This window comes from Bactrocera oleae, chromosome 6 (assembly GCF_042242935.1).
Source record: "Bactrocera oleae isolate idBacOlea1 chromosome 6, idBacOlea1, whole genome shotgun sequence".
Lineage (NCBI taxonomy): Eukaryota > Metazoa > Arthropoda > Insecta > Diptera > Tephritidae > Bactrocera > Bactrocera oleae.
In genome coordinates, this window is record NC_091540.1 from 65829528 (window position 1) to 65890475 (window position 60948).

At 34.3% G+C, this 60948-nt stretch overlaps 9 protein-coding genes and 1 non-coding gene across 20 annotated transcripts; 9 read left to right on the plus strand and 1 right to left on the minus strand.

Annotated features, from left to right (window-relative positions):
• The first annotated feature begins 26254 nt into the window (after positions 1 to 26254).
• Positions 26255 to 28673, plus strand: LOC106627346 (dynein axonemal intermediate chain 4). The gene is made up of 4 exons (XM_070111975.1): positions 26255 to 26326; positions 26412 to 27817; positions 28076 to 28288; positions 28365 to 28673. Exons 1-4 carry the CDS (start codon positions 26255 to 26257, stop codon positions 28627 to 28629), a joined length of 1956 nt encoding a protein of 651 aa, XP_069968076.1. The 3' UTR covers positions 28630 to 28673.
• A 1624-nt stretch (positions 28674 to 30297) lies between these two features.
• Positions 30298 to 31997, plus strand: RabX5 (RAS oncogene family member RabX5). Its single transcript, XM_014247437.3, has 6 exons — positions 30298 to 30635; positions 30697 to 30798; positions 30871 to 30935; positions 31003 to 31136; positions 31481 to 31706; positions 31862 to 31997. The coding sequence occupies exons 1-6, from the start codon at positions 30412 to 30414 to the stop codon at positions 31930 to 31932; spliced, it is 822 nt and encodes a 273-aa protein (XP_014102912.1). The 5' UTR covers positions 30298 to 30411; the 3' UTR covers positions 31933 to 31997.
• A 935-nt stretch (positions 31998 to 32932) lies between these two features.
• Positions 32933 to 35390, plus strand: RpL23A (ribosomal protein L23A). The gene is made up of 7 exons (XM_014247468.3): positions 32933 to 33034; positions 33452 to 33831; positions 33897 to 34024; positions 34095 to 34648; positions 34832 to 34881; positions 35069 to 35109; positions 35279 to 35390. The coding sequence occupies exons 1-4, from the start codon at positions 33004 to 33006 to the stop codon at positions 34354 to 34356; spliced, it is 801 nt and encodes a 266-aa protein (XP_014102943.2). The 5' UTR covers positions 32933 to 33003; the 3' UTR covers positions 34357 to 34648; positions 34832 to 34881; positions 35069 to 35109; positions 35279 to 35390.
• On the plus strand, positions 34912 to 35003 carry LOC118681184 (small nucleolar RNA Me28S-Am2634). The gene has a single exon (XR_004976871.2). It is a non-coding gene; the product is annotated as a small nucleolar RNA Me28S-Am2634 (small nucleolar RNA).
• Positions 35391 to 35984: 594 nt separating the features above from the next.
• On the plus strand, positions 35985 to 55053 carry LOC106627440 (Serine-arginine repetitive matrix 2/3/4). Of its 10 annotated transcripts, none has more exons than XM_070112025.1 (11): positions 35989 to 36606; positions 37315 to 37416; positions 40352 to 40717; positions 41418 to 41480; positions 44496 to 44640; positions 46934 to 46995; positions 47077 to 49342; positions 50672 to 50925; positions 50993 to 51127; positions 52825 to 52923; positions 54450 to 55053. In XM_070112025.1, the coding sequence occupies exons 1-11, from the start codon at positions 36365 to 36367 to the stop codon at positions 54595 to 54597; spliced, it is 3882 nt and encodes a 1293-aa protein (XP_069968126.1). In that variant the 5' UTR covers positions 35989 to 36364; the 3' UTR covers positions 54598 to 55053. The 10 variants fall into 10 exon arrangements, 6 of the variants coding, with proteins under 6 accessions (XP_069968127.1, XP_069968126.1, XP_036220083.2 ...); XM_036364190.2 differs by having other exon boundaries at positions 50696 to 50925; XM_070112027.1 differs by lacking the exon at positions 54450 to 55053 and adding an exon at positions 53097 to 53199.
• On the plus strand, positions 37430 to 40329 carry LOC138857712 (uncharacterized). Its single transcript, XM_070111323.1, has one exon. The coding sequence runs from the start codon at positions 39319 to 39321 to the stop codon at positions 40327 to 40329; it is 1011 nt and encodes a 336-aa protein (XP_069967424.1). The 5' UTR covers positions 37430 to 39318.
• On the plus strand, positions 49349 to 50665 carry LOC138857916 (M-phase inducer phosphatase-like; the record flags this gene model as incomplete). The annotated part of the gene is made up of 1 exon (XM_070112029.1): positions 49349 to 50665. A coding segment is annotated over exon 1 (1275 nt), but the record flags the coding sequence as incomplete, so codon positions are not given.
• A 1172-nt stretch (positions 55054 to 56225) lies between the features above and the next one.
• Positions 56226 to 57108, plus strand: pim (pimples). Its single transcript, XM_014247477.3, has one exon. It carries the CDS (start codon positions 56355 to 56357, stop codon positions 56958 to 56960), a length of 606 nt encoding a protein of 201 aa, XP_014102952.2. The 5' UTR covers positions 56226 to 56354; the 3' UTR covers positions 56961 to 57108.
• Positions 57109 to 57725: 617 nt separating this feature from the next.
• bc10 (BLCAP apoptosis inducing factor bc10) lies at positions 57726 to 58767 on the minus strand. The gene is made up of 2 exons (XM_014247478.3): positions 58448 to 58767; positions 57726 to 58380 (listed from the first exon to the last, which is right to left on the minus strand). Exon 2 carries the CDS (start codon positions 58345 to 58347, stop codon positions 58108 to 58110), a length of 240 nt encoding a protein of 79 aa, XP_014102953.1. The 5' UTR covers positions 58348 to 58380; positions 58448 to 58767; the 3' UTR covers positions 57726 to 58107.
• Positions 58768 to 59025: 258 nt separating this feature from the next.
• LOC106627399 (peroxisomal membrane protein 2) lies at positions 59026 to 60630 on the plus strand. 2 transcript variants are annotated; one of them, XM_014247492.3, is made up of 6 exons: positions 59026 to 59183; positions 59343 to 59487; positions 59584 to 59679; positions 59889 to 60051; positions 60126 to 60245; positions 60311 to 60630. In XM_014247492.3, exons 2-6 carry the CDS (start codon positions 59399 to 59401, stop codon positions 60416 to 60418), a joined length of 576 nt encoding a protein of 191 aa, XP_014102967.2. In that variant the 5' UTR covers positions 59026 to 59183; positions 59343 to 59398; the 3' UTR covers positions 60419 to 60630. The 2 variants fall into 2 exon arrangements, with proteins under 2 accessions (XP_014102967.2, XP_014102968.2); XM_014247493.3 differs by having other exon boundaries at positions 59031 to 59183; positions 59367 to 59487.
• Positions 60631 to 60948: the final 318 nt, after the last annotated feature.

Genomic DNA, 60948 nt, shown 5'->3' on the forward strand with positions numbered 1-60948 from the left:
AAAGGTCCTAAATCGCGCCCGATAATCTAATGAATTTATATGAGCAAATATGTTATGACAGAAACATTCGGAGATTTCACATTACCTCACTAAGCCCTCGTGATTTTTTATAATATTCGTATTGGGTCTGTAACTATATTCGTGCCAATTTACCGTTACAATAATCCGAACATGTGTTGGAAAGCCACTGTTCTTGTGCGGCTTTCGGAATATGTCATTCATTTGAGGAGTAAGCAACAATAATTTTTTTACTGAAATATGTCGAACTTTTTGCCGGCAAATGTGTTTTTATCGGAAGTTCTTCTTCATTACTTTACCACGAAGAAAGCCTGAGCCGAACGCCATAGTATTTAGGTTAGTTTGTGATGAACGAACGAAGAATTGAAGACAAGAGAGGTTGAAAGACGATTTTGCATATCAGAAGTGCTGCCTGAACGCTTCAAAAGAAAGTCGTTTGTGCATCAAATTGTAACTGGTGATGAAACTTTGATCCATTAACACAACCCTAAAAGCAAAAAATCATATGTGAAATCTGGTGAACCTACCAAAACAACGGCAAAGCCGGGCTTTATGAGCTTTTAAAACCAGATGAAACCATTAATGAGGAACGCTGCCGACAATAACTCATCAAATTGAAATAAGCAATTGCCGAAAAAAGCCCGGAATTATTATATAATTTTCCATTATGACAGTGCTCATGTATTTAAAACTTAAAACCTATTTGGAAAACAGCGGCTGAAGTTTTCAGTATTCTCATTAAAAATCGAAATCGTTAATGGATTGATCTCTAACATGGATATCCAACAAGCGGATGGCCAATTAGGATCGCCACAAAAGATAATGATCAAATATTTAAGACAAAATTGATTTACGATATGAGATTTACAGCATTTTTAAGCAGATTCCGAATTAAAGTCTGAGGATGAGAATTTCTTTCCACGGAGATATTATATACAAATATGAAGAGTTCTAGCGCGAAAAAGTTGCCATTGTGCGAATAACATATATTTCAAGCGCTATATGGACCACCCTATATGTCAGCTGTTTGCACTCGCAACTCACCAAGTGAAAACAAAGTGTTCAGTGCAACCTCCACGATTTCCATCATTAAATACAAAACAATTTTAATATTAATTTTTACAGTAAAAGCAACAATTTGGCTAAATATTTATTTAAACATATCCAATTAGCCGATTACGCCATGTTCTTATTGCACCCACGAGAGTGTGTAAACAGTATCCACACATATAAATGTACGAAACAGCAGATATGTAGTGTTATTCAATTAGAAATGGTGTGCATTTGGCACTGAGGTCAGGCTTAATCCTGAAACACCAGTCCAAATCAGTATTCAAACAGATACACACATATGTGTAAATATGATGAAAGCTCTATTAGCAAATAATGCCATGAATTCACTTGAATTAAATTTCCAGTGTCTCCTGCAGGATGTTGCATAAGCATTTACATATGTAAATATGTCCCTCATAAAGTTGCGAGAGACAGCCTACAGTGTCAATTCATTGGCAAGACAACTCCTGGAGCACTTTAATGCACCTGCTTTCGGTGTGAAAATAAATAATTTTGCCAGTTCGCTCCGTTGGCACTAAGGAGCAACCCACACACCCACATACATACACTTCACCTTATTTAGTATTTAGTGTCGTAAATTCTTGCTATAACAGCAATAACAACCACATTAGGTGTAGGGCACATCGGTAACGACAGCACCAGATTATATTACCAGAATTAATTGCGTTAAGAAAACAGACAATACGATTACAACAACAGCAAATATATATCTAGTATATATAAGCACAGCAACTGCTTGCGTAACAACGCTTTGGCCTGCTCTGTTATGGACAGCACACTTTTGTACTAACCTGTGCCAGCAATTGCTCAGCAACGGGGTTGATGATAATTCAATCAGAGGAGCGGGCAACACGTGCCAAAGTTGCTATTCCGTCTCAAGTTTATGCAAAGGATTTTACCTGATTCCCTTAATTGAAAGTCGATACATTGTATGCAAATGCCGAGCGGCTTTAAGTGGAAGTCCTGAATATTGATTTTGTTATACTACCTAAGATTTTACTGCGAAATATGTAAGCGGCTGTGAGTACGAAATGTCGAGGAATATCATAAAATCCAGAATTTAACAAGTATAAATACTTAAGTGTGGTGTATGAAGATACTTAGGCATAGTTGTTGCATTGTAATATCGTTGAAAATAAAAGAACGGAGAATAAAAATGTAAATGATATTATTGATTGCTGATGAAATACTTTCCAGCAAACTTAGTTTCCTTAAGGGACAATTTAAAAAAAATGTATTAAATGTTTTTCAAGTTATATGCAAACTCCGACAGCGCTAAAAAAAACAGAAGTTCCTCCACTGCTGCAATAATTTTGGCTTTCTCCTTGGATGAAACCTAAAAAAACAAAGAATTATCTACTACGAAATAATGTTCGTACGAAGACTTAAGACTGACAAACCACAAATTGATAAAATGGCTGCGTTTTTGAAAAAAAATTAATTTTATCTAAACTTTAGATATTTTTGATTCGATTTTTAATTAGATCAAAAAATTGGCATATTATTGCATGGAGAACTATTATATACAGAATTTACAGAAATTTGATAATGATTGGTTAGTAGTAAAGTAGGCATGAGAGAGACGTTAGAACACCACCTTTGCTTTTGCTCGGCCTTATCTAGAAATCGGCTTAGATATCTAGGACCTTCGTAGTTCAAGACACCAGATGAAGTATCAGAATTAGCAAGTCTCCATTACACTGTGCAGAGAATTAAATGTTGAAAAATCAATAAAAAAAGACCTATGTCGAGGTCGACTCATCACTAAGAGAACCGTTGCAAACCGTATTTATTGTCTGCAGTTTTGCTGCACTTATAAAAAACAATCCTCACTTCGCTGGTAATGCTCGATTCTATTTTAGAATGATTTGGCATGTAATACACCATCGTTTCAGATACCGCCTCTATACGGCTCTTGTTAATAAGCTCTTACGTGAACTCGTTCTAAAACCATAATTTATTTCAAGTACAAGTTTTGATGTGTATAAAAATTACTATAGTAGAACTAATTGATTAGTTAATGATGGTGCTAAGAACGGAATGGTACACAGTTGGTAGAACGATTAAATTAGGTTTAAGAGAACCATAAAATCTAAAGTCCTCAACCTTTAGATAAATACAGAGATTCCTACTAGGATAAACTAGTTCAATGAAAAAGGTAAGTTCTGCGAAAGATTAGGGTCAAATGTTTCCGAGAGCTTTACATTGAGCGTTGTGCCTCAGGGAAAAGGTTCAACAATCACGATGCGATCTATTGTACGTAAAGTTTAAAAGGTGTGACAATTAAATCGGCTGCTCTGACAACTAAGGCCGTATAGTTGAAATTGATCTATCGTCTTTAATTTAACTTACTTGCTTTTACATCCACCAAGATCATGCTTATATTTTCTAATGGAATGGTGCAACGGTCGCCAATATTTTTATAAAACGGGACAACGTTCTCACTGAAATATGTAAAATTCCAGATATTAGAGAGGCCCTAGCCAATTCTGTTGTCATTACCTAACCATTTAGCAGTCAGACTTACGATCTCTTTTTTTTCATGTCTTTGCAACCAACATTAAGCTATAACGAGCTGCAAACTGTGATAAAATGGATAGTCAACGGAATATTGTTTGACCGTGAGAAATTTTGGCAGTGCTTTGATACTTTTTCTAGACCAATTTAAAGATTGAGTGCTAAGAGTTTTTAAAATATTATAGCAGACAATTACCTGATGAGTTGTCTTGGACTTTAGTTTTTTAAAGAGTTTTTGTGAGAAGTGTTTTGGGTAGTCTACTTTCTCACCAAAAAAATATTTGTGTGGCACAAAGCATTCACTGATGGTGGTGAGGTCATCGAAAACTTGCCGCACGTGAGTTGTGTTGGCATCAGGGGGATAGCAGAGAATCTCAACATCTGTCAGGTATCGACTTAAAACATTTTGGTTAATGTTTTGGGTATGAAGTGCATCAATGCTAGACTTGTACCTGAATCTTATACAAAAACGATGTGGAGTCGAGTCGAGGTCGCAAACGAGTTGCTTGACAACGTAGCTGGGGATCCTACATTCATCAAAAGCTTGCATTGGCTCAAGAGCCTATTTTGAAGACAATAATAAAGATTTGAACTAAAATGTGTGAAAATATTGTTTTTTTTTTCATTCCGCATCAAATTTTTTCAGATGGAAATATTTCAATAGTTCATAATTTATACAAATTGAAAATGTTAATAAAATAAAACTGCGAAGTTGCAAACTTAAGGTTTTTGGTTGACGCATCGTTTAATTAATATTTACAATTTAACAAAAAATTATAATATACGTTTATAAATATACATACTCGTATATAAATATGGACGTATACTTGTACATATGTACAAAACAAAGCCGCAGCGGATAAGTCACGACTAACTCTTCGCCGCGGCTAAAGTGCAGCTTTCGGACCGCCCTTCCTTTACCTTAGTTTCCTTGAAATGCAACATGCTTGCGTACGTATCGGTGTATATCTACTTTATAGAGTAGTAACAACTTTTCGTAACTTAGCCATTCTGCTGCGCTTGGTTGAATTTGACATGCCCGCATATTTGCACGCCAACCGATAATTATCGCTCGCTTCGTAAATGCGGTCAGAGGTTGCGCGCAAACTTAGCCCAGCCAACACACTCTACGGCAACTAAATAAATAAAAAACAAAAAGATACGCTTTTAAAACCTTGCTTTTGTTTTTTGTTTTTATGTTTTTGTTATGTTTACGCATTCCGCACAGCATTTGTTGGCTAAAGTTATTCCTTTGATTTTTCGTGGAGTTAAGTTCTGTAGTAGGTCTTTTTTTTGGCACTGAGTAGTTGGGATCTCTGTAGTTAATTTGGCGTAACCACCTTATTTTTGCACCAGAAGTAGAAATTCTTACCGCCAACACACAGATTTATATGCATATGTAGGAACAATCGTATGCACAATAAGAGCATATATATGCCTACTTTTTATTTAATTGTTTCCTTTATGTTGTTGTTTGTAGTTTCTCCTTGTTCATTTCATTTGCGTTGCGCTTTTGTGTTATTGTCGGCTTGCGCATCTGAAACTGATATGTTGCGAAAGGAAGCGTTTTCAGGCGCTGCCGGCGGGCAGTACGGCTACATAAATGAAACACCTGATAGCGAGCAGGTGGACTTTTCGGTAATGCACACGCGCATGCGCTCAGCGTACTCACAGGAATGCAGTTGGGAGAGTGTGTACGAATTTGTGATTGAAAAAGAAGGTATCGTTTTACTTTTATCCTTTTAAGTAAAAGCTTTTATTTATAAATTTCGGCAATAATAATTCCCATTGATGGCCTCTTGTTGTCTACAGCAAGTTATGAAAGATGTCTTAATTTTTGGTTTTGAAGATTCTTCTGTCAAAATATGATGCTTTTCTAAAGTGCCGAACCGATTAGTTCACACCTTGGGTATCCCAGAAAACAGGCAGTGTAGGCTCAATAAACACCTATTTACCATGCGTATAGCCTCTTGTACAAACTGGCAGTTCTGCGACTGTAGACACAGGATAAAGACCCTTGGATCTATGTATCCGAATAGCGCTCATATCGCCTCAGTAGTAGCCAGCAGGATGCTGGAATTTATCAGTTTGCTGGGCCTGTGTGATTCGTTGTGACAGCGGGGGGCAGCACATTAGACCTTAGGATGCGGTGCAAGCCTCAATGTATTTATATCTATCTTTCTTTTCGTAGCCGGATGACGTCCCTAACTTCGACTGTTCCTTGGTCTATGGAATAGCAGTGGTGAGATCGGGAACAATTATTTCATTATACTCCGTGGTATTCGTTTTTAGAGCAGCGAGGCGCGACTTACAAAAACCAACACGCTACCACGTACGAACTCACTAATAAATGATGGTCGCCATCGCAAACCGAAGCTTATTGATTTCATGGCTTTCCTTTTAAAAAAAAGGAATCAAATACCTGACCGATAATACCCTTCCTAAAAAACAACCAATCGCGATCACGAATGCTTCCACACGAAATCAAAACAAAACTTCGACTCCGATTCGGCCCTTATGATAGTTGTGCCATCGGGGGGTAAGATTAAATACTTATGGGCCACGAAAAGGTTTGTCATCTTACCGTGGGAGTGCCCATGACTATGGGGTAGATTAAGTAAGAAGAAGACAAATAAGTTCGAATCCACTACTTTGTGACTATTTTCCATCGAAATTTTTCTGCTCTCAGTTTTCAATAGTATATTCTCGATAGGAAAAAATTTAGCGACTATGAAAAAGTAATCGTCGAGAATGGTGCCTATTTTGGAACCAAAAATCAATCGTGCTACAAAATTCGTGTCAAAAAGCCGGAAGATTGCTATAATCGTAAATTGATATCGAAATTTCACAGTAAAAAGTGATTATCTTTAAAACTATAAGAACTTTTCAGAGTATCTGCCAAAAGCACAAATTAAATAATCTTAAAACATCCCAACCTGCACAGATTTGATATCACAAATATTTCCAAGCTTAATAGAGTAGAGATAATAAAAACAAGAAAAAAACGTTAACTTCGGTTGCACCGAAGCTATAATACCCTTCACATATACAAAGGTTCCTTACAAGAACTGGATTCCGATCCGATCTAATTTCGTGCAGATACCTAGTCAAATAAAAAAGTGTTCCATGCAAGCGCTTTACTCCAATCGTTCAGTTAATATGGCAGCCATATGATATAGTGGTCCGATATCGGCCGTTCCGACAAATGAGCAACTTCTTAGTGAGGCAAGAACAGGTGCATTTTCATATCGATAGCTTAAAAACTGTGGACTAGTTCGGACGGACAGACAGACGAACATAGCTAAATCAACTCAGCTCATTATGCTGATCATTTTTGTATAAATTGTATAGGGTCTCCGACGTTTTCTTCTTAATATAACCTGTGCAGGGTATAAAAATATGCTAAAAGTTCTCTCTGACCACACGGCCTGGTCAAGCATTTCACATTGGCTCTGCTTACACCCACAAAAGCTTACATCTTAGTGTGGGTCAAACACAAGCATCGAAGGAAAAAGGAATTACATTGATATTTTTTAATATTTTTTATATATACAAGTATATATATATTTTTTTTATATTTTTATAAAAGTTGCATCATCGGTTCGCATACCACATTTCAACCGCCCGCTTAACATTTCGACATGCTCGCCTTTGATGGAGATTAAGTAGAGAATAATTACAGTGTAGAAGACCTGAAATTATCTGCTTTACCAGCAATTACAGTAATTGACTTTTAATATTATCATTGAGCGTATATCGACGTGCATGACGGGCCGCGTCGTGCGGGGCCAATTGTGGAGCGGTGAGATTATGTTGTTATGACAGGTCATACAAATGGATCAAGCGCGATGATCGATGGATGGAGAGTGACTGGTGTCGAGCGGAGTAATGCTATCGATATACAATCAAAAAAAGGAGCATATAAAATGTAAGTAAAACATACATACGTCGGTGTATATATTATGTACGTATTGAAAAGCCCAAATCGATAGCAAATGGACTTACGGCCCAACCAGCGATTTTGTGTGCCTCCCAAAAAGCAACCACCGCACAATTTAACTATAAGCAACCCATTTATTTTCTTTTTCACTATTTGGCTTTAGTTGCAAGCCGAACAAAAACACGCAAAAAAGACACCTATGCAAACATCAGTTCACGCCAACAGAAATGCACTCGTTTGAGTCAATTGCAAACGCGCAAATTTCACCCATAACGCACATAAATAAAACGTTTGGCACATTTCCAGCGACGCGATACAAACAATCTGCACAAATATTGTTCAAAAAATGAAATTTAACAAAAAACAAAGGTTTATTACAAATTGGTCATAAATTTCCGTGCAATTTGCCGTTTTCCAAAAGTAATTTATGTGGCCGAAAATCATTTGGGACTTTGACGTTTATTGCCGGTTTGATTTTGCAACGCTTCACGCTCGCAGTTCATTCTCTCACTTACCGCATCACCCTCTCCCCTCCAGCTAGCGATCATACATAGCCGCTTGCCTATCCTTTTGATCGGCTTAAGTTAAGCGCCACAGTTGTTGTCTGTCTGTCTGGCCGGCTCTCGATGCCGCAATCACCCAACAATCATCATTTGTGACGTTTATTTTGACGGCGTTTATTGCCTGACCGCCGCGGAATGTTGACGTTCAAATTTGACTCAATTCGCATGATTGGCGGTTTGAAAACAGATTTTTGAAAGTGCAAATACTTGAGGTAAAAAGTGTTTTCAAATATCTACGTCAATTAAAATTAAGTGGAATTTTTATAAGTTTTATGTTTTATGTTCAAAAGCCAATAAATATTGATAGGTCATGGATCAGGATCAGGAGCATATAGGATCCATTTTATTGTACCATAAACATCATTACACTGCTAAAAAATGGCTAATTTCTAAGAGTTAAGAAATTTTTAGTTTCACAAAGCTTTTTGTAATTATTAGATAAATCGCCTATTCATTTGCGAAGGCTTAGTAAATGCTTTACTATAAATTTATGAGTTTAAATTAAAATGAAAATTATCACGCCAATTTCATATATTTTCTACCCTGAATAGGGATATTAGGCTTAGCACGAACCACGAAGTTTGTTAGAACCGGAAATAAATGACCGAGACCCCATAAAGAATATATGTATATAAATCATTAGCATTATATGAGCTGAGTCGGTTTAGCTAGGTCCATCTATTCGACTCTCTCTCTCTGTCTATATATAAACGAGTATGAACTAGTGCTACAGTTATTGAGATATCGATACGAAATTATGCAAACATGCTTTTCTCTCTAAGAAGCTGCTCATTTGTTGAAATTGCCGATATCGGACCACTGTAAAATATAGCAGTCATACAAACTGAACGATCAAAATTATGTTGTTGCACTTTCCTATTTGACGAGATAGCCTCACAAAATTTGGTATGCATTATTATCCATAGCAACACGCCAATTTTTGAACGTATTGTTCAGATCGGAACACTATAGCATATAGCTATCATACAAACTGACCGATTAAAATCAAGTGTTTGTATGGAAAACTGTTTTATTAGTAAAGCGTATTATAGCGGCGGTGCAGCCGTAGCTAAAAATTTTTATTATTATTTTTATTTATTTTTTGTTAATAATCCTTCCACTCTTCACAGTTATTTACTCGTAATAAGATTGTTTATGCCACTTGCAATTGCTAAGGAATGTGAAACATATTTTTAAACCCGCCACCTCTCCAACTCTTCCACAACTCAACTCTCTGCTCTACTCTGCTGTGCCATGCACCTGGACATTTGTAGTTGGTGGCTGCGAAGCAAAATGCGATTTACGCACAATTGCCAAGCACTCTTTGCTCCACCTCCTCTCTCACGCTGCTGCTGCCTTGCCTGTTGTCTTTAGCATCGCAAAGTTGAATTATTATCTGGATAACTGCTGTGTGGGTCACGTTTATCTGCATGTTAAATAAACCATCCTTGACCATCAACATCAACATCACCATCAGCAGCGCGACAGCAACCGCAGCCGTTGCAGCAGCAACAACCACATCAACATACTCGTATTTTCTCGGCACAACAATTGGCCGACAACAATTTTTAACTCGCCGCGTTTATATAATAAACCAATTTTTATCATCGATTGACGGGTCGAACGAGTTCGAGTGCCTCCCGCCTATTTGGCGAATGCAGCGTCCGTTCGAGGAGTAAATAACTTTGTTGGCTGTGTGATGTTGGTGCTCATCGCACTTTATATTGTTGTTGCCAAGTCGAATGTTAATTTTTATGTTCGAATGTAAATAAGCACCTACCGGGAATGGCTGGTGTGATTGTTGTTATTGTTGTTGGTCCGTTGAGCATTATTGACTGCACTCGGGCGGACTTTTGTGCATATGGTAGATTTATTTATTCCTACACATAACATATATGGGTGTATGTATATATGTATGTGTAGATGGTGTGCATAGCTTGTCGAATTTTGTGAACAATTTGTCGATCTGTAAACTCATAAATAAACGAAATGACTATTATGGTTGTTGTCGCTGATATCAGTGTTTTTCTGTTATTGCGTGAAACTATTACACTCGAAAAAAATGCAAACGAGTTGTTGTAAGCCTCTGTAGTACCGTTATGGTCGAGCTTAGTATATTTATTAAAATTTATGATTTGATCGAGCCAACTTATCCCATAAGAAGTTTCGTCAAGAGCGCCCTCTGTCAGGCAATTTTTTTAATTCTTATATTTATAATATAATATATTTAGAACTTGAAAGAGTCACTTCATAAAATAATCATGTGATATTGGAAAAATGTCTCTCTACCTGGAGATTATGTGACGGAATAGTCTAATAATAGCATATAAGCTATAGCTGTAAAAAAAGAATATAGACATTTTGGTCAAGTTCGTCGGTGAATAAAAATCTTAGGACTACTCTGGCCGCCTCAAGTTGTCCGAATGGTCACAAATTCTCCATATCTAGAAGCTTTAGTTCTGTAAACTGCCAACGTGTGTTAAAATGTGTGAAGCTTGTGTTCGTACTCTTCAATTAGGAAATGCTTGACTCTACGTAATACTTCGACTTGGCGCCAACTTACAAGAATTAGGAAGGTAAGAGTGTAGGCCATCAGGCTCAATTTGCGCTAGATGCGCAATTTTGATAGACTATCGTAAGAATTTTAAATATTGATATCAAGTTACATCGTTGTGTTCAAACCTTTTGGTTCCCTCAATGAAACTACCTATCTCCTTTATCCTTTTTGTAGACAGACATTCAAGGTCGGGTCCTGATGAATTCCAAAAGTTCCAAAGTCGGGTTTTTGATAGAACTGAGCACTCACAAAGGAAGTGTAGAACCGTTTCTTTACTCTTTCTCTTTGAAGTTAGCAGCTGTGACAAGTTTTGTTATAAGGTTTTTTTTATTTTTGACGCATATTCTCCAACTGACCAATGCCCTATTATGTTAAGGAAGTCTGTATATACTTTTTCAGGACCTATTTAATAAGACCTTAGATCTTGTCTTGTCATATTTTGGCCATATCTTCTTCCCTATCTTGAATTTGGGTGCAAGAAGTACACTCACTAGATATATACTTGTAATATTAATGGACGCTGAGCGAAAATTAGCTTAAACGGTTGCATCGCCAATAAATAGGAAATATTATAAACCTAAATAGACAGCAGCATATATTACAGTAGATATGAGCCTGAGTAGTGGCATTCCACTTCGAAATTGACAACGGCACAGCCCTTATGCTAAGGAGAATAATCTTCATAATGGTATGTTGTGGCATATATGTATGTATGAGCATATAAGTTCTACACATTAATATCTGAAAGTCTACTAAAGTGATAATTTAATGTGACACCTCGCTTGCACTAAAATGCGCACCAATCGATGGACAAAGGTGTTTTTGTGATGAGTGTCCCGAACAGATGAAAAGATCGAGATTAGAATTTCATAGAGGAAATTGAGACAGAGATAGACATAGTGATAGAGATAGGGATAGATATATATATTGCTAGAAAGAGATAGATATAGATATAGATAGAAAGAAATAGATATAGATTCTCTATAGATAGATATAGATATAGATATAGATATAGATATAGATATAGATATAGATATAGATATAGATATAGATATAGATATAGATATAGATATAGATATAGATATAGATATAGATATAGATAAAGATATAGAGAAGTAGAAAGGTAGAGATAGAGATAGAGATAATGATAGAGATTGAGATAGAAAAAAAGATATAGATATAGATAGAGATATAACCATTCTAAAGAAAGGCGAGATTCAAATTATTTCGGATACAAATTTTTTTCTTCTAAATTATAAAATATCAAGAAATTTAAAAATCCCGAAAACTCCAAATATCATTTCCCGCAAGTATACATAAGTGCATACATATACATATAGATCTTCAATTAACAATATTGCCATCGCTAATATGCATAAATACAAGTTCATTGTGGCCAGCAAGCTATAAATGTCATCAACTATATTACAAGCGTGCGTACATCGTTCTACACATTCACACTTAGCGCTACATTCTTATGGTACAGCATATTATCGTCGAATGATGATCAGACCTACCAGTTTTCTGTAACAACAGCCAACACTTATGCTTTGGTCATAATGTTCAACAAAAATCAAAATCAATTTTTAAAAGCTCATAAATATGTCGTAAAAATGTGACAGAACCTATGTTCCGTGTTTTACGATTAATATGCGCCAGCAATAATAAGCCGATGAAGAAGATGCAACAACAGCGCCAAAAGCAACAAAAGAACGAGAAGCATGAAAATAATGCTACTCGTGTATGTGAGCATACTTTTATGTCTATGCAAAGTGGCAAGCGGACAAGCGATTAAATTGGTCGAAAGCGTGGTGCACAGTGGGCGATTTACGGCAAATAAAACTAATTTAACAATTAATGAATTATAGAAGATTATTCTTCTTTTTCTATCTCTAAAGATATTGGCCATTAATTGTCTATTTGCTACTTTTAGAAGCAGTAAAATTAATGAAGCATAAAAATATATGAAAATTATTTTTGTTGTCGGTAATAATTTCTTTGAGAACTAGTGTAAATATCAATACATGCATAGCAGTACTTTTGTATGGGTTTATAACACACTTATGTTAATGGTATAATAATTTTGTATGTTTAACAACTCTTTACTTATCTTAAATTAATGACAGGCTAACCTTAAAATAAGTGAAGAGAAACTAAAAGACTTAGATTCCACAATAATCAGAGTTCATTAACAATCAAATACCATTTGATTTAAAGACTGGTCCATTTAAACTGCGCGCAAACCGATTCGATTAAAAAGTTTTTCTAGATTGGGACAACCATTTTTTTATGTTCATGTGAAGCATTATCTTCCAATATAAATTATTGTGTATTTGACAGATGTTTATTGACGACTAGAAAAGTTAATCTGGTGATATTTAAAATGAAAAAAAAAATGTAACAACGAGTTTCCTTGAAATTTTGTGTTTCCAATGGAATCACAACTACGGCAGCTTGATAAATGTCGGAAAAGTGTCTTGGGGAGTCTACTTTATCACAAGTCTACTTTATCTGAGTGACACAAAGTATTCAGTGAAGCCCGCGAAATCCTCCTCCTCCGTGAATGTCGATAAAGACGAAAAAGTTGAAGAAACCGTACTTGAAAATCATCGTGTTGGCATTAGAGGGATAGCAGAGGATCATAACATCTCTTATAGATCGACTGAACACATTTTGGGTAATGTTTTGGGTATAAAGCGGGTCAATGCTAGACTCGTACCAAAAGACCTGAATCTTTAACAAAAACATCAACATCAACGTTTATATAAAAACCATGTTGTTGTTATCTGAAATTTAATTGTTGTTATTGTATCGAAATAATAATCTAAATAATTTTAAAGAATACTGCCAAGTTGACAGTCCTTAGTCGGAAATCAGAGTCCAATTCGCTTATATAGTTATATAGTGGCAGCTTTGGTTAGTCACTATCCATTCAGTAGATCGAAATTCGGGAAACATCGTAAACCTGCATATACAAATAAAAAATGTTCAGTATACACATACGAAACAGTCCAAACTCTTAACTGTTTTTCGAATTTTTGTAAATTGCTCTGATCTCATCTTTAATCAACGATTCCGAAGTGGAACAAAAACTCAATCATACTATTCAACCTGTATCTTCATTCATTTTCAATAGGAAAAAAATAGATAGAAATTTGGTTTGAAAGTAAGGGAATATGTTGAAGTCTACACAGATTTTCTATATGAAAAATGTATATACTTCATACTAAGCCATGATGATACAGGTTGAATCCCTTCAAACGTAATTCTTCATAAATCATAATCTAAATAAACCTTCATTCATCACAGAGACACGATAACGTAAGAATTAGTAGTGAATTTATTGATATACATAGGTATATCAGTAAAATGAGAATATATTGAGTTATTCTGTTCGGTCTTCTTCCGCAAAATATTTCTGATTACAAAGTGTCGACTAAGAATACAATGCAATGGAGTCTGTGCATACCTCATTAAAGTAGTGTGTTACAACCATTATGTCAATTTATTAAGTTTGAAAAGAGTATCTGTTCGATTACATCTCAGAGCTCTCATTGTGCTGGTAGAACATTGTCGAATTTTTAACACAAAATAATGTTATGAAAATTAAAAAAAAAAATTAATTTTACAAAAAATGTTGTATTCTAATTTAAATATTAAACATAAATTTACTTCCTAATTATACGACACATTTTTCACTATAAAAAGTGAAATAAAATAAAACAAATATGCAAATAAGCGTCGTGGAACAAAACAAAATCATAAGCAAGCACAAACCAAAACAAAACCCGAAAAAAATCGAAAAACACAACAATGCCCACTCGTACAATTTAAGCCGATTATCGGCAATAAAATATCGAACAAGCGTGACAAAAACAAACGAAAAACACAACGAAATGAACGACATGATAATGAAAATGACAACAACAACACACACAGCAAAGCCACTCTGAAAATCATTTAGTGAGTGTAATTTGTATTAACGCCGGTTTGTTGGTCTGCGGCAACAGCTTCAACCTACCGGCCACCTGACCAAAACAAACACTCACAATAAATTAGGCAGGCAAATGCAGCACCATATTGTAGCTACAATCAGCACAAATAACTTTAAGCCGCAGCAGCAATGCAACAAACAGCTTACGGCAATGCAGCGCCTTAGTTTATAAATGTCATCTGCGGTTTGAATGTTGATATGCGCATGCCTGCATACCATAGAAGATGTATAAGTGCCTTGTAGGAAATAGTAATAATAATTCATGCTTGCAAGTGCATAATTTATAAGAACTACAAACAAAAGGACAGGAATTTTAAATGAGAAAAATTATATGAAATAATTATGTTGGGTATGGCTCCTTGATATTTTATGAGCATGTACTTTGAAATTCTTAAATCAGATATTTAAATCGTTTTTAAAATTTTTAAAAATATCCAAATTGATAGTTTCATAATAGAACCTAGATAGTGTAATAACTCAAATTTCAAATTCTTTCCGACCTATAAAAATATATTTTTATAATAAAGTCTGAGAAAAAGTAGAAATTTATTAAAAACAATTATTAATATAGTTTTTATTACTATTAACATATCAATTTGAATTATGAAATATATACACTGGTAGTATTGGCAATAACAAGTACCAGCCTTGCTTACAAATCACTCGACTACCAATGTTATCCACAGTATAAAATATGAATTAAAAATAAAAAAATTTCCTACAAGGTGTTAAGAAATATTGTTGTTTGATGCGTTTGTTTACTAAAATATCCACACCAAGCATAGAAACGAAACATAACTTACTCATATATCATATAAACAAGTATTTGACGCGTTGCAAGCTTTTATCGATTTCGAGAGGGTTACAAATTAAAACGTAAATATTGATAAAGTTTCTTTCAGACGTATCCAAGCTCAAACATGTTACTGAAATTAAGTATTTTCGCTTGTTAAAAATGAAATTATGTAAATTGACGGTGAAGAGCTATCTGAACACGAATGCAAAGTTTTGACGACAAATAAAGTCTGCTAATATTGTTTTAGAACATTCACCCAAATGTGTTGACCGAACCAAAAGAGATGTTGAGATCCTCTTCTAGCTCTCCAACTGTCTGATACCAACATGACAATCTGCAAGAACTGTATTTTTTACTTTTTCGATGTTAACGAACGACTATCATGTAGTTTTCGATGACTTCAGGGCCTTCACTGAATACATTGTGTCACTCAAAGACTTGTGTTCGTGATATAGTAGACTTTCTTCTGACCATGCTGCAACATTTTCAACTATTTCATAGCCATGATTCCATTGAAAAAACAAAACTTCAAGCACACTCGTTGTTAAATTTAGTTCCATAGTAAAAATCACACACGAACATAAAAAAAAAAGATTGTACCAAAAAAATCGAAAGGAATATGTATCGATTCATTTTGCACGAGCAGTTTAAATAGACTAATCCGGGTCAAATTTGATCACATGATATTTGCTCTGATACGATTTTGAACTCTTCTAAACACATTTCATGTACACTATATTATAAATAAATCATTAATCTATGATAAATCACAAAAAGTAGAGACTTACCATTACTGTTAGTAGCAGTTTTACGGCAGAATTTCTTGAAGAGCAACATATTTTAGGTTTCAAAATATAATATTTGTTCAAAACCAGCACCGATTGAGTGGAATAAGTTGATATAAAAAACTAGCACATTTTCAATATTTGCACCAAAATTATTTTCAAAGTGCTTAACGTAGAAGCAGCTTGACAAAATTGTTGTGTTTTAATATTTAATATTTTCACGAAATTTATTTAATGTTTTTTCAGTGTTACATAAAAATTAGTTGGTTTGTATATTTTAAATTAAATGAAACATAAGATATGTATTGAATCAGAGAAGTTTATAAGTAAACATATAAAAAATATATTTTTTACATTTTTGTTTTGTATTTTGAAATGCAAAACTTTTAAAGATAAATTAATTCAAAATTTTTAATTTAAAATTAATTTAATTTAAAATTAAAAAAAAAATTAATATTTTTTCGTATCATAACATTTTTTAATTTTTGAAGCATAAATAATTTGTAATCACAAAATAATTAATTTTTTGTCGCTTGCTTTTAATTTTTTTTTAATTTTTCGACGGATTTTATTTATTGTGAAAAACAAAAAATCAGTAAGTACTACAAGTATGTTATATTATATTATATATCATAATATCTATATTTTTTTTTTATTCATGATTCATCCACTTATCATTAATAATTTAGTTTATTTAGTATTACCACTTCATTTGTTTTTCTGTTAATAACTCTTACAACACTTTTTCTTTTTGTTTTGCACTCTTTTTCTTGAAAATAAAATTTTGCACAACTCAATTCAACTAAATTTAACCAACATTATGCATAACAGTAAGTTTTCACATGAGCGTCTAAGACAATATGTTGTTAAAAATTCACTTCCTACCCACAAGTGGATAAAACAACATAACTGGATTTACAATTTATAATTACAGTCAGCGGTAGCGGCGGCGAATACACTGTGTGATTTAATAATTTTAACAGCGCAGCGTTGCATGCGCTTCCGCCAGCTGAACACGCGCAACGGCACAAACGAACTTGTCAACTCAAGCTGATAGGCGATTGGCAATAAGTCAGATAGGCATACGGTTGTTTAGTTAGTCAAAACGCGGCGACAATCACTTAATCGTTTAGACACTCGACTTGGTAAGTCACTAACGCTGGCAGCACAAATGCGCATGCGCACACACTACACGCTGCAATTTATGCTTTCACACGCTGCACACTGCTCGGACGATATGTCGCATGATAAGTGTTGATGGCGTTGCAACGGCCGGCACGTGCCGCACGTACGATTGAATGGCAACAACTGTGGCACTGATGGTGGTGGCCGGTGGTGGCGCAATGACAACACAGCTGGTGCATGTAGCTTTCAGTTGGTCAACTGCTGCTGCCAGCTGAGAACTTTACGGACGTTGTGAAAAGAAATCGAACCAACAGCGCGTGTTCTCTTTTTATTTGTTATTGTTTTTGTTGTTACGATTTTTAACGAAAGCTGAGACCAACGCTATGACTAAACCGAAACTATGAAAATGACACTTTTTACACGCTGTCGTTTTTTACCTTTGGCTTTAGCGCTTCGTTTTTGTGGTTTTAACTGTTTGTGCCATATTATGTCTTCAATCAGTGCTTTGGCTCACTGAGTTTCTGTGCCAAAGTAAACATTTTTATATATTTTTTTATATTTTTCTTAATTTTTTTTCATATTTTTTTCATATTTTTTTTTTTTCGGTTGTTACAATTTATTTTGCTTCTCTCATGCTTCCGTTAAGTACATTTAATTTTCTTTGATTTCGACATTTTTCATAAGTTCTTGCCGCAACGACGGTGAAATCATCAGCCAACAACCGTTGGAGCTGACTTCTGAGCCATACCACGACTAATTAACGAATAAAAGGTAAATTTCAGCAAAAATGCCCCAACGTTATCGAATAGTATGTATGTATGTATGGCTGTAAGCCAAACAATGAAACAGAATGCGTTGCGAGTGAGTACTGTGCAAGTAACTGGGCTAAAATGTACATAAAAAGCCACAAACATACATACTTACGTACTTATCTACATACATACACACATACATACGTGCATAAGTAACAAGCCAATATGAAGTTGTATGAAGGGAAGCGCAAATATAATACATGCACGTATGTAAGTAAGTTTGTATTTAGACATATGGTTTATGCTCAGAGAAAACGCTCCGCAGTTGGCGCTTCAGTGATTTTTTAAGCTTAATTTTTAATGCATTTATATACAATACATTTATACATATATATTTACTCTGCTTAGCTACTCTGCCACTTAGTGGTAATACAGCGGCAGTGGGATCCCTTATTGTAAGAAGTGTAATGATCTCGGTGCGTAGCTCGACTGGACTCGCTGAGCGTTGCGTGCGAATAGCAACGACAATGCAACAATGCAACAACAAATGCAATATGCACTCGGAAGTGTCCAATACGCCGATATTATTTAATTAATATGTTATTATACCCTGAATAGGGTATATTAAGTTTGCAACGAAGTTTGTAACACCCAGAAGGAAACGTAAGACCTTATTAAGTATAGGGTCTACCAACAAGAACAACGTGATGTTAAAATGAAATAAACTGAAATTTGATTAAAATAATTTCTTTTTTATGTCGATTTCGTCAAATACCGTGAAAAAAAATGTGGATCAATATCGTGTTTTAACGCCGCTATTGATGATAACGGCACTTTCTACCTGTTTTCGAACTAAATAAGGCCGGCTGATGCCGCCATACCACAATCCACACCAAACGGTCCATTTCCAGGGATGCAATTGCGAACCACGCGAGGAATTGACTCACCCCAATAGCGACAATTTTGTTTGTTGACGAAGCCATTTTCAACGATTTTTCAAAGTTTCTTTTGAGAACGTGAACTTACGTAATATTCTTGTACAATTTTCAAACGTTGCACCAAAGTGAAACGTAACATGATGAAATGGCAAACCTTACTGAACATACTGTTAAAAATTGACACAAATCCATAAACTAACATGGCCGCCACGAGCTGTCAAAATCAGGTCATTCCTGTTGGTAGACCCTGTATATGTGTAAATGATCAGCGGGCTGGCTTAGTCGGGGACTAGTCCTTCAGTTTTAGAGATATTGATCTGAAATTTGGCACACAATCTTTTTTTTCCAAGAAGCTGTTCATTTGCCGGAACCGCCGATATCGGACAGCTATAGCATATAGCTGTCATACCAACTGATCGATTAAAACAAAGTTCTTGTATGAAAACTTTTTTATTTGACAAAATATCTTCGCGAAAGTAGTGTGAACTATTTTCCATGGCAATACTATAAGTTCCAAATATACAAGTAATATTCGGATCGGATTCTATAGCTTATAGGTGTCATACAAACTGAACGATCAGAATCAAATGATTGTATGGAAACTTTTCCAATTGACAAGATATCTTCAAGAAATTCAACACAGATTATTATCCAATCCAAGCTATAATCTCCATATAGGTATATTGTTCAGATCAGATCACTATAGCATAGGACTGCCATAGAAAGTGACCGTTAGCCGGTACGTTTTCAGGCTAATTTATGCACATAGTTGCTATAAGAAGTGCACCTGTGAAGGGTATTATTGTTGCAATGCAGCCACAGTTATCGTTTTTTCTTGTTACCAAATTGCATTCTATATTCCTATATATATAATTGAATTAGCGATCATTTATATGCAAAATATGTATATATATAATACATAGAAATACATAAGACGCTTTTAGCAACATATGTATATTATATACTTACCTATATTAATGAAAATTTTTTTTAACGTATACAGACATGAACCAACAAGTTAATATACATTAGGGTGGAGCAAAAAAAAATTTTGGAAAAAAAATAAAAAAACTTTTAACATCTAGACACTTTTAAAGTAAAGTTTCGAGGTAAAATTTTTATTTCGTAAAAAATTTTTGATAAGTTGTCTAGAAGCTGTGGAGAGTTCTCTTGCTGGCCAATTAAAAGTTATCAACTTAAAAAAAAATTTTGTAGTCATTATTGGAGTTTAAAAAACAAGTCTTAACGATGTTGCTCTTTTCTTAAGCGTTAAAATAAATTTTGAGTCGAAAACCGTCAAATTCGATAGTTTTTATATAAATGTGAAGAGTTTAAACAAAAACAATTTTTACAAGTGGTCCCACTCACCTGCCTGTAGATGTTAAAAAAAAGTTTGTTTTTTCAAAAATTTTATTTTTTTATAATCTGCAACTTTGACACTCAGGCTAAGCAAAAAAAAAATGTTTCGCTCCTCCCTAATATACATATGTATATATGTGCATATATATGTATAAGCTTTCTGCTACATATGCACTTAATACAATGAAATATGCGCAAATATAATACATACATACATACGAGTATGTGGTATGCATATCAACCCTACATAAGGTTTAGATCCAAGTACTCATTATGTTTCGACATCGCAACTTTACGCTTAGTTGATTCTAATGTTTTCAAATTCGTATTATCATCTAAACACACATACACATATACATATATTATAGCTTTGTTTTCAAATAGAAAGCGCCCAGTACGGCATTGCTGTTGCATACTAATGACTTTGTAAACAAGGAAGTGACTAGACCATAGTACTGATATTAAAGCCCTCATTTTTATAGAATTAACCATACAGAGTTTTATTTAATTCCATCTATCCCGGAGTTACTTCAATTTATTCAAAATATCCCCTTTATAGTGCAAACCTAACGTCTATGGGGACAGCAATGTCTTTTTCTAGCATTATTGAAAATTCCTTCTCTTACTTTCTCCCAGAAAAGTACTTTCGGTTCAATACGGTGATTACAAGATTCACTAAATGCACTAGATATGAAAATACTATAAGGTTGTCGCCATCTCGAAATACTTAATGTCCTCCCTCCAAAACTTCTAAGGACTTTTTTCTCTCTCGGTCGATCGACTTTTCTTGAATCTCAACTTATTCTTAACCCGAATCTGCGAGTTATTCTAAACTCAATTGGAAAGCGTGTCAATGCTAAAGTCTTACCACAAGACCTGAATCTTTTTGCAAAAAAAGACGTCGAGCAGAGGTCCAGAAGAAATGCTTAACAGCATATATATTTGGGGACCCTAAATGCGTCAAACGCATAATTACTGGTGACGAGAAGTGTGTTTAGGAATATAAAATCAAAAATGTCCAACAATCAAGCAAATTTCGTTCAAAAATGAGCCGAAACTGAAAAAACCGCGTTAAATCGAATCAATAATTAAGGTAATGCTCATGGTTTCCATTTATTAGCGTGGTGTGGATGTGCGCCATCACATTCTAGCATGATTCTGATTGACTTTTTGGCAAAACACGAAGCGAGAATCGGCTCTCAGACACCGTGTTCGCAGTTTTTAGCTCGCTGTGACTTTTTTCTGTTTTCGAACGGAAACACTTCGAGGAACGTGACATGAGTCCATTGAAACCATTTAAGATAATTCGCTGAGAGCACTGAAGCCTATTCCAGCTGTGGCTTGTAACAAGTTTATGGAAAATTGGATTAATTGTTGACATGCTTGTATTGACTCAGGAGCCAATTTTAAAGGGGATAATAAAGATTTGTATTAAAGTATATGAAATTGTTGTCAGTATATGGTATAAGAGGTATAATAGGCCTTAAGGCCTCTACCAGATGCTTAGTTCCACTTATTTTCTCATTTTAGGAGATTAAATGTATGTATGTGGCTTTATAGCTGTCGCTAAAGGCCTATAAATTCCGAAGCATATTAAAATTAGTTTCCACTTGGGTTCTACATCGTTTTATTAATAATAAAAATTATAATAATAATAAAACTATGGTATTATTCAATTGTTAGTTCATACTGTAAGCTTAAACTATGATACTGCAGATTTATGTATGCTATATATAGTTATTATTACTCTAACCACAGATATAAGTAATTTTCTGCAAAATTTAACCAACTCACAACTACAAATTACCAAAGCAAGTCAAATGTGCCGTTTGTATATATATATATATATGTGTGTGTGTGTTTTTACGTACGTAAACTTCTTCTTCTTCAATAAATAGATATCTAAGTAATTTCACATTCGAGTAAATATTCTTTGTAATGCTATGTACTCATTAAGTCGCGCAAGAAGCCATTACGATAAACAAATTTACCTGTTGCAAATGCTTTATAGCATACAACAACAACGACGACGTACACAATGCGGACATGCTAAGTTGAACAGCAGACAAATGAACATTTGCACCGTTAAGTTACTATTCTGTTGAATTTCTTAGTTAAGCGTGGTTGTTAAACACTATCAAATTCTACCACTATGACTATTTCCTACACAGACCAAGTGCTGGCGCGGATATGGCACCACCGCTGTCAATGCACGCCGCCGCCATCAGCCAACAACCGCCAACATGATCTATATTGCACGGCTATAATCGCTTCATATGCGTGTGTGTGTGTGTGTGTGTGTGTGTGTGCGGCGCGGTGCTATCTGAACCCGAACGCAATTCTTCTTCAACTCGTTTCCTGCTGACATTCATCAACGCTCGCCGCTGATATGGCACTTAATGTGCAACACGCTTCACTGACAACGAAGAAAGTAAAGCACACGAGGAGGGAAACGAGCAGAGTAGCATACATATGTACATGGAGGTGCATGTGTTCTACATGAGAACATAGAAGACATTAGCGTTAAAATAAAAAAGTGTCCATAGCTCACGCTTTGAACCAGCAATGAGCAAATTTGAATTTTTTCAACTTATAAATATAAGTGGGGTACATAGAGTCATATATACATACATATGTATGTGTAATAATTGCGTATGTGTGAAGCATTTTCCATATGCTTCAAATATTCTCGCCTTTTACTGCACAGGCCGCAGCTAAGCAAGCGTATCGAATGCAATACCTGCAATGTAATGAGTTGCATAAACAAAACTCGCGAATTATCGAAGCGCAAAGCTTAATAACACCAACACCAATAACCACCTTACCTTTAGTAATGATGAATCGAAATTTGAACATGAAACATGTAATAAAAGCACTTACTGCAGTCAGCCTAACCATTTTCCTATTTTTGTAACCAATTGGGAACTGGTCCGAAAATAGCTAGTTGCGGTGTAGTAATAGAAAAAGCTACTTTTAAAGAAAACAATATTTTTGTAAATTTTATATAGTACTTCTAGGAAAAGAGCGACCTTGACAACTTAGACTTCCGAATTTCTTATTTCTGACGTGACTCATAAAAAACTATCCGACTTTCTGAGGGCACTTAAGACTTGAAGCTTCCGTATTTTTATATTTAATCAATATACGCACGCCTTAACCGTTTGGTGTTATTTTCTAAACAAATGAGAACTGGACCGAAAATAACTAGTTACGAAGTAGTAATTTAATCCCATTTTAAAAAAGAAAATTTTTAAATATTTAATATATATATATATTAAATATATATATATACCTCGAAAAAAAGAAAGCAAGAAAGACCATGAGAAAAACCGACTATTTTAATAGTTCGTAGATGAGCATAATCAGACTACTGCCACGCCCACAAAACGATATTAATCGAAAACCTATAAAATGCCATAAATAAGCACTAAATTAAGATATATACTTGTTATTTGGTACAGGGGATTGCAGTAGCAAGAGGCTCCTGTGAACAAAAAATTTTGAAAAAACTTGGACGATGGGCGTGGCGCCTCTTGCTTTTAGATGAAATCAAATATCTCCGCACCTACTCGCCCAATTCCAACCAAATTTGTTATAAAATTTAACATAATCCGGACGATCTTATATCCATTGTGAAAATGGGCGTAATCGGACTACAATAGCGCCTACTTCCCATATAGCACAATTTTAAATTCCATATAATTTTCTCAATTTCGGCAAATGGATGAAAATTTGCGTCAAACTTCACTCCAATGTGTTAATTCAATATTTCAAAGAGGTGAGAGTGATTTTAAAAAGTTTGGCAAAAATAAACTAATCAAACCACCCTAGTACTTATATGCTATATGCATTAACACCATAATAAAATCATGGGTGAGCTATGCTTGCATAAGTTGCATAAATTAAAAAAAAAAAATTGTTTATAAATGTTGATATTGCTCGCGTGCTGTTTGGAAATGAATTCGTCTCGGGGTGCAAATTATAATTTATAATTAAGGCACATTTACTATAGTGTGCATATACCTTAATGTAATGAATTACATAGTAGTAGCAAAGCATCTGTTGTGGAAAAATAAAAAAAAAATATTTTAGTATTATAAAATGAGGCTATCTATTTTTTATTTAAATAATCAACAAAATACAAAAGAGCTCGGAAAATAGTTAAAATTAAAGTGAAATATTTCGAGATCACATTTGAAAATAATATATTTTTTACATACATATGTATGTACCAGTGTTTCAAGCTAATAAATTAAATATTGAAAAACAGAGCTTCACAACAACCGGAACTTTCTTATAAGCTTCAAAAGTTTTTCATTAACAGATTTTATATTAACTTAAAGAGGGTTCCGGTCAATAAAGTCTTTTAACGTAATGGAACAAATTTTTTAACCAGTTCTACTTTGTTTGTGTCTCATGCGAGTTGTCCATCCAACTTTGATTAGGATGATAACATCGAGAAAGTTAAAGAAACAGTGTTTAAAAATTGTCAGAAACAGAAAGCTAGCAGAGGATCTCAACATACCTTATAGATCGACTCAACACATTTTGGTTAATGTTTTAGGTATGAAGAGTGTCGATGATAAACTCGACACGAAACGAGAGCCATCTGGGTCAGTCATCAGATCTGTTTTCAAGACGGAAAAACCAAGTACAGGGAATGCGCCATAATTCCAACCAAAACAGTGCGGCTCAAATTTGATCTTTAGTGTATATCTTTTTTGAAGTTTCCCTTACGACCCCACATATGGAATGTGAAATTCTACAATACCTTTAACTATTTGATTTTAAAAACAAATAAAAACAAAATTAGGTGTTCTATGGACCATAATCTGTTCCCGGGTTATCAAACAAACTACAAAGACAAAAACTTTAAATTGGTTTTAAGAGAGAATTATATTAAATTTCCCTTTAAGGCATGATCTTAAGAAAACGCTCAATTTGGTGAAGGAACATAGAGGTGGGGTGCGGCTGTACTAATAATTAAAATTAAATATAATGAGTTACACATTTTCTGAAGCTAACGAAACATAATCTTAAAATGAGATACGTCAAAATGTATACTTAAGTTTTTCAATACAGGGTCACTCAAATTCGGTCAAAATGAGTCGCCAAACTTTGCACGCAATGTGTCCACGTTTAAAGGTGAAACATGAGGGGTTGTTTGCAACAATTTCAACAAATTCAGGGAAAAAAAAGTCAGTCAACATCGTGTTACAATGCTCGCTATTTATATAGGCATATTCTGCCTCATTTCAAAATAATAGGGATTTGACTCGCCATTAAGCCAGAAATGGGACACATCTAAAAAGATGATTTTTTGGATTTCTGGATTTTCTGGTCAACGTGAATTTAAGCAATAATCTTTGACAATTTTCAAGCGTTGTACCGAAATGAAAAATGGCATGATGAAATGGCAAACCTTACTGAGCACACTGACAAAATTTTATAAAAATCGGTAAACAAACATGGCCGCCACGAGCTATGAAGATCACGTCATCATTATTGGTAGACGCTGTACTTTCGAACATATTTTTATTTATTTTCATTTTAATATTTCTCGTTAAAACCATTCAAATTTAAAAATACCTTAAAGTTTAAATATTTATCTGGTAACTTTCGTGCTGAATTAGTAATAATGGTATGCACTTACCCCAATCCACTATCAGAAATCACCTTACCGCTGTTATTACATCGCCCAGCAACCAAGAACTGTTGTTATAATATTTTTTATTTACTCATAAGCCATTTTCGTGGTTTTTCATATGCTGAAAGTATAAAAATAAAATATAAAAATAATAAAAAAGAGAGCCTATAGTTTTAATCTCATAATAAAATGGCCAAAACTAAGAGCGCCGCAATAAAAATGGACCCAATGCGTGTAACACTGGCGGATATTCAAACTGGCGTAGGTTTGATAAATAATAAAAAATTTATTCATTTCCAGCGTATAAACACAGCTTTATTTGTAAAATAAATATTTTACTACTTAGATTACAGTAAGTAAGCAACTGGATGACTTCAAAGCCTTTCCGACAACGCTACATTGCGGTCGCTCCTTGATGGGTTCGACCAAACATCAGCCGAAACACATTAAAGTAACACTTCGGAAGACCAATGAAATACTGCTATACGAACAGCGCAGCCTGACCGCCTTGGCCGACACCGAGGAAGGCAAGGCAGTCGCAGCGGACAATGAACGATACGAGTATTTAACCACCGCGCAGGGTAGACGACGATGCACCTTCAACGCTGAGGCGCAAACTGCCGGTGTGCTCTATAAAAGCCGCGATGTGAATACCGAACACATACGCACGGACAATATAGCCTCTTATGTGTCGAACTTTGAGATGTTCGACACGTACAAGGACCTGCAGGCTACAACAAAAAGTGTTGCCATAGATGAGCACAAGAAAATGGAGATCACCACTTACAAAGTCGAGGGCAAAGATACATTTATCGATATTAATCGACAGCCGAGTTTCCGTTTGGCGCTCATGTTGACCATGCGCGCCTTAGCCGGCAATGTTTTTGAACAACAACAACGGCGTTTTCGTAATATGCGTCTACCAGATCCGCTGGCAGCAGAGGTGCGCTACCGTTATCGTGTTGAGTTGCTTTGGCGTTTTGAATTGCCACAGTCACTGGCCGGCGATACAAAGAAAGCGGTCGCTGATCTCAGCTGGTGTCCACGCAACGGCGATATACTCGCTGTAGCCTATGGTGTCTACAATTTTCGGGATGACAATGCAAATGCAGATGGCTGTGTGTGTATTTGGTCCATTAAAAATCCCGTCAATCCAGAGAGATATTACAAATATCAATTGCCGGTTATGACTGTAGAGTTCTCACTGCACAATCCACAATTATTGGCCATCGGTTTATCGGATGGCACCATTGAAGTTCTGGATATAACAAAACTTGAGTCCGCCGCAATTGCGATAACCGATCGTCGCACCTTGCATAACTGTGAACCGATTGTCGCCATAAAATGGATTTCACGCAGCGAATTGGTAGGCGCCAGATACACAATTGAACCATTTTTAGCGCTGTCACGTGACGGATCAGTAACCAAGTATAGCATTATAAATAGTCCACAATTGCTGGCGAATAAGCTGCTTTTGTTGAATCGCATTGAAGCGCAGCCGGAAGGCATACGAATGGAGCGTAGCTTTGAGCTACTGCAGGCCAATCGTCATCCGCAGGGTTTAAATCTCTGCTTGAGTCCCACACAGGACGATTTGTATTATGTGCTTACAGAGGAGGGTTGTTTGTACAAATGCTCAACTCATTATCCGCAACAATATTTAACGGTACTGCAAGTGCAGGAGGCGGGTGCGAATTCCATGGATTTCTCACCATGGTCGCCGAAGCTCTTTTTGACCTGCGGTAATGATTGGTGAGTGATTATTTTAAAGAAAACTAGTTTTGAAAGCAAAAAACTGGTATAAAGTGAATATAAGCGACGATAAAAGTGTTTGACTATAGTTCCATGGGTTTCCTGGTAGCGAACGTCATGCTGTCAAACGCTCGACTGTATTTTGGCTATTAATTTGCCTCAAATTGGTTTTCAAAATTGAATATTTTGTATTCAACTGCTTTTTATACCAGATATTTCCAGTAGACCCCAGTGTGATTTCTAAAAATATATCTGCAGGTCCATAAATATTTGGTTAGATGGCATTTTCCATCCGATAATTACACTGAAGCATCATGAGGGCCCCATACACTGCGCCTACTGGAGTCGCACACATTCCACAATAATTATTTCATTGTGCCGAAACTCGGTAGATATTTGGGATATCAAACAAAGCGTCTTGAAGCCGATGTCATCGACTAGCATAAATAGTACGCATTATACGAGTTGCAGGTGAGCGAATACTCCAAAAAGGAGATTTCACGTGGCTTTCACAAACTTTAAATTTTTTAACTATAATTTTCTACAGATTATCACTTTGCGGTCGCTCGTTAGCAGTTGGCAACGAAGCTGGTAATGTTTTAATGATCGCCTTCGAAGACATGCCATTTCCAGCCTACTATCAATATGATCAATTGGAGAAAGCAATCTACAATCTGATTTCCAATGATAAGGAAATGACGCATAAGGTAAAAAGCCTTGGCTTCTTTGGTTATGCAGAGCATGTTAGATATCAGCCGAAGAAACGCCGTAAAAGGCGTAAGAAAGTACAAAAGGAAATGTCACAAATTTAAGTGTTTAAAATTAATTTTGACACATGACATATTTTTTACATATACTTAGGCATAAAGTTGAAATGACATACATCAAAATATAAACAAAAAATAAAGTACTTTTTTTCAATGTTTTTCATGCGCTGAAGAGAGTCAATTATGTTTTCCACATGTTTGTACTACATAAAAGGAGTCGTCGGTGCCCCTATAAATATAAATATAGAGCATGGTGAGCTGAGTCGATTTGGCCATAACCGTCGATCTGTTTGTATATACGCTAACTAGTGCCTTAGTACTTGAGATATCGTTCCGAAATTTTGCCCACGTCCTTTTCCTCTCAAGAAGCTGCTCGTTTGTCAGAACCGCCGATATTAGATCAATATAGGATATAGCTGCCGTACAAACTGACCAATCAAAATGAAGTTCTTGTATATAGAATTTTTATTTGACAAGATATCTTCACGAAATTTAATATGGATTATTGTCCAAGGTAAGGCTACAATTTTCAAGCATTTTACTCAGGTTGCATGACTAAAGCTTATAGTTGCCATACAAATTGAGCGATCAAAATCAAGATAAAGATATTTTTATACCTTTTTAAATTATAATAAATGCACCTGGGAAGGGTAACCTTTTTTCTTTTTTTTAAACCATGTTGACAAATGTTATATTTAATAAAATATTTATTTAATAAAGGTAAGTTAATTGGATTTTTGGCACATAATATTACTTAAAAATAATTTTGCACTTTAAAAAAAGGAATAAAAAAATATACAATATTTAAGAAAAACATAATTATTTAATAATTTTAATTGTGTACATACACTGTTTTTGGTATTATTATATTTTATATTAAAATAATTTTGAAAAAAAAAAACTTGTTGACGTCACACAAAAAAAAACATTGTTGCAGCAATAAAATATATTTTTAAATTTTTTTATTAAAAACGCTGTTTTTACCATTACTTAATTTTATTTTTAAATATCTTGGAAGTCACTCAAAAGTTTTAACCTCTAAAATAAATCCCCTAATGTATGACCGTCGCACTTTCCACTCGGTTTTTGTTTTGCTTCCAAAGCTTGATTTTATTTTTAAAGCCTTGATTTTATGCAAACACAAGCACTTTCATTGACAAGTACAAATAAAATTAAGTTTAACGGCACTTGCGAGTACAAGTAAATTTATTCAGCGATAACTACGATTTTTAAGTGATTTTTTATGCACGAAATTTCGACACAGCCATTTTGTTGGCTTGATTAAGGCTTTTAGGGCACTCGTTTACGCGTCAGCCTGTTCTTGTGTTTTATTGTTGCTATTTTTATAGAGTTCTCACTAAGCCTTATCACACTGCGACGACGCGAAGGTTTGCATTTTTAAACACAAATACATACATATGCGTATATATTTTCCAACTTTTAGAACACAATTTTCTTATTCAAAATTCACTTTTGAAAATCCACTCCTTCAACACCCACTAACACGTCAACCATAGAACTGTGCGCACAACTGCAGCAACTTTATTGTAATAGAAGTCTTCAGAACTGCAACAATTACTCACATTTAAGAAAATAAACAACAATAGATACTCAAGTGTGTCTAATTCATCTCGATTTGTTTATGTCTGGCACAGCTGATGCTGCGGTTTGGCATTCCATATCGCTCAAGTTCAAACAATTACCTTATTTGCGGTTTACTAACGATTTCTGAGGCGCGCTTTACGCATAGCTGTAGAAACATAACGTTACTTGTAATTAATAAATTCTTACTGCTGGCAGTTGCATTTGTGCATTAAATTCATTAAAATGACACAAACGCATTTCGTATTGCCGCTTTTGATGCCCGAAAGGCAGTTGGTGCGCACATTTCCAGCGCCCTACAACGAGGCCGTTTCGCCCTTTGCCGAGGTGAAGGATTTTTCCAAAGCCGTGCGCTTCGAGTCGCAATGGCAGCCGAAATTGAAGTTGCGACCACGCAAAGTCATACTCATCGGCGATGTGGCAGTGGGCAAGACGACATTGGTGAACAGGTAGGTGAGCTGGAATTCTGATGTCGGCATTTTTGTTACCTATTTATATGTGCTCTTCTAGATTTTGCTTCGATAAATTTGCGGAGAAATACAAGGCGACTATTGGCGTGGATTTCGAAATTGAAAATTTCAATATTTTGGGACAGGGTCTTACGCTCGAAATGTAAGTATATTACAAAGATTTTTTAGTTTTTCAATTATTATCATTTTATTTTTTTTTCCACAATATTCTCAGGTGGGACACTGCCGGCCAAGAGCGCTTTAAATGCATAGCACAAGCTTATTATCGAAATGCAAATGGTAAATAATTTATTTGAAACATATTAATTAGAGGGTAAACATTACATTTAAAACACTTTCATTACAGTTATTATTGTCGTTTTTGATATGTCCAAACCGGAAACGCTGAATTCAGCAACCAAATGGCTCAAAAGCGCTCTAGCAGTTAATACAATACAAATGCCGCTGACATTTTTGGTTGGCACCAAGTCGGATAAGTTGGTAAGTGCGCAAATATAAAAAAAAAACAATATTTGAAATTTAAAAAAAATCTTCAAAGTTCAACAAAAAAAATAATATAATAACTTACAATAATTATTTTCCAAAAAATATTAATTCTCAACATTTCCGATTTTTTATGGGAAAATATTTGTTTTTATAAACTTCTACTTCATTGAAACTGCATGTTTGAAAAAATTTCAAAATTAAAAAAAAACCTTCAAATTAAAGTAATTTACAAAAAAATATTACATCTAAACATTCTCAATTTTTTATGTAAAAACATCTGTTTGTATCAGCTTTTTTTAAATTAAAATCGCTATTTTATTTTTGTTCAAACTCCTCAGAACAGAGAAGAATTCGTGCGCGTGGAGCGTTTGGCAGCAGAAATCGCTGACGGCATCAAGGCGGAATATTGGTCAGTTTCTGCGCGAACCGGCTATAAAGTAGTCGACTTTTTTCAACGTGTGGCAGCGCTATCCTATGAGACCGCATGCAAAGAAGCGATAATTGAGCGTCATTTTATGGAAAAATCCGTTGCGGTGCGATTACAGCGGAAGTCAAAACCATGCGGTTAGTAACATAAATGAAAAATTTATAAAAATCTCAAAAATACCAAAAAAGTGTTAGATTCTCAGAACTAATAATAATAGTTTTTAAAACTCTGTGCATATTATATTAGGTCAACTTAATATAATATAATTATATTTATGTATATCTCTTTGCAGATTTTCGTAACAATCAAGCAGGCAGCAGAGGAACGAAGGCTAAGGAAAGGAGTTTATGCTTTTGTTCATAATTTCTACGTATTTTCAGTTAAAAATTTATAATAAAAAATGCAAATATTAAACGATATAAATAATTCATGCTTACTTACTTCTTTAAACGGCAGCTGGAATAATTTGAAATTTGTTAGGGAACAATTCATTGATAAAAAAAATTCACACACACCAAAAGCATACACTTAAATTTGGCAATTGTAAATTTTTGCGAACTTACTGTCCTATATTGAAGCGCTTCACAACTAATAATCTAATATACTCGTATGTAGAACAGGAAAAAGCTAACTTGCTATTTCAGCTTCACTTATAAATAATATTTAGCAATTGCAAATAACACTTTTAATTAGAAAAAATTATGCGAGAAATATGGTATGCTGCTGTGCTCAAAAGCTTCGCTTGCAGCTACTTATGCATCACGATTTATACTTCCAGGTACTCACTAGATAACCAAACACTTACTATCACAAATCACACAAAAACAATATTTTTAAAAATTTTAATTTTCTTAAATTCACTGATTTTTAAATATAGCTGCGCAAAGTCTAACTTCGATTAGCTATTTCCTGTTTTTAGATTTAACAACTACCGCAGAGTTGCATTTCCGAATTTCGAAGGTAGCCTACAGTCTTTGTCGAAAAGGGAAACTCACCGGTCATAGATTTTGGATATAAAATTAAAAAAGTATATGAAGAATTAAAAAAGAAATAATTCAGTAAATAATTTAATTTATCTCAAGCACATTTTGTTATAAACACTATGTACTATAGAATTAATTCATAATACTGTTAATAATTGACAATATTTTGCCAATATTATAATGTTGCTCAAATTTTGCTTATCTCAAAGTTGTTGTTTACCAATAATAATTAAAATTAAAGTTATTACTTTACTAAACTTGCTATTTACTTCCGGCAAACAATACTTTCGACACAGTGTTGTATTATATTTAGCAAAACCACCTCGAACTTTCGAGACATGCCCAAAAATTTGACGTTTGGTGACATTAGGCATCGAAATTCGAATATGGGAACTTCCGCCGTTTTGACAAAGACAGAAGATTTTCCTTTCCATTCCTTTTTTTCGTAGTAATGGCACCCAAAAAGCCTACCGAGAAATCCGGTAAGGAAATTTTTAACATATTAATGCAATTTATGCACCAAAAGTGTTTCAAAATGTGTCTTAAACAACAATATATTGATTATAAATGAATTTAAGTAGTTTTTCTACAGAATTGTGTACAAATTTGTTTAAAAATGTTGAGTGTGTTTGGCCACGCGGTCCATGTTGCAGTATCAGCTAAATGTGTTAAATCAACGTTTAAAATAAATTTGCTGCATTCGTGTATTGATGTACTAAAAGCAATATCATGTTCAAATGATGAATTTCGTGTATATAATTTTTCAACAATTGTTCGCCAATTAGAAATTGATTTTTTTGTTTATCAATCAATTGTTTAAGACATAACCTCATTTTCGGATATGTATTGTCAGTGTTCTATTTACCATATTGCTTAATTGGATATTAATGGTTTTATAGCTAAACCAGGTGATAAGAAGCCTGAGAAGAAGGCTTCGGCCACTTCAGCCGCTTCTGGAGACAGCGCTAAACCTGCTGCAGCTAAGAAGGCCGCCCCCGCCAAGAAACCCGCTACTGCAGCTGGTGGTGTAAAGAAGCCAGTTGCTAAAAAGCCTGCCGCTGCCAAAAAGGTTGCCACCAAGACTAAACCAAAGGCTAAGGATGCTAAGAAGGCTGCCGCTGGCAAGAAGCCACAATCTTTGTTGGCTAAATTATCCGCAAAGGCCCGTGCCGCCGCTAAAGGCAAAAAAGTTGCTCTTAAACCAGGCGCAAAATTGCAAAAGGGTACCGCTAAGGCTAAGGCTGTTGCTTTGTTGAAAGCTAAGAAAGTGCAAACTAAGGTAAAAACTTATTGAAACATATTCGTTGATTTATAACTAATATATATATATATAAATATTTACAGATTGTCAAGGGTGCCTTTGGTACACGCACACGCAAGGTACGCACCAGTGTACACTTCCGTCGTCCAAAGACTTTGGTGTTGCCCCGCCGTCCTAAATACCCAAGGAAGTCGGTGCCAACCAGAAATCGGTATGTAAAAAATTATGAAAATTAGAAATGTGCCAACAAGATCTAATTTGGCAATGTATTATTTGAACAGCATGGATGCTTACAATATCATTAAATACCCATTGACCACTGAAGCCGCCATGAAGAAAATTGAAGACAACAACACACTGGTGTTCTTGACTCACTTGCGTGCGAATAAGAATCACGTACGTGCCGCTGTACGTAAATTGTATGACATTAAGGTAGCCAAGGTCAACATCCTGGTAAGACCAGATGGTCAGAAGAAGGCGTACGTGCGATTGGCTCGTGATTATGATGCGCTAGATATTGCCAACAAGATCGGCATCATATAAACGTTACGCGTTATTCGTTTCTTTTATATATAGAAATTTTCAGAGAAAACAGACATTAAAAAACGGATAAAACTTAATTTTATCTAAAATAAAAAAACAAAAAAAAATACATTTCCTTCTAATAACTTCGCTACTTTTGAATTACGACGGACAAAAATTAAAGACGGTACTTTATAATGACTGGCTAGCTTAGCTTATTGGTAGGAGGGAAGGTTTTTTTCTTGCTTTCATTTCAGATAGTAATTTCAAGTTAATGGCTTTCTTACTGGATTGGCTGATTATTTACATAAAGGTAAGTGGAAATTTCGACTTAATATTTCAAATGTCTTTAATTTGTGATGACTTTTTTGAAGGAATCTCATTGAATAACTTCGTTATTATGCAAAAAAATTATTTAAACTGATAAGTTTTTACATCTGAACAATTTTCTTGACAAAATTTATTTGTAAACCATGCACATATTTATTACTTACAGATCATTTCAAATTGGAAGTACAGGATTTTGAATTGGAAGCAAAATTAAAGGTAATAACAACGTAAAGCTTTATACCTATTAATATTTTCATAGTGATGACATATTAAGAAGGAATCTCGTTGAATCTCGTAATGCGTTATTATGAAAACAATTTTAAATAACTGATCATATTTTAGTGCTAAATAAACCTTTCTTGTTGACACATTTAAATTAATGTTTGTAATCTTGCCGTTACAGAATTTCAATAAAACATGGGAGAAAGTTCCAGAACGCGAAAGGTAATTTATAAAAAAAATATAGTAATTATAAATAGTGATGATATTTTTTGAAGGAATCTCATTGAATTCCGTATAACGTTTTAGTGAAATCAAATTAAATAACATAATTTGACTAATTATTATATTATAACTCATAATGCTTGCTAATGAAAAGTTTTCTATGTTTCAGGTATATCTAAAGGAATTATGCGCTTTCCCTGAAAACCGTTCTATATTTCTATTTAGTATAAAATATGTATTTATGAAAACAAATTTTAAATAAAGAATGAAACTTATAAAAATCGTTAGTTGCATTAATATTTTCACGTTTTGTAAAACATATCACAGTATGATTGGGTAAAAATCAAGAATTTCTACAGTTTGAATAGAAATTGAAAGACATCTGCTTTATTTACGGAATGTTGCAGAGTTGAAGGTCCTGAACCAGATAACAACCAGGATCCATTTCTATTACGTAGATCCAAATTGTGTAAAGGACAGTACTTTAAATTGTTGTATGCAAAAGTATTCATATTTTGAATATTTAAAATTGAAATACAGAAATATGTTCTCTAACATGTAAGTTTCTGTAAGCTACAATTACAACAGCAAAAAATTCGTAGAAAAATAAAAAAGGGGAAACATCGAAGAGAGGTGTAATTGCAATGAACGACTCACTCGTGGTGTATATTGATAAAATATAAAATTTAGTTGAAAATATATATTTCTACATAACCATGAATATCCCAGAAATATATTTAAAAAAAAAAAACCATTGGGATAATATGAACTTATTTAAAGAAAATATAATTTTAAAACCAATGAGTTTTATTTATATTACACAGTTATCCTAATGCTTTTCCTAGGCTTGGCAGCACTGTTCGATTAATGTCATGGCGGCTATATACCTGGCTGTCAAACAGAAAAACTTACTGAACGCGATTATCGCTAAATTTGCAAAATTAATCTGAATTTTTGCAACGTGAAGTTTATATACTATCTTTGTAATTCCTCTAATATTTAAGAGAAATAGTGTGGACTACTTGCATACAAAGAGTTATATATAAGGAAAATTTGACCATGCAGTGATTTACCAGTTCAATCGATTGTTTCAGCCAACCACACCTCCCGACAAACAACCGTGCAACTTAATACGGTAGGGTAGGTTGGAGTTATTTCAGGACAAGCAAAATCGAAGTATTTTGCTGTAGCGACGTTGTCGCAAATAAATATACTTTATTGAATTTGCATCCACTGTTTACAAAAAAAAACAGAAATGTACAACGGAATTGGTTTAACAACGCCACGCGGCTCAGGTACTAATGGACATGTACAACGGAATTGGGCATTTGTGAGGCCCGGCAAAAAAGACAATTCAAACTATCGTTCTGAAGAAGATATTAAGAAGCTAGATGCCACTTTAAATCGTCCACCGAACAAGGAAATTTTGGATCATGATCGTAAACGTAAAATTGAAGTAAAATGTATAGAGTTTGAGGAAATACTAGAAAAACAAGGGTGAGTTATAAATAAATGTACAATTATGATTATACTGTTTTAGTTTAGCACATTTTTTTTTATGCCTCAATAAGTTACACCTAATAGCTTTTATATACAAAATCATGCAAACAGGAGTTATTTATATATATTTAATATTTTTTATGCTCTCCACCCAAGCTAAGCCATAAAGTTGTTATTGTATGGTTTACTTTACCCGCTCTCGGCCAACAGCTACAAATATGCAGTATCACTGACATGGTTCGCTACTGTTCGACTACATATATTATTTTTAGTCAAATGGGGGTGGCAAGTGAACAATAATGATGGTTTTTCGCCTGTTTCATACATAATTGTCACGCTTGCTGAGCGAACAAGGTGAAAACCGCTAGTTTGTGCACTCAATCCGCTTAGAAGTATTAAACCCATACAAATCAAATAATTGCAATTGAGTTGAAAAAAGTGTTATTAAATTACAAAATAAAAAAACAAGTGTACGTGAAAAATTAGTATTTCTAAATACACAAAAAATAATTTCCAAATTGAAAGCGTTTTCATTAGCTGACAAAATTGAGCAAGTAGGATACTCGGTAAATTTATCGATCTTTCACAAATTTCTATTTGTAGCTTTTAACTATTTTTTAAATTTTAGTAGAAGTTTTACTATATGTTAATTATTAAAAATGTTATTAATTCTTATTATTTTTCTACAAAAAAAAAATTGTATAGGCGCACACCGGAGGAAATAAAAACAAAAGTTGATTCGTATCGTCAAAAATTAATGGGACTAGGTAAAAGTGATTTACCAAAGGATGAATTTGGAAGAATAGCGTAAGTAAATTATCTTATAATAAATATTTAGAATGTTCATACAATATAAATATTGGTGAAATTTGTAAAAACATAAAATTTGTAAATATAAGTAAAGCAAAAATTAATTAAGAACCAGTCTCAAATATTATGTTAATAAAATAATTGCTAATGCTAGCTATAGTTTGGTTTGGAAGATAACGTTTCGACTCCGTGTATTACATAATTCTGAAATGCATTATTCCCAGAATTTGTATCACAAGTAAATTACATCCCCTACAGCTTCTGGCTTAGAAATATAAAGATGGAGCAAATTTATAGAGAGATTTGCTCTCAATTTCATATCATTCGTGTATTTACCCACCACCACACTGGATGGGGGCTGCAATTTTTCAGTACAAGTCATCTATACAGATTGCATGAAAGTTTAGTTAAATCAAGTCTTCCAATTGCGATACAACTCAAACGTCGGGCAAATGCTATTAAGCCCTTTTAAAGAACAGTATTAAAAAAACTATAGTTAAAATAAAATATAAAATAATTATAACTAAATAAATACTTATCGAATGGCTTCTAATATAATCTATTAATAATACCGGTTAATGCACAAAATACGCAAATCAAAACAACGATCGGCGTACAGTTTTCGAATTTTGAGAAAAATCAATAATCAACGCAATAGAATATGCAATTCAAACATAAAACGCTATTTTAACATAAATAATATTTTAAAAAAGTAATTGTACGGGCGGCGGTGGTGAAACATCGAAATAAAAATTGTATTTAAAATTTTGTTAAAAAACATTACAACTACTTACTTATACAAAATTTTGTTTGGCAACCCCCCCACTCAACTTAAGGCGGTGTGCTTGCTCAAGCGGACCATTTACTACGATAAACCCATAGCAATGAATGTTTTTGGAAGTATGTGCTGGTGCTGCATTAAAGGAAATAAATGTGGTTCTTCTTATGCTAAGTGGATTAGCGGATTAACATGAGTTCGAATGAAGTAACATGTGGTTTGAAAGTAGAGAATGAATTGAAATCGAAAGAAACGATTTCAAAATGCGTAAAACTTCGTAGCAAAGCAACAAATCACTCAACATAGAGTCTTCCATTTAGTATTTAAGTTAATTAGTTGTAAAACAAATGGCAACGGAGTTGGAATGTTGAAAGTTTAAGAAGTAAATTTTATAAAATTAAAAGAATATTGGAATGTGAATCTAAATGGCGATATATGCAATATTTAAGCGAATATAAACAAATAATGTAAAAGTGCTTTGTGATTTAATGAAGTTTTAATTCATGTAAAATCATTGCAAGTTTTATTCCATATGGGAGAACTCTTAAATAAATACAGAAATAAATGCATAATCAATTGTCTTCCGAAATTAGTGAATAATTAATAACTTTGATAAATTATATAAGAGTGTTTCTCAAGACAAATTTATAGCCAGTAAAAAATCCAACGTCTTCCATGACAATATTTAACTAGTATGTAATATTAAAAAATACATGTATGAAAAATTATAAAAATATAAATATATTCTTTAACATAATAAAAGTACATGGTCTTCCTGCACGTTTGTATGCATATTGAGAATTAAAGTAGATATAGCAAGTGTTTATATTTAAGCATATTATATTGATATACATATGTATATAAAATTATGTCTTCCAACTGATTTGTATATTGCATAAAGTTACGAATTAAAGCGAAATATATTGAAGAAAAAAGAAAAAATAAAAATCCAATGTCCTCCATGAATACTCTTAATTGATAAATACATATATATTTTGATACAGTTAATATTATTATAATATAATAAACTAATTAAGAAACAAATTAACGAAAATTTTAAAAATATACACAAACACGATATAAACATTTGTAATAATTTTAAAAACACATAAATACACACTATGCTCTCGTCAACCATATACGCGGCGCCTGCTTCCGACGAGCTAACTGCAGATGTGACTTTCATAATGCCAAAACCAAGGAAAAAGAGGCGAAAGCGTAGAAAGCGTTGCGCCACCACAGTACCAACTATTTCTTCCACGACGTCCACGTCCATAACAAGAGCAACCGATAATACACTCTCCGTAGCCACAGTTTCCAGCAGCACCAGCCCCTGCAAGAGCATAGCAACGCGTCGCCGTGCTACCAACAAAGTGCGACGTTACTTCCAACATGACACACGTGAAATTGTCAAAACGATAACAGAGAGTGAACTGAATTATGCCGCCGTAGCGAAAAAATTCAAACCACTTACAATTGCAACGAATAATAAAAATCAAACACAAAAACAAAAAGCAAAGCGAAATACCACAAAACAATCGTGGCATAAACAACAATTGAAAACTACGAAATGTCAAGCGCAAAAGCCAAAAATGTTCTCAAAATCTATGGTAAAATCCTCTCCACATTTTTGTTCAACAACAACAACAGCCAAATCAACGCACTCGTTTTGCAAATGCGCATGTGCTTTTGCCACCGCCGCCACTTCTCATGCGAAATATAAACAACAAAAAACCAACAATTGTGACAGCATGACATTTGATAACAAAACCAATGTGAGGGAACAACAACAAGCTGCAGTAGTTGAATCAGCAATGATTGTCGAAGAGTTATTGCGAAAATTACTAAATGCACAGCACAATAATGCGAACGCAGTCACTTCCCAGTCACCAATGTTGAATTTATTACAAAACACTGGCATAACTACCGCCACTGCACCACGCATGTCACTCCTAGATACGCTTATTGGCGAGCAATTTCAGCAAACGACAAGTCTGTGTCAGCAGCAGCTTAGACATGTCGTTAGGTATATAGTTAAATTTGTTTATATCCACCCAGTATATACATATGTATATAGTGTTAATAATTCAACATTATATTATTTAAAAAACATTAATGACAAGCTTAATTAATTGCTGTTCCATTCTCTTGCAGTGTCCGTGAGACGCATCAAATTGCTGAAGCGCAACAGGAGAAAAACGCCAAACTACGTGAAGCCTTTAACATTTCCGAATATTTTGTGGAAGGCTCCAGTTTTGATTCGGATCGCAAATCTAAGGAAGATTTGGCTAAAAGTCTGGCGCTGCAAAAGGAATTAGATGCGCAACGCGAAAGCGCTGCAGCGAGTCGTGACAAGGAAAAGGAACGCGAGGATAAGCGTCGTTATGCATTAGTGCGTACGCCATCGCGTGAAAAAGACATTGCCGGTAGTGGCGGCAGCAAAGGTGACAGTGATAATGAAGCACATGAACATGCTTCCAAATCGGAGAAGAAGAAAAAGAAGAAGCGCGCGCGCGAGAGGTAAGTTTTATAAAGCTACCCTATAAAGTATATATATATTATATATAAATGATCAGCGTTACGAGCTGCACCGATTTAGTCATGTACATCTGTCTGTCTGTCTGTATATACGTGAACTAGTTGCCCAGTTTTTGAGATATCGATCTGGAGTTTTGCACACGTGCTTTTCTTTTAAAGAAGCTGTTCATTTGTTGGAACCGCCGATATCGGACCACAATTGCATATAGCTGCCATACAACCTGAACTTTCAAAATCAAGTTCCTGTATGGAAAACTTTTTTATTTGACAAGTTATCTTCACAAAATTTAATATGGTTTATTACCTAAGGCAATGGTGCAATTCCCGAAGAAATTGTACAGATCGGGGCACTATAGCGTATAGCTGCCACACAAATATTTTAGCTTCGGTGCAACGATTTTTCTTTTTCTTGTTTTGTTTTCAATTTACCACAAAGCTTGACGTTGGGAATATGCAAAATCCATAAATATCCAAAAAAAAAATAACTCCATAGATTTTTAAACAATACACTGTTTTGAAAATAACTGGCATATCTAAATTATAATAAGAAACTTGTATATTTTATGCTTCTGAGAACATGAGTCATGCCCTTATTTCAGTCTTGCCCATTTATTTATGTAAATCTATCTGAGTGCAGGCTTTCGTTACAACCTTCTAAATTTAACTAAAATTTTACTTGCAGTTCTGCCAGCCCCGAACGTAAAAAGGATAAGAAGAAAAAATCTAAAAAACATAAAAAAGAAAGGTGAGCTTGCTTGTGCCCCCCAACAACGAAGTGTATTATCGACTATATTTATTTTTGTGAATCGGAATGTCACTAACACATTCGGTTGCACTCAGTAATTTTAAGTTCTGCGAATTTAATATTTTAATTTTTTTATTATTTTTGCTTTTGTTTAATTATTTATTTATTTATTTTTCTTTTTTTTTTGCGTTACAAGTAGTTGTTTCCATTTTGTGATGCATAGAAAATCTTAAGTTTTCACAAAAATTATTTAGATTAATTAAACATAATTTTCCTTATAAGTAACCTAATTTTCTTTGATAAACAAAATGTTAAACAAAATCTTCTTCTTCCTCTCAATTGCTCAACATTTTTTATCTCTCCTTTCTTTATGCATTTTTGAAATATAATATAAATTTTCAATGGTAAACAAATATCATATACTAAAGGAATTATAACAAAAAAGAAAGAAAAAAGAAAATAAAAGACAACACAAATAAATAATATAATAACACAATAAATAAATATAATGAATTACACCTAATGTATGAATGAACTTAATGTAATAAAAACCATTTAAAAGTGTAGACAAAACAAAAATACGGCAAGATATTAAATAGCCACATAAACTTTTTTATATATATACAATATATACTATTATGTACAAGCAAAAAGAGAAGACAAAGCGAGCGAATAACTTCTTAAAAAAAAAAAACTTGAAAATATACGCGCAAATTTATAGCTTTTGTTTTCTCCAGTGCACAAAACGCAACAATTCTTTACAGTGTACTATTATTATTTTTTTGTTGTTGTTAATTTTGAAAACTTAAAGATTACCGTCAAACACTGACAATACCAGAATATACTAGCATCGTGCATCATCATTTTATCATTTGAACACAAAATCATCAGCAGCACCGTTAACCATACAAAACTTTAATTATCAAATTTAAAGTGTCTCCAATAAAATGGAATAGTGTAATGCATTCACTATATATTCACGCATACATACGTACGTGTTTTGCCAATTCACATTTAACAAAAACAAAAAACCAAAAAAAAAAAAAATAAAATAACGGCGTATACAAGTACATGGTAAACAATTAAGTTCGTTTACAATGTTTCTAATAATTCTGCTTTTTTTGGGCAAAACAAAATATTTTGTTCTCCATTAATATGAATTTAATTTTCAATCACAACGGCAAAATGTAAACGTGGGTAAGTAAAAAATAAGATGTTGATTACTTTTTCATTTTGTCTTTAGTACCTAACTAGTTAGCAATTACAAAAAAAGAGAGATAATTATTAAAAAAAAAAAACATAACCTAAAATTTAATTTAATTTTTAATAACATTACGAATTTGTTAACTGCTCATTTTAAGTTTTTACTAATAGCATTTAAACAGATTTCGTTTGCTCGCCGAAGTCAGGTTGCAAATTTGGCTTATAACTAATACCACATTTTTCACATACACACGCATATCAAAATATAATTTTTATTAAAAAAAAAAAATAAAACTAAAGTACATCATATTTTCTTTTCCATTTAGTCCATCATCTTTAATATATGTATGTATTGTAATTATTTCATTAACATGATACACATATACATACAAAAAAAGAAATAAATTTTTGTAGTTTATGCTGACACACGCAAGTTTACTAACACAAAACATTACTGAATGATCTAATCTACTGAGTTTCAATTAATTATAACCTCAAAAAATTATGAGAATGCTGCAAGCACTAAGCTCAATATTTTTATTTTTTTGTGAAGACAATTGTGCAAGAATTAAACGACATTATTTTCTCATTTTTCTTTTCCTTAAGACAAACCAATTATGAAGATTTTATAATAAGGTAAACCATTATCGAGATCATCACTAAAGCGTAAAATCTAATTTATTAACGTTACAAATTGTAATTATGCAAAATTTGCGTGAAAGATAACAAAAAAAGTACAGACATATTTAAATATTTTTTTTTCTCTTTTTTTTTTGTGGTACTATAAAATATGTAAATTATAAAATTTAGAAGTTAAAAAACGTAAAAGCACAAAAACATAAACGAATCAATGAAGGAAGTTGCATATATTATAATCTCAATAATGCTCTCAGCAAGTCAAAATAAAACGTTTGTAAATCTACTCTCTCTGTTATTACAAATACATGTCAGGCTTACAACATTTTGCAATTCAGCACTTATTCAGCTTGTGAAAATGAGAGCTGAATAAAGCGCTGAATGCCAAAATGTATGAATAGTGTGATATAGAGTTCATTTAACATGCTATTTTAATGTTGTTGTTGTAAAACCAAAAAACAAGTGCCACAAAGATTTGCTGTTGCAATTTTTGACATATGATTAGTCCAATTCTTTCCCATCAGGTAGTTTTGACTCTCGTTTTTATTTAAATTCTTACAACAACTGAACCAATTTGATGCGCTGAAATGGATGTAAACATCACGAGACGTTCTAGTAAGCGTCGTAACTTCAGTCTATATTAGCGAAAATTCAGATAAAACACTTCTATTGCCATTGCACCACAAAATAAAATTACTTTAGAATACTGTCATTAATTCATCACTGTAATTGTATGTACTTCCATTTTATCACGACGACAATCCTGTGCTTCTTGCACAACTATATTCACTTCATGTTGTGATATTTGCAAAAATCAGATATACATTAACTAAATCACCACATACCGTTTTCTCATCAACGACGATTTCTTCACTACCACATACAGTCTTATCATCTACTATATTTTTTTTTTTTATTACAAAAAGTTATACGATAAACTGAAAAACATGCACGAAAAAGAAAACTCCTAACCAATAAATTAATGTTGTAATAAAGGTGTTTTCATCGAATTTCTACAATAAATATGAACATTTTTCGGTCCCACTGAAAATATAAACATATTGTTATTTCCAACTCAAAAGTAAAATTAAAATAATGCTTTATTTAAGTATTTAAGTTCATTACCTAATATGCGTATACTTTAACTAACGTGCACCACGCAATTCTCCATTGCAGTAAGTCGAAGAAGAAGAAGTCGAGAAAACGTAAAGCCAGCGAATCCGACAGCGGCGATTCCGATCATGGCTCTGACAACGAGAAACCCAGCAGTGATTCGGAGTACGAGCAGAAGAAGCAACGCAAACGCGCCAAGAAGGACAAGGTAAGCGCGCAAGAATGCAAACAAATCAGCCACAAAATAAAAAATAGAAATTTATCCATATTATAACCATATTTAACCGCCTACGACACTTTGTATAGTTTTTGCGAAGTTTGCGAAGCCAAAAGTGGAAAATAATTATTACTAAACGTATATAAAGTTTCTTTCATAAACAATATAATAATATTTATTCAACAATTAATTTTATATATGAATTGTTTATATATATATATATATAATGTATATGTATTTATTGTAAAACGCATGCACTGTAAAATGATCTTTGATTCTAATTCAATTGAATTTTTAAAATTTCCATTCTTCCAAACTACAAACAAACAATTAAACGAACGCAATTTTTCTCTTGCTTATTTTTTCCTACGATATATAAAATAACAACAAACATACATACATACGTTATAAAAGAATGAAAAGCTATAATCAAAAAAAGTTACTATTATTATAACCTATAATCTAGATAATAACAAAAACGAAACAAGAAACAAAATCTATAAAAATCTTGCGCATTAAAAAGGTAAAACGTTTGTCATTGCTTCATAACCGTTTGCTTTTTACATCAGTAATTTTCATTTTTTATTTGTTATACTATACATTCTTTGTTGTTGTAAATTAAAAAAAAAAATTTGCATCTATATTATTTTAATTGCACATACATACATTAGTACTTGGCACAGCTTAAATCTATTACTAATAGTAGTAAACTTAGTAATGAAGATTTTGTTTGTAGCGAAATTTTTTACATACATAAATTTGGAGAATTCTCAATCATTACTTACACTGATCTGTAGGGCTCTCAGTCATTGCTCAGCTTCATTGAAGTTGTGAGTCTTTTAGGTATTTCAAGTATTTGAGTGAAGGTCGTCATGTTGGCATCGGAAAAATAGCAGAGGATCTCAACATCGCTTATGGTTCGACTCGACACATTTCGGTTAATATTTTGGGTATGAAGCGTGTCAGCCCGAAATTCTTAATTAAAAATAGTTTTTAATCTCAAATATAGGATAGAAAAATATAAAAAAAAATTAATCCCATATACGGAAGAATTTAAAAAACTAAAATTCGCTGAAGGTCATCACAGCCGAGGCTTTTAACAAGTGTGTGGAAAATTGGGTTAAGCGTTGGCATGTTTGTATTGGCTTAAAGGGAGCCTATTTTGCAGGCAATAAAAATAATATTAACAATATTAAAATATGTGAAAATGTATTTTTTTTGTCAGTCCAGGTCACGTTTGATCAGATGTTATATATTCGACCTATTAGACCGATGGTTTTGGAATTGTAACTCTACCTTTTTTTTTGGAAATTTTTTTGTGTCGGACCGGTCCGGTTCAAATTTGATCAGCTAGTAATTATTATTACGCAAATAACAAAAATATTCTAAGACCTTAAATTACTCACTGAATTTTTTTGAGGCTCATGTCTTTTAATTTCTTAAAGAAAAAATCAATATTTTTTTTGTTTAAAAAATATTATATTAGTAGTAAATTTAATATTTATGAAATATTTCTAATATTTTACTCATTTATATCTATACTTGCTCATCATTAACACACTTTTATGTTGTGCTCTTTAGTTGACTACTAAAAATTATAAACCATGTAACCAATGTACAATAAATAAAAAATTTGCATTTCCTCCTTTCTAGTTTTGTACATACACTTGAACATAACGAACTTAATATTAAGAAAAACCAAAAAAAAAAAAAAACGAAATTTAAAATTTTTGTTTATTAAAAACCCTTGGCGCTTCATTGAATAGGATAGCTTTCGCAAGGCTCTCTTGTAGTTTTGTAAGTACTTTTATTTAGAACGTTTTGTTGTCCTAATAAAAACTAGCATAGAAAACTAAATATTATATTATATAATATGAAAAAAAAAACTATTAGCTATATGCTAATAAGACGCAACATTATTTAAAAAGTGAACTCAGGCAAGAAGCAGGCAAAGCATTGCGATAGTGCACGTTAATGAAAAAAAAATCAAAAACACGATCTCTACCTATGTATATGCTCTTAGATATATACTAAATTACCAATGCATATCATACAAAAACATTTGTATAAATATGTTCTGCGACTTTTTCAAAACAAAAAAAAAAAATATTTTTAAGAAAGAATTTTGATTACTTTAGTTTTAAGTTTATTAGTTGCATTCAGATAAATATCTAGAAACATAACCGACTCTAATATCTAAGCTGCGTAATACTAGAGTAAATATTTTGAAACTACTATAGGAAATAACTCTCCTAATGGCTATTTTGTATTCTCATTTATGCAGAAAAAACGCGATAAGAAGAAGAAAAAGGAACGCCACAGTTCAGTGGAGAAATCACGCTCAAGGTAAGCATATCTATACTCTTTTATATGATCAATTTATAAATAATATTTGTTGTAAAACACTTCATCCCTCTGCTCTTACAGATCTCCTGAACGTAATGGCAGGAATGAGCGAAAGCGTTCAGAAGAGAGATCATCGAAGAGGGGCGGCGATCCTAGCACAACACGGCATAGATCAAAATCTGTCACAAAAAAAACACACGAACGCCATTCAGCCGAAAGAAATGTTAGAAATGAGCGAAAACGTTCCGAAGAACATTCTAGGAAGCGAAGCGAGCGGAAATCTCCGCGTGATGCATCTAAATCGTCGACTAAAAATCCTTTCCGTAGTCGTTCACGTGAACGTGCAACAGCAGTAGCAGCCGCACGTCGTACGCCACAAAAAACGCAGCGATGCAATTCGTCAGCGGAAAGTCGAAGCCGTGATCATTCCAGAGAACGACAACGCGATAATGAACGTCGTAGCCGTCGTGATCGGAATGATCATTCGCGTGAGCGTCGTAAGGAAGTATCTGTAAAACGTAATGACACGCGACATAGCAAACGTGATGCGTCACGTTCAGTATCACGTGATAGGCGTAGAGAGAATGCCTCGCTTTCGAAACGTCCACGGACACGCACTCGTTCGCGTTCACGATCAAAATCTTCGCATCGTAATAACCGTAGGCGCTCGACTTCCTCCACCGCAGCTGATAAATTGCGCAAGCGTACTATAACACCAACGGTGCCGCCACCAAAGAATGCTGCCGCTGCCTCTGTTTCACCTACACGTTCCGATTCGAGCACACGTAAAAATCCCTTTAATCCATTTAAAGTAGGTGTGTCGTCTTTAGTCGGGCCTACGTCAGCGAGTGAGGCAAAATCTGTGGCGAATCCATTTAAAAATATCACAGAGCCTGTGAAATTACTGAAAATGCCGAGTCGCACACGCTCACCGTCTGCGGCAAGCAGCGGCCCCAACCGAACTGGTGACAGACGGTCGCATTCGAAGAAAGATGTAGCACGCACCAGTCGTGGTCGTTCTCCTGTTAAAGAAGAGCGAGCATCTTCGGTGCGTTCAACGCATTCAAGTCGGGAAGCTCGTATAGCAAAAAATGAAAAACCATTTATGCGAGAACGTTCTCGCGAGCGCAAAAGAACACCTGAGTTACGACGTTCGCCGGCAAGGCGTGAACGCGAATTGAAAAGAGAAAGAGAACATTCACGTGAGCGCAGAAATTCTTCGTCACGTGATCAGCGCTCACGATCACAGAATATTCAGATAACTAAACGACGCGAACGATCGCTTACTCGCGATCGATCTGCATCACGTGCTGGCCATGAGGCCGACAGACGTAGAAGATCCTCTCGTGAGCGGCGTAGAACACCCGAATCGCGATCGGGGGAACAACGTTCCCGTCGTGAATTGAAAGAAAGAGAAAGATCACGGGAACGTCGTGTATCACGTGAAAAACGAGCTGAACAACGAAGATCTGAAGATCGACATGCGCGTCCAACACGCACACCATCCAAGAAAACAACACCACCGCGACAACGTCATCGTACAAGGTCACGTTCACCTGTAGCAGCGTCAAGAAATCGGGATGCTGCGTCACCCACAATCATGAAATCACGTGCATCACGTGAGCAGAGTACATCGGCTAGAAGGCGCATCGAAGCTGAAAAGACAAGTGTACGTCGCTCACAATCGCGCAACTCTTCAGAACTCAGCTACTCACCGGCGCGTCGTAGTCCGGAGCGTTATCGCGACATACTCGGAGCAGCAGATAAGCAAAAAGTAAAAGAAAAAGAGGTATCAGTAGAACGTGAAACAAAAAAACGAAATACCGACACTGCAACAGCGTCGCATGAAACGTCGCGTAAAATGCGCAAAATTCCCGAAGAGACGACAGTCAACGAGCGGGAAGAGCGCGAGCGTACTGGTCGTGTCAGAGAACATGCGAACAGTGACAGCAGCCGCACACGTGAGCGAGATCTAGAACGCGAACGGGAACGTGATGCTCAACGTAGTAACGCAGATCGCAATGAGCGCCCGCGTAGCAAAGAAAAGCGCAGTAGGGAACGCAAACGTGAGCGTGAAACTCGCGATACTTCAAGCACGAAGCGTGGCAAGCCCATGACGGGCCCCGTAGTGCGCTTACAAGGTCAGAGTGAGGACGAAAACGAAACAGACGAACGCCCTGAAAAGGTAGCCGCTGCGCTCGATGAATTCCAAGAAACCAAACGTGGAAGAGAACTGAAAGACTTGGAAATGCTGGAACAGCTTAAAACGGACATAGCCGCTAAAGCGAAAGAGAAATTGAAGACAATTGAGAAATTGGCCATTGGCGGAGGAAACATGAGTAATGAAGTAAGTGAAAACAATAACAATGAACAGCAACGCTACAAGCGCGGTGGTATGCGAAATTCGTTGAACGAGTTTCTAGCGGCCAACAATGTAGCGGCCGCCGTTATTGCTGTATCAACGAACTCTAATAGAAATAATAACAGTAATAGTAATCATACAAATAATAGCAACAATAATAACAGTAGCAATATTAGTACTAACAGTAGTCACACCGTAACACAAACGACAAAGGAGGCCGAGGGTAGTGGCAATACAACACCGCCATTAGCGGCGATTTATCCCCAACCATTGGAAGTGCAAATGGCAAATGATAATCAAGCTAAAATCGAAATACCAAATAATACGATATTAGAAAGTGATAAGGAAAAGGATACGGTAAAACTGCAAACGCAAGAGCAGCAAAAGGACATTACGCCGCAGACTGATTGCAAGGCCGCCACTGCAGCAAATGGTCATGCGGCAAAGAGTCCAATATTAGCAAATCGTAATGAAAACATCACGAATATAGTAAATGTGCGAAATATACCGACAACTATGGGTCGTCAACCAATGCCGTTACGTCGTGGCGCACGTCGTACAACGCCGCCACCGTTGATCTTACATCCGCGTAAATCGCATCACAGGGTAAAAATCAATACACCCAGCGGTGGTGTCGCACTCATTAATACGCCTCCCATCACTGGCGGTCCTCCCACTAATTATACGCATTACGGCGGCGGCGGCGGGCCCAACACACCAGCCAATGCCGTCGCTGTCGGCGGTGGTGTTTATGCACGTCAAATGTCTGGCCGTGTTAATCATCATCACCATCACAACAATCCGCCATTAATTGCGCATGCGCCGCATGCCTTCAATCCGTTGCTAAGTAAACATTTTAACAGCGGGCTCAACAACTTAAATAATAACACAATGCTAATTAGTCGGCGTGAACATCATCATCGCTGTGCGATGGGTTTAAATGCTAACGTTAATGCTCAACTCACTTCAATTAATTATACTAATAACAGCTTACTACTAACACCAAATAACAGTCATCATCACGCACACCACCATCACGCCCACCAACATCCGCACAGCGTCAATGCCACAACGGTACTGAGCGATCAACTTTTGATCGCCGCCTCGTTGGCCGCCGTAACGGGCAGTGGTGGTGGTGGTGGTAGCGGCGGTGGTCATCACACGCGTGGTCACCATCATGATATGGGCGGGAGCGCTAACCATCATCACGGCTATAATACGGCAGCAGTAGCCGCTGCTGCTGCTTCTAGTTTAAGTTATCACCACCACCATCATCACCATCAACATTCGAATAAACCGAAAATTATAATAAAGCCTTTTAAAATTAACGATCCACAGCCTCTGGTAGCGGCTCTAGCCGACAGTACACTCGTCGATACAATTGTCTCGAAAGTGTCGACAGCCACAGTGGCCGCAGCTGAGAGTGCCGCACGCCGCAGTCGCAGTCGTTCAAGGCGTAGTCGCAGCCGCAGCCGTAGCCGTAGTCGACCACGACGCGATGGCGGTGGCGGCGAGCGGAGCGGTGGAGGAGCCAGCCGTCGGCATTCCAATAGCCGATCACGTTCATCGTAAGTACACAATTCATAAACGAAACTTATCGTATTTACATTTGTGTTGTATCCCCTCTTATTATAGGCATTATTCGTCGTCGAGCAGTCGCAGCCATAGCCGTTCACGTAGTCGTAGCCATCGCAGTTCACGTTCTCGCTCACATTCACACTCTTCGCATTCGAGCTGTTCGACGCGAAGTAGTTCACGTAGCTCATCAAGGTAGGCGAAACATTGAAAGCAACCCCTATATACCATCTGATCAAATTTGACCCGGAGTGGTAAAAGAAAACTTAATTTTCACATATTTTAATACAAATTTTTATTATCGCCTTCAAAATACGCTTCCGTTGAGCCAATACAAGCATGTAACACTTATAAGCCTCGGCTAGGGGTTACATGTGTTTGCTCGAGCACAAAACGGCCTATTTTCAATATTCTTTTTTCATATAAAAATTTAATATTTTTTTTAAACTTTTTATTATTCCAAAGATACATATTTTACAAAGATTTTGTAAAATTTTCAAAGAGAAATATTCAAAACTCGGGCATTAAGATGTCATTACCGAAAGGCTCTTAGAAAAAAGGTGTCTCTGAGTTGAAAGCAGAACTTCTTACAGGATCATATGAAGCAAAACAAGAATAAACGTTAACTTCGGTTGCACCCAAGCTATAATACCCTTCACAAAAAAAAAAAATATTCCTTACAGAAACTTTGATCGGTCAGTTTGTGTGGTAGCTATATGCTATAATCGAACTCGAACTGAAGAATTTCTTCGGAGATTGCACCATTGCCTTAGGTAATAATCCATGCCGAATTTCGTGCAGATATCTCGTCAAATGAAAAAGCTTGCCATACAAGCACTTTATTCAGATCGTTCAGTTTGTATTACAGCTATAAGCTATAGTGGTCCGATATCGGCGGTTTCGATAAATAAGCAGCTTCTTGGTAAGAAAAGGGCGCGTGCAAAATTTCAAATCGATATCTCAAAAACTGAGGGACTAGTTCGTATATATACAGACATTAATTTATATACAATACTTTTTAGGGTCTCTGACATTTCTTTTTGGGTGTTACAAACATCGTGTTTTAATTATAATAAGCTAGTTATTGGGCGAAGGGAAAAAAATAAAAAGTGAAAATTGCATTTTTACAAAAAAACCTTTTCAAGGCTGTACCTCTAAAACTGTTATTCGGGTCAACTTGAGCATTTAGGACAATATTCGAGAGATGTTAGAGAATTAAAAAAGATAAAAAAATTCGTTTTTTTTTTGTTTTTTGAATCTGTGAAACCCATGTAACCCCTTAAGCCAACTTGGATTTTTTCGGTTACGGCTCATTTTAGGAGCGCCATTCGCTATTTTCTTGGTCAGTTTCCATTAGGTATCTTGAGATTCTCTGCTATCTCTCTCATGCTGACACGACGAGTTTCAAGCAATGTTTATTTAGTTTTCTCGATATTCTCGTCAGTAACAGAGGTGGATGGACGACTCGCATGGAATTTGCGATGACTTCACGACCTTTACTCAATGCTTTGTGCCACTCAAATACTTGTGTTTATGATAAAGTAGATTCCGCAAAACACTTTTCCAATATTTTCGTGCCGTGATTCCATTAGAAACACAAAATTTTAAGCAAACTCTTGGAAAAAATTTTTTTTTCATGGTAAAAATCGCCAGACAACCTTTTTGCGTCGCACACAAACAACTACCAAACACACACACACTAGTTGACATATGAAGATCAAAATTCACACGAAATTAAAAAAAAAATCGTCAATATCGGAAAAAAAATTATCGATTCGATTTGTGCGCGGTTTAAATAAGTCAGTCCAGGTCAGATTTGATCAGATTAAAAAAAAAAAGTTTTTTACGTTGTTTATTCAAATATCATTCTATAAAAAATATTATATTTCTAGTTCTGGCAGTTCCGCTTCCTCCCGTACTGGCTCACGTTCACCATCAATTCCGCGAAGGCGTGGATCTCCCAGTTTTCTCGACCGCCGTCGCATAACAAGGTGCATAACCTCAAAAACCCGCTTATAATTTTACTTCTATTATAGCCCTTCCTTTTGTCTTGCATATTTATTTATTATATTATCTGATCTTATTATTATTATTAGTATTCTTATTACTGTATTTCTTTTTATTACATATTTTGTATATAATTTCTTTTTATTTTCATTTGTAGCAGAAGACGCGAACCATCTCGCGAACGCCGCAGGCGTTAGGCTTGGCTGCATATACATACATATATATAAATAAATATATATATTTAAACTACAGAATTATAATTTCACTTGTTTATTCATTATTTCAATTTGTTCAGTTAATTTGCTTTCAATTTCTGTTTAGATATTGATTGCCTGAGTTTGCTGTTGATTTGAATAATGGAAGCCAGAGAACAGTGCATTTGCCAATAATGTCAATCCTAGCAAATTTCCAATCATGTTGTGTCCTATCCTATGAACATTTAAGTTATTACATCAATGTGTTAACTGTTTACTCACGTACATATTTATACTATATAGTAGTTTTGAACTTTTATTCGATCCTGTACGCGTCATTACTATCTGTATGTACATACATATATACATATATTGTTTTGTACTTTCACGCAATATTACTTAATGGAATTTTTAAAATCATTTAGCTTTCTTCCTCTCATTATGCTTTCACCTATGCTATTCATAAATAAAGATGTGTAATTTAAAATTTTATTTTGTAAATGCAATGTGTTCACCAAAGCGAAACTTTTTCATTTGGTATGCAGAAATTTTTTTCATCAAGCAAATGTAAGTTCGTTGTTATACCCTGAACAGTGTGCCACTAAGAAGGAAATGTCGGAGACCCCATATGATCAGCTTGACGAGCTGATCCGATTTAGTCATGTCCGTCCGTCCGCCTGTGTGTATATACGTGAACTACTATCGATCTGAAATTTAGTACACGTTCTTTGCTTCTAAAGATGCTGCTAACTTGTCGTAACCGCCGATATCGGACTACTATTGCTTATAGCTGTCATACAAACTGAACGATCAAAATCAAGTTCTCGCATAGCAAACTTTTTTATTTGACGAGATATCTTCGGGACGTTTAACGCCTATTATTTTCCCAGGCAACGGTACAATCTTCGAAGAATTTGTTAAAATCGAACCACTATAGCATATAGCTGCCATATAAATTAACCGTTCAAAATCAAGATAAAGATCTTTTTATACTATTTTATGCTATAAGAAATGCACCTGTTAAGGGTATTATAGTTTCGGTGCAACCGAGGTTCATTAACTTGTTTTTTCTTTATAATTTTTAGCATTTTTTGGTAAGTTTTGTTTTCATTACGATTGTGATTTAATTTGTATAATATTGTTCTTTTTAATTTAATAAACATTTATTTTCTTTAGATAATTGAACTTTAAGTCCCTAATTATTACATTTGATTTTGGTAAGTTTCATTTCATTCCTTGATTTTTATTTCATGCCACTAACTCTACAATATTGTCCTAGTTGTATTAACGCTATGCATTTCTCTCAATTCATTTAGCGCCCGCAAGCGTCCGATCCCGTATCATCGGAAAACGCCATCGGATGCCTCCAGCTTCTGTTCGAGCTGCTACAGTCGTGACAGTTCCCCACATTCACCATCGCGTTCACCAACGCCGCGCAGCCGTAGTCCGTCGACGGCATTTTGAGGTTTAAAGAAAAAACTTTTTAAAGTTTTACAAAACATTACATAAAGAGTCGTACTCTACCGGTGCGCATAATTGCAAACACAATGATGTGTGTTCAAGTTGAAAACGTGAAAAAGTGCAAGGCTCTAAGCATGAGTATTATTTATTTCTAGTCCTATGCAATCATTCTAGTCCTGTTATTTTTTAGATTTAGCGCATAAACATACATACGTTAATAGAAATGAAAACGCTACTAGTCAAGTACATATTTTAAAAAGAAAACGCTTTGTTATTTTATAAAAGAAATTTCGTTTGTTCCATTGATATTTCAATCACGTACACAACTCTTTATTATATAATTCCAATAACTTAAAGAAATACGTATACAAAATTAAGTTTTAAAAAATGTAAACTAATTATAATTTAGCAATAAGTCCATTTAATGTATATGATGTAAGAAAAAAAACTATATAAAATATTAAAAGAAATATAAATATTTGTTGCGAAATGTGATTTGTCATTTTTTTTACTGCAAGTTTTCCTGGAGTCCTTTCTCTATAGAAAAATGAGATCATGTCGTCGGTGCCTGCTAAACTACCATTACCCTTACTTAGCTATGCCGAAATATCTATATGTACCATAATTTCTCTTGTCGCCCGTCACGCCGATTTTACCGCGCGCAGTTATCAGTGAGGAGGTTTATAGGTGGCAGGATTAGTATTACTTCAAGTGCGTCCATTGGGGTGGTTCTTAAAGCTATCGTTATGCACAGCGCATTGAGCCGCTTTCCATTGACTATTGGTTTACCGTTTTCTAGAGAAGGTATTCACATAGTAGCAGACAGTAAGGTATACCTTTCTGATTGGCTAAGAAAGGGTGACCTGAGGTTCTCAAGTGAGTAGAATAGTGTCCCACTTGAACATACGGAAATTTTTGTCTTCGCATTTAATTATGCATTTGCAATAAATTTTTATGACTTGAACAACGATTAAACTATTTTATTAAACAAACGCTAATATTTTAAAAGAATTAAATTATTGTAAGAAAATCGTTTGAATTCTTTACATTTAACGGCACATCCAAATCAAACAGTATCGTAACCATTTTTTATATCGGTTAAGAATCGATACCAGCCGTTATCGAAAATAAAAGTTAAATAATTTTTGCAAAGGTTTTTTAGAAATACATATATAGTAATAAAAATCAGCAATAAAAGTGCAAACAAAATTTGTAAGTAATAAAAATTTACAATATAAAAATAAAAATACACATAAGGACTTTTATATAAGTTAGTTATATTGTGGCATATGCATATGTCGGGCGAAAGAAAGAGATGGATATACAAACATATTGTAGAGTCAAAGCCACAGACAGCCGCTGAATTTCACCTGTTGAGTGGAAATAGTAAATTTAGAGAAATAAGTAAATTGCGTTGGAAGTTATTAAAATTTTAGTAATTTTGTAGAAATTAAATGACAGTGAATGAAAATAATTTATTTCCAAAAAACTTGTTCGATAAAATTTGTGTTTGTTAAGTTAATGATCTACACAATCTTTTCTCAACATTAATTAAATATATAGGGATGGCAACTATAGAAACGAACAAAATGCGCTTAAAAGCAACTCTGATTTTGACATAAGCAAAGTAAAAACAATTTCATCGCTATAACTGATTTCAAAAAGCAAATTTATTAAGTTGGCGCCTATACGGTGGATTTCTTTTCTAAAAAGATTTGAGTATATTGAAGAAAACTAATCGTAAATCGTAGATCATAAAAATGGCAAATATTTGGCATGATAAGCGCACCTTTGTAGACGAGAACAAATTTGTATCAGCAAAACTACAGCAGACTCATCCAAGAGTACATTCTGTAAAAAAGAAGCAGGTTTTTGGCGAGTTGAAAAATGTAATGCACAATCAAATGGGCATAACTCCGCTAAAAGGTGGTTTAAAAGAAAATCAATTGGATACATTTAAAAACAGTATAGCAAAAAAACGTTTGTGCATTCAGAATGACGTAAAGAAATTTTCAGTAGATCCTATTGAACTATTCGACTTGTTTGATTTTCCAAAAGCATGTTGTACAAAAAGTTGCGGCAAAAGTAATGCAGAAATATGGTCAGAATATAATGGTATTGATGAAGTTGCCTTGTTAAAGGCAGTGGAGAGAATAAGAAACGGTGCACCCCTCAGAGATTCAGATGAAGCGTCGAATAGCGATGCTGAGGATTTTTGTGAGCCTGAAGAGGATGAAAGCAATTCGCTTGCAAAATACGAGAAACCTTATTTGTATTTGGAAGATTACAGCAAAGATGATTTCACATCGTGCTCTATCGAACTTCCAAAATTTGATTTTGGTAATGATTTACTTTTAAAATGCTAAATTTATAATATAATAATTTGTAGCAGGCAAATCACAAATTCAGAATATATTTTAAATGTATTTTAATCGTTATATGTATTCATGTAAAATAGTTGTTAAATTAAATTATATCTAGTTACGTAAATAAATAAATATCAATATAAATGTGCGTTCCAGTATTTTATAATAATAAGGGTAACGATAGCTCGTATTAACAATTCTGTTGTAAAATACACATAATAATCATAAATAGTTCAATATTGAGTTATTTTGTATGTTTTGTGAAGCATGCGAGTTCGCAGAAATAAATTGTATTGTCAATTATGTTAAAATTTCTAGCTATACATACATAGGTACCTCGAAAATACAACCAAATGTATGGACTTTCGTTGCGGATTTAAAATATTAAAAATATTGTCCATTTGTATTAACTAATAACTTTTATACTATTCGTATGGTAAATAACAAATATTTAGTACATTTGGCAAAGTGATAATTGAAAGACAAAAGAAGTTTTTAAACTGATGTTTACAAATTTGCAAATCTAGCTACCTTTTCTTACTAGAAATAACATAAATTATTTAAGATTTTGATTTGGTTTTTATAATGATTACAAATGTGATTCGTTGATTCTGTTGCTTGAATATGTGAAATTTTATGCTTTTCTATTGTCTTCCATACACCCCATACCAACTAATTGAGATAAGCAAACGAGTTATCAACCAAACTTATGTTTACTTGTATTAATGCAAATACAATTACAATTTAAAGAAAATCTATTAGAAGTTGTTTCGTAAATATTGATGCGTAAACATACGTAGTTTCACGGTTACGCTGGTTTTTTTATTAGACAAAATTGAAGTTTGAAAATTAATTCATATAAAGGGTTATCTCTACATAATCCCGCTTATTACAACTGATATAGTTTTATAGACTTTTTCGTTAAAAAGTATGATATTATTATTTAAATTATTTTAAGAGCGCTATAACACAGCAACATTTAAAACAACAAAACAATACTAGTTATCTAATGAAAAGAAATATATATATCTATATTTCTTAACTAAGGGGACACCCAAAGTTGTTTATAGCACGATAGCATTTAATAATGCTAAGTTTATTATGCATTGAGTATCCATTTAGCTTAGAATGGCAGCTTCGTATTTTTCTATCCATTTTCACATTGATGTCCCTCGCAGTTGCCCCAAAATATACAATTTCCCACACCACTATAACAAATAAGGAACACGGCTGTTAAAAATATTAAACTACAGATGGTGCACGGTTTTCGCTCTAGGAAAAAGCCAATTAGGTAGAGTACGATGAACATAACATGCGTTTCCATGAGCGCAGGGTTTGTTGGCTTCGGTATAAGTAGCACTGGCAACAAACATTGCAGGCAATACATTTTGAAAGTGAAGAGTGTCGGAGTATATTATATCTGCAAGTAAATATTGATACGTAAAATATATTAAAATAATACATACACAAATGTGTCATTTACTTACCAACAGTTTTACTTCAGTTAATCACCGCCACCAGGGAAAGTACTAATGACAATAGCGAACACCTGACAATTTTCTTGGCCTTCTCATCCAAGTTCACAAAATCTGCCAATAAAATCAAAAAGCGTTGATGACTTGATTAGCCTACAAATCACTGCTTAAACTCTGCATAGTTTTGCTTGAAAAAAACTTTTTTTGTATTTTAATAGATTCTATTTTTATTTTTTGACTGTTGATGTTGCACAAATTATACGAGGAACACTTAATTCTGTCAATGGAATCTGTTAATAAAAAACAATAGCCATATAAATAACTACACGCCAATATGTCAATGTCAGTTTGTCTATTTCTACACCTAATTTTTTCTATACCCAGGGTTGTTTTTCAAATGGCTCAACCGTTTTTGTTCACATAACAGGTCAATAGTGCTATATTTTAAGATGTTTACACCGAAATTTACATATTTAATTTTTATAATTTTGAAAGAGAAATATATTTTCTTTAGATACTATTTTAAAAACGTATTGTTAATACGTTTATTTTAAAATGCAACCCTGTAAAAGTCTTTTTGGGCTCAATGCAAGTTAGCTTGACTTTATACTAGAATTCCGATAAGACTGAATGGGCAATAACTACATAAACCACTTAATTACTCCTCCAGATCGTAGTTTACTTTTTTCATTTCAATTTTATTTGCAAATAAGTGCAGTTTTATTTGTAGAAACAAGCACATAAATTGGTAAGTTAATGAAGGAAAGTAAAAGGCTTTTTTTTATCTATTTTATCAAACCGGCCTTTGCTCTTTGAACGTTTATTGGAATCTTCTAATAACTTTACATCTTAACCGGTTATTTTCTTAAAAATTTGCAACTAATGCAATTATTTTTGTGTTTCATAGAGTTATAATTTGAGAATATTGCAGCATAATTAAGCAAATACTTTGCATACATCATCATGTCACTCTCCAAGCCTATTTATTCGCTGCTCGGAGTCTATTTAGAGCAACTATTTAATCACCCAGTGCGCACTAAATCCATAACCAGGTAAATATCCGTACATTGCACATACTTAAAATGTATTTATATATATATATAGAAGTGTTCTGAATGTATATTTTATTTAACGGTAATAATTTTAAGCTCTATACTAGCGGCATCGGCAAATTACACATCCCAGCGTATAGCTGGACAAAAGAAGGTCAATCAGGAAAGTGTCATAGCATATGGCCTCTTTGGGTAAGTAACAATTGTTTTTCTTATCATTTAAATCTTATCTCTTAATGTCATTCATTTACGTTCTCTGATAATACGTAGAATAACTTTACTATGTATACAAATGTATATACATGATACAAAAATGCATACATACATATGTTAAATTATTTTTTAGTAAACACTATTTGTTTTTATTTATATTATTTATTACTTTTATTTGTTGTTTTTAGGTTAATATTTGGTGGTACTGTGCCACATTATTTCTATCAAACTGTTGAGCGGCTATTCAAACATGATATGAAATTCCGTCGTTTCTTCCAGTTTCTATCGGAACGTCTAATATTTGCACCATTCTATCAACTAGTCTCACTCTATTTCCTCTCCATATTTGAGGTAATTGAAATTTTTGCAGCTAATTTTATAACAATTTCATGTTAATATTTACACTAACGTTCCATATTTCATAGATGAATACCAATGAAGTAGCTGTAGCTAATCTAAAGAAACTATATTGGCCACTACTTCGCGCCAATTGGCAATATTTATCGATACCAGTGTTTCTTAATATGGCATTCGTGCCACCAATGGTATGTTTTAATAAACATATACAGTTAAGTTAAAGTATAATAGTATAATATTCTCATATTATTAGTTACGCACGGTCACAATGAGTATTGTGTCCTTCCTTTGGGTGGTCTACATTGCACGTCGCCGACGCCGTCTTCAGGAGAAGCAGGATGGCGGAAATAAAGACAAATAAATGAATGAATTCAGAAGAGCATATGTACATAACTTAGCTCAATTATGTTTCTAGTTCCAAATCTCAAATTATATTTTTTATAAATGGTTGGTTATATGGTGCTCTTTGTATGTGATTTACAAAAGTTTATAAATATTTTTAATTTTGGGTGAAGATGACGTTAAAAATGAGTTTGGAGACAATAAAATAATTTTACATTTATACTCTAATAATATTTATACTATAATAATATTGATAAAGGAATGGAATAAGTAAGTCTAAGAAAGAAAATTTTGAATATGATTGCCAAATTGTGTATTAACAAGCTGTCCTAATGCCCCACAGCTTTTTAATGATCGCAACAAGATCTGCCACTTTCATTTGGGCAACCATTGGCAAGGGGTACCCATACTTTTATAGGTCACCCCAAGCGTACGAGTGACCTAGGAAACGCACTCCACTCGTAAATGAGTGTCATCAAAGCATGCAAAACCATATACGGATATTCAAAATACATCATGGTGAATTCTAATGAGTTGGCACCTTTTTGG

Excerpts from the sequence above, each read along its gene's own strand:
- pim (XM_014247477.3), top strand. The coding sequence starts at position 56,355 with ATGGCAAATATTTGGCATGATAAGCGCACCTTTGTAGACGAGAACAAA.
- LOC138857712 (XM_070111323.1), top strand. The coding sequence starts at position 39,319 with ATGCTCTCGTCAACCATATACGCGGCGCCTGCTTCCGACGAGCTAACT.
- RabX5 (XM_014247437.3), top strand. The coding sequence starts at position 30,412 with ATGACACAAACGCATTTCGTATTGCCGCTTTTGATGCCCGAAAGGCAG. Across the intron at positions 31,137-31,480 it reads GCACCAAGTCGGATAAGTTG|AACAGAGAAGAATTCGTGCG; the intron begins GTAAGTGCGCAA and ends CAAACTCCTCAG. Across the intron at positions 31,707-31,861 it reads GCGGAAGTCAAAACCATGCG|ATTTTCGTAACAATCAAGCA; the intron begins GTTAGTAACATA and ends ATCTCTTTGCAG.
- LOC106627346 (XM_070111975.1), top strand. The coding sequence starts at position 26,255 with ATGGCCAAAACTAAGAGCGCCGCAATAAAAATGGACCCAATGCGTGTA. Across the intron at positions 26,327-26,411 it reads TGGCGGATATTCAAACTGGC|ATTACAGTAAGTAAGCAACT; the intron begins GTAGGTTTGATA and ends TTTACTACTTAG. Across the intron at positions 27,818-28,075 it reads TTGACCTGCGGTAATGATTG|GTCCATAAATATTTGGTTAG; the intron begins GTGAGTGATTAT and ends ATATATCTGCAG.
- LOC106627399 (XM_014247492.3), top strand. The coding sequence starts at position 59,399 with ATGTCACTCTCCAAGCCTATTTATTCGCTGCTCGGAGTCTATTTAGAG. Across the intron at positions 59,680-59,888 it reads ATAGCATATGGCCTCTTTGG|GTTAATATTTGGTGGTACTG; the intron begins GTAAGTAACAAT and ends TGTTGTTTTTAG. Across the intron at positions 60,246-60,310 it reads TGGCATTCGTGCCACCAATG|TTACGCACGGTCACAATGAG; the intron begins GTATGTTTTAAT and ends TCATATTATTAG.
- LOC106627440 (XM_070112025.1), top strand. The coding sequence starts at position 36,365 with ATGTACAACGGAATTGGTTTAACAACGCCACGCGGCTCAGGTACTAAT. Across the intron at positions 41,481-44,495 it reads AAAAAACATAAAAAAGAAAG|TAAGTCGAAGAAGAAGAAGT; the intron begins GTGAGCTTGCTT and ends TCTCCATTGCAG. Across the intron at positions 49,343-50,671 it reads GAGGAAACATGAGTAATGAA|CCTTTTAAAATTAACGATCC; the intron begins GTAAGTGAAAAC and ends ATTATAATAAAG.
- RpL23A (XM_014247468.3), top strand. The coding sequence starts at position 33,004 with ATGGCACCCAAAAAGCCTACCGAGAAATCCG. Across the intron at positions 33,035-33,451 it reads AAAGCCTACCGAGAAATCCG|CTAAACCAGGTGATAAGAAG; the intron begins GTAAGGAAATTT and ends ATGGTTTTATAG. Across the intron at positions 34,025-34,094 it reads TCGGTGCCAACCAGAAATCG|CATGGATGCTTACAATATCA; the intron begins GTATGTAAAAAA and ends TTATTTGAACAG.
- bc10 (XM_014247478.3), bottom strand. The coding sequence starts at position 58,347 with ATGTATTGCCTGCAATGTTTGTTGCCAGTGCTACTTATACCGAAGCCA.